The 71,261-nt window shown below is 32.9% G+C and overlaps 6 protein-coding genes across 15 annotated transcripts in view; 5 read left to right on the top strand and 1 right to left on the bottom strand.

Moving 5' to 3' along the window:
* The window catches only part of LOC133699326 (DNA ligase 6-like), a 13,096-nt gene extending 6,864 nt beyond the window's left edge, over positions 1-6,232 (top strand). For 2 of the 5 annotated variants that reach the window (XM_062122546.1, XM_062122545.1), the window contains 9 exons: positions 442-601; positions 752-859; positions 1,257-1,306; positions 4,011-4,045; positions 4,165-4,226; positions 4,298-4,459; positions 4,553-4,641; positions 5,023-5,122; positions 5,701-6,232. In XM_062122546.1, coding sequence (XP_061978530.1) covers positions 442-601; positions 752-859; positions 1,257-1,306; positions 4,011-4,045; positions 4,165-4,226; positions 4,298-4,459; positions 4,553-4,641; positions 5,023-5,122; positions 5,701-6,009 — 1,075 coding nt within the window. In that variant the 3' untranslated portion in view covers positions 6,010-6,232. Of the gene's footprint in view, positions 1-441; positions 602-751; positions 860-1,256; positions 1,307-4,010; positions 4,046-4,164; positions 4,227-4,297; positions 4,460-4,552; positions 4,642-5,022; positions 5,123-5,700 lie in introns of those variants that run through there. The other 3 variants (XR_009843274.1, XR_009843273.1, XM_062122547.1) reach the window with 3 other exon arrangements.
* Positions 6,233-11,993: 5,761 nt separating this feature from the next.
* Positions 11,994-14,859, top strand: LOC133698798 (histone chaperone ASF1B-like). Of its 5 annotated transcripts, none has more exons than XM_062121870.1 (4): positions 11,994-12,370; positions 13,581-13,696; positions 13,801-14,202; positions 14,542-14,859. In XM_062121870.1, exons 1-3 carry the CDS (start codon positions 12,262-12,264, stop codon positions 14,155-14,157), a joined length of 582 nt encoding a protein of 193 aa, XP_061977854.1. In that variant the 5' UTR covers positions 11,994-12,261; the 3' UTR covers positions 14,158-14,202; positions 14,542-14,859. The 5 variants fall into 5 exon arrangements, 3 of the variants coding, with proteins under 3 accessions (XP_061977854.1, XP_061977853.1, XP_061977852.1); XR_009843196.1 differs by having other exon boundaries at positions 11,995-12,370; positions 13,801-14,224; positions 14,547-14,859; XR_009843197.1 differs by having other exon boundaries at positions 11,995-12,370; positions 13,801-14,224.
* A 2,302-nt stretch (positions 14,860-17,161) lies between these two features.
* On the bottom strand, positions 17,162-19,826 carry LOC133698825 (lisH domain-containing protein C1711.05-like). 2 transcript variants are annotated; one of them, XM_062121907.1, is made up of 6 exons: positions 19,485-19,826; positions 19,139-19,189; positions 18,556-18,758; positions 17,802-17,933; positions 17,654-17,713; positions 17,162-17,503 (listed from the first exon to the last, which is right to left on the bottom strand). In XM_062121907.1, exons 1-6 carry the CDS (start codon positions 19,702-19,704, stop codon positions 17,420-17,422), a joined length of 750 nt encoding a protein of 249 aa, XP_061977891.1. In that variant the 5' UTR covers positions 19,705-19,826; the 3' UTR covers positions 17,162-17,419. The 2 variants fall into 2 exon arrangements, with proteins under 2 accessions (XP_061977891.1, XP_061977892.1); XM_062121908.1 differs by having other exon boundaries at positions 18,556-18,743; positions 19,485-19,824.
* A 5,090-nt stretch (positions 19,827-24,916) lies between these two features.
* LOC133699221 (2-hydroxyacyl-CoA lyase) lies at positions 24,917-29,442 on the top strand. The gene is made up of 2 exons (XM_062122383.1): positions 24,917-26,596; positions 28,740-29,442. The coding sequence occupies exons 1-2, from the start codon at positions 25,178-25,180 to the stop codon at positions 29,052-29,054; spliced, it is 1,734 nt and encodes a 577-aa protein (XP_061978367.1). The 5' UTR covers positions 24,917-25,177; the 3' UTR covers positions 29,055-29,442.
* An 11,193-nt stretch (positions 29,443-40,635) lies between these two features.
* On the top strand, positions 40,636-44,252 carry LOC133698219 (protein DETOXIFICATION 14-like). Its single transcript, XM_062121073.1, has 7 exons — positions 40,636-40,989; positions 42,306-42,850; positions 42,936-43,022; positions 43,143-43,199; positions 43,303-43,541; positions 43,655-43,860; positions 43,987-44,252. Exons 1-7 carry the CDS (start codon positions 40,759-40,761, stop codon positions 44,047-44,049), a joined length of 1,428 nt encoding a protein of 475 aa, XP_061977057.1. The 5' UTR covers positions 40,636-40,758; the 3' UTR covers positions 44,050-44,252.
* Positions 44,253-51,788: 7,536 nt separating this feature from the next.
* On the top strand, positions 51,789-54,698 carry LOC133700222 (protein DETOXIFICATION 3-like). Its single transcript, XM_062123768.1, has 7 exons — positions 51,789-52,114; positions 52,500-53,044; positions 53,163-53,249; positions 53,336-53,392; positions 53,472-53,710; positions 53,903-54,108; positions 54,282-54,698. Exons 1-7 carry the CDS (start codon positions 51,884-51,886, stop codon positions 54,342-54,344), a joined length of 1,428 nt encoding a protein of 475 aa, XP_061979752.1. The 5' UTR covers positions 51,789-51,883; the 3' UTR covers positions 54,345-54,698.
* Positions 54,699-71,261: the final 16,563 nt, after the last annotated feature.

Genomic DNA, 71,261 nt, shown 5'->3' with positions numbered 1-71,261 from the left:
GCCTTGATGCAAGCAAAGATGATACATGTAGCTGATCAATCTCCAGAACATCATTCAATGCCATAATAACTACAAATGTCATTGTTCCTAGCAATATGGTTTTAAATTGCAGCTTGAACTTGAAAATTATGGTCATATTTGTTCCTGCAGCTCTTTGATTTATGAAAAGTCACCATTAGAAACTGTACCTTTTTTACTTGAATCTCCTGTCTTTTTAGCATGTTTTTTAGTTGTTGCCATCAAGATAAGCTCTTTGCCAGATATTTTTATGCACTCAGCATTGTGGAGCTCTTCTTCTAAGAATCATAGTTCAATTGCTGTCTTTCATTGATTGAGTTGGGAAAACATGTTATGCACGTTATGTGATATCCTATTTGGGTTTTTTTTCTTAGATTAATGAAGGATTCCTCATGTAACTTGTTTCTGTATGTATAATTTCAGATACGATGGTCAGCGTGCCCAAATTCACAAAATGTCAAATGGCACTGTACGTATCTATTCACGAAATGGGGATGAAACAACTTCTAGGTTTCCTGATTTGATCAAGATAATTGAGGAATCTTGTAAACCTGCTGCAGTGACTTTAATAGTGGATGCAGAGGTTATATATTTTGCAGTGGAAAGTTTTTTAGTTCTTTTTGTGAATTTTATTTAATTATTATGCTTCAGCTTACATTACATTAGTAAATTATTGTTCCTGAACTGGACAAGATCCAATTGTGTATAAAACTAGCAGTACCTTTTGGATCAGGTAGTTGCAGTTGATAGAAAGAATGGCTGCAAGCTCATGTCCTTTCAAGAGCTATCTTCAAGGGAGAGAGGGAGCAAAGATTCTTCCATTGCTGTGAATAAGATAAAGGTTTGATCTATTGTCAATTATAATGTATCCACTGCATTACATGCGTGATGATGTAATCCTTGAGACCATTTATAAATTGGTAACTAGCACGCGTTGTGCTAGCCACTAGGTGTTTAGAGTGTTTCTGGGTGTGGGAATAAGCTTAATGTCTTCCTAAAGTGATGGAAAACGTTTGTTTAAGCCTGATGCTGGTGAATGAATAATTAGTGTGCCTGGCGGGCTGAGAAAGGAAGAAGAGAATGGGGGCATAGTCAAGTGTTGGGTTTAATTGCCTAATATCTTACTTTATGAAACATCATTTTCCTTTGTCTTGTTGATGTGATATGGTCTAATTTCATTTTCAGTGATGGTAACTAATCTGATTTTGTATTTTCTCTTATGTTTCCACTACACGCAGGTTGATATATGCGTGTTTGTCTTTGATATCATGTTTGCTAATGGAGAACAGTAATTTCTTGAACCTTCTCTTGGAATTTCGTTACAAGTGTCAATTTCTAAGCTACCAGATAAAATTTTGTGAGAGGTGGATTTGAGATTATTTGTGGTTGTGCAGCTGTGCTAACCTGTTTGGTGACTTCAATTTTTTTTAAAAAAAAACTAAAGGAAAGTTACAATAACCCAAGACACAAAAAACTATTCATTATAATAGTGTAATTACTAAATTTCCCCTTGTTCATTAAAACTTTGAACTAAACATGGGGCAAGATGGTTTTTTGACACAATTGTCTTTTGCAAATTGTATGAGGGTAGATTGATTATTTTGTTCTTTTAATTAAACCCTGGAATAAAATAATCTAATGCTTACTATCTAAGGACTTTTTTGTATTTTTATAAATTTTAGAATAGTGTAATTACTTTGATACTTTTAAATACAAAACTCTCATTTGAGGGTATTCAAAAACTGTTGACGCGTGTTGTGGAAACGGTGGTTTGAAATCATTTTTTAAATTGATTTAATTTTACAATTTCACCCTCCTTGGGTTTTTTTTCAGTCAAATTTAATCCCTATTCATTTGATTGTCAATTATTTTGTTTTGGCAAGTTTTTAAAATTGTTTCATAATGAACTTTTTTATTGGACTCAGATCTAGGGTTTCACGTATTGCGAGTTTTTAAGATTTGACTAGGTTTGTGATGTTTTACCAGGTATGCTTTTTTTTTTTCCTCTGGTCTAAGCTAATATTTTTTAATGTTTCACCAATCAATGTTTTTTCAATTGAATTACCTTTACAAAAAAAAAAAACAAAAAACTTTTTTTCAATTTTAAACCGGTTCCATTTATTTAGCTTGCTTTCTATTGAATTTTTTGTTAGTCTTGAAAATGACCTTGTTATCTGAGGTCTTTGTTTTCTATTATTTTGTTTTTGTTTTTTTATGCTTATTCTTCAACTTTTTTTTTCTTTCCAAATCCATTCCTTTAATATTTGGAATAATTTTTTAAAACAATTTATGAGGTTAAAATTCTTTTTCTATTTCATCCTCTTTATTTTATTTTTCTTTTGAATATAGATTTCATTCATTTTATTTTTATTTATTTTATTTGAGATAATTTTTTTAAATTTTTTTTTCTAGGATTTTTCAATGATTTTAAAAATGACCCGGGTTTTCTTGGTTTTTTTTTAATTGTTGCTCTTTATTGGATTTATTTTAGCTAATCAATATTAAATTGGTTAGGAATTGAGTTTTTTTATTTAGGCCAGGTCTAAGATTTAATGGGTTGCTCGTTTGAGATTTTTGTCTAGGTTTAGACAGTTCGCCTGAGTTTTTTTGGGTTTTCTTTTTCTTTTTTTAAAGGTTATGTTTTTTTTCAGTTTTATCATTCAATATTTATATCATTAGTGATTATGTTTTTTTTGTTTATCTGTCTTCTATATGATTTTTTAACTGGGCATTTTTTGTTGTTTTTTTTTTTTAAGGTTTGTCCATATATCAATGTTTTTGCTCGGTCACGTCTATGCCTCAAGTAACATTTTAAAAAAAAACTAAAAAACATATTTGCATCATAAAACAATTTTTAAAATTGATTTTTTTTTTCACGATTTCATCTTTTAAAATTAAATTGGTTAGGAATCAAATTCTTGATTCAACTTGGGTTTATGATTTCATGAGTTGTGAGTTTTAAATATTCAATCAAGTTTAGGATGATTGCTTAGTTGTTTCCTTTTTTTAAGCTAATGTTTTTTTACCATTTTTTTAGAGTTTTGCCTTGTTATTTTTTTGGTTTGACTTCTATATGGTTAGTCTCAGATTCATGACTACAGTCACCAGTTTCAAAGGTTAATGCGGGTTGATTTTTTTTTTCATTTTTAAATTTATTTATTTTAATTTCATCTTTTAACATTTATGTATTGAAAATTGATCTTCGTGTTTTTTTTAACTTTCCTTTCTAGTGGTACTTTTTTTATGCTTTTATTTCTATTAGGTTATCCTCAATCTTATGTCCATTGTCATGGAGTTTGTTAGTTAACCCAGTTAAATTGAGTTTTTTTTCTTGGTTTTTTTTTAAAATTTCAGTTTCGCCCTTAAACATTGAGTTTTTCAAATTTGGATGGGATCATGTCGGTTTTTTTACCTCATTTTTTGTTATCATTTTTTTGTTATATTTTTTAATTTATATTATTTAAATTATCAATTGATCTGGTAACTTGGGTCTTGGATTTTTTTTCTTAGAATTTTTTTCTTACAAAAAAAAATTAAAAACCAACCTGTGGTAAAGCGCTTGCCACAAATCTAGCAGTTTACTGTGGTAGTTGTGTCATGTCGCTAGCTCTCATTGAGTTGAGATTCCATTGTCTGTGCTATAGGGAGAGGATAATTATCAAGGCAATCAGATTAGCTAGTAGATATGGACTTTTACATCTAATATTTGTTCTCAAAATCATTAATCTAAGAAGAGTCTAGATTCCATCAGAAGATGAAATTTTGTTGATATCTCAAAATTAAAAAATTAGATCATTGTCACTCCTGATCTGACAACAAGGTTTGGACCTTTCTGTTCCAGTTTTCAAGATACCTAATCAGTTATGAAAGTGCTTTCATTGTGTGTGGTTCCCAACTGTTAAGAATCAATCAAGCCATACGGATTAGGTAGGCTAAATTTCACTCTTTCCAGAAGTGGATTGCTATTTAAACTGGTTAATCTTCTGTTGCAGGCTGTTGGAGCTGCCTCTCCGCCAAAGGCGACAATGTATGCATTTTTCTTGTTCTTTGAAGATGTATTCTTTTCTTTTATTTAACTGGATAATAACTTCTTTTCCCTGTAAGTGTTGTGTGTTTCAACTCTAACCCTCTTCTGTAATAACACAGACTTGAAAGACTTGTTTTGTGATGAGAGATTAGGTTGTTTTGAATATGCAAAGGAGATGACGGTAACTGCTGTAATTTACCAGTTCACATCATCATTTCTTTTCAGTATTTTAAGTGGCTCTATGCTTTGTAGGTTGAAGCACAGGATGCTTGTTTGACCAATGATGCAACTTTGACCAAGATGAAATCTTTCCTTGAAGATGCTTTGCGGTCCTCGTGTGAAGGGATTATGGTGAAATCTCTAGATATCGATGCTGGATACTGTCCATCAAAACGGACTGACGCATGGTTAAAGGTTTGATGTTTAATAGTTCTTTTTTTTTGTTATCTTACTACATAAAAATATAAGGATGATTAGTTACTGGTTGAACTGATGTTTCTTTTGCAGGTCAAGAAGGATTATGTTGAAGGACTGAATGATTCTCTTGATTTAGTCCCGATTGGTGCTTGGCATGGAAATGGGAGAAAAGCAGGATGGTAGTAACCTTTTCTTTTTCCTCCCCTTTCATAACAGGGTTTCCTGGAAGATTCTTGTGTCATATTTTCTTCTACTTTCTGTTTGCTATGATATAAATACACGAATTAAATTTATTTTGCTGCTATTGATAAACCGCAATGAAATCATTTTGAACAAGTTGGAGATTGGGGTCTGTACTGCGGCACTCAAGTTCAAAAAATAAGGTCAAAGAATGTAGTTTCAGGAAAAAAGAAACTGAAAGAAGAAAAGGAAAGAAAAGTTTGAATGTGCTGTTATGTTCTTTTCTATTCCATGCACTTGCTAAGTGTTTTGTGGGTGTATCCATGACATGTCAAAGTGATGTTGCTACCCTTGATTATCTGACTTTTATCATGTTGCAGGTATAGTCCATTCCTCATGGCATGCTACAACCCTGAGACTGAGGAATTCCAAAGTGTGTGCCGTGTCATGTCTGGGTTCTCAGATGCTTTTTATATAGAGGTAAATGGATTTCATGATTCTCATGTAGATAAGTCTATGCATATGGGCATGTTATCAAGGGTATGGTGGATTTAAACAGAATTGTCATTAGAAGACTCTTAATTTTTAACATTAAGGGGAAGTACCTTCTGATCTTAAATAAATCTTGAGCAAATTGACATAAACATACTTTCTTCCCAAGTATTTCATTATGAACTTTCTTCCCGAGAATTACATGATGAACTAGAGAAGGGTGGTGGCGCTGTGCATATTTCAGTTAGCCATCTAGGTTTCTATAAGGAGAGTACACTGCTATTTACATAGTCAATTCAGCTAGTTGTGCTGTTAGGAGATTCTCTGATACTTGCTACCTGTAGTGTGGATGGATCAGTAACCCAACAGGTGAACCTTTAGAGTGCAATTCTTATTTCTCACAAAAAAAAAAGTTCATAAGAAAGTAAAGAATGCAATTCATGCACATGTAAAATATTTGAAAAAATTAAGAAAGCATTTCTTGCTCGTCCATTAGTGTCGAGCTGATTTGCCTTACTCTCTGGAGTCTATCATTCTAATCCTCCAAGGTAATAACCGAGTTGCAGATGAAAGAATTCTTCTCTGGAGATAGGATCTTGGCCAAAAAGCCACCATACTATCGAACTGTGGAGGCGCCGGATATGTGGTTTTCTCCAGAAGTTGTTTGGGAAATAAGAGGTGCTGACTTTACAATTTCACCTGTTCACCAGGCCGCTGTAGGTTTAGTTCATCAATCTCGTGGCATCTCCATCAGATTTCCAAGATTTATTCACTCCATATCGGATAGAAATCCAGAGGAATGTAGCACAGCAGCAGATATAGCTGAAATGTTTAATTCTCAAACAAGGAAGATGGACGTGACAGCTGAAAGATGATTATTATCCCAGCAATCTCTACATAAGCCCTTGTTGCCAAAGTTTGTTTTAGGCAATGTGTTAATAGGCTATTCCAATTTTTTGTTTATAAGATGGCCTGTTGCCATGTTTTGTAACCTCTTTTGGCTGTTGCGTAGCCTTGTGATGATGCAAACATGATCCTTAGTCAATTTTTGAATCATTATTGATTGAGAGCCGGAAGTTATTTTAAAAGAATTTTTTATTTTTCTTTGTTTCAATAATTTTTTTTATATTTTAATATTGATTTAATGTGTTGATATTAAAAATAATTTTTTTAAAAAAATTAAAAATATATTTTAATGCATTTATAAAAAAAAAAGTATTTTAAAAACAATTTATATTATAATATCAAATCGGTTCTCAAAGCTTTTCGTTGTGCATTATTTTTTTAGGTCTTGTGGTGTTTTGTTTTTAATTTCTTTTTAACTTTAAATTAATTTTGTTATATATATTTTTGGATAGAATATTAATGTAAAAAAAATTAAATATATATATTATTTTAATTCTTTTCTAAATAAAAAGGCCCTTTCACCACACTTTCAAATCTAAATAGATCTTTTTGCCTCCTCTTCGGCTATTCTATCTGTGGCCATGAAACTTTAATCCTTCTGTCAAGTCCAATATATTCATCGACTTTTTAGGCCCAACATTGGCTCGCCAAGTCTAAAATATTTGCTCGAGAACTGAGCCTGCATGGAACCTTGAGTAAATTATAACTTACATCTCTGTCATTTTGATATTTTTCAAGTCACAGAAACTAACTACTATATTGGCTCGTGCGTTGTAGTAGGTTAGTATTAATTTTTAATATATATATATAATGGTTTAAGTGTCTTGGGTTAGATACTCATGCAAGACAAAGTGTCTTGAGTCTGACAGTTATTTACCCACGCAAAAAGGATTTAATATCTATGTCAAATCCAAAAGTCTTAGGTCTTGCAGCAATGTCAGACCTAAGCAAATTGAATCTGATAACTATATAACACCCAAGCGCACCCAAACGAATTGGGTTTAGTAGCCATGTCACACTTAAGTGTCTTGAGTCTACGAATTGGGTTTAGTAGTCATGTCACACTTAAGTGTCTTGAGTCTAGCAATTATGTTAGACCCACATTACTTGGATCTGGCACCCAGGTAATTAGGATCTTGCTTGTTTGTCAGATTCAAGTAAATGTGCGTTCAACGCAGCCTTTTAAATTTAAAAATAATAAAACAATATTAAAATGTCCCTCATGATTATAGAAATGTACATGAAAAACAGCGTGAAACAAAATTCCCTGGAATGCAAAACTTATTTTTTTGTCTTTTACAAGGCTAAAGATGTATTTTAACTATTTAACAGTTTGTGCAATGTAAAAAGATCTTTGGGCAACAAGTCTTAATTTTGTTAACTTTGGGGATATAATAATATTTTTACTATGCAAATAATCGTCAAAAGACTACTATATTCTCGCTGAAACGTTTAATATCAATGAACCTATGAAAAATACTGAAATACTTCCACAACGAGAGTGTCATAACCCAATTTTTGACCATTTTATTTTAATTATTATTATTATTTTATTTACTGAAAAAAAAATGATGATGATGAAAAAATAATAATAATAATGATGGAAAAAACAAGTAAAATGAAATAAATGAAGAATGAATTAAAATTTGGGTTAAGGGCAAAATGATTGAAAGTTTTGGGGTTTAATTAAACTTTGAAATTAATCTAATTAAGCTTGAAATTAATTTAATTAATCCAAATAAGGGTTTAATTGGAGGATTGATAAATTTTTAGACTTAATTAAGCTTGAAATTAATTTAATTCATCCAATCAAGGGTTTAATTGGAGAATTGATAAGTTTTGAGACTTAATTAAGCTTGGAATTAATTTAATTAATCCAATCAGGGGCTTAATTGAAAAATTGATAAGTTTTAGACTTAATTAGACTTTGGATTTAATTAAATTAATTAAATCAGGGACTTAATTGAAGAAATATTAAAGTTTGGGGTCAAAATTACAAAATTAAACTCCAAGGATCACATTGAAAATGGCGCGCAAATGCAGGGGGCCAATTACAGTTTGAACTAGTGGCTTAATTACAAAACGTTTAAAACTTCAAGGGCCAAAACGCAAATAATCGTTAAACTTCAAAACGACGCCGTCTGTGGATACGCTGTTCATCTTCTGCAATGGACGCCCGCCGCTGCCATCGCTGCCATTACACCTGCAATCAATGGTTGGAAGAAACGGATTGTTCTCTGGCTATAAAAGCCAGAGAACGAAAGGTCACAAGGGAGGGGGGTGAAAAAGGAAGAACCCGAAGACGAAAAAAAGACAGTAGAGAGAGGGACAGAACCGAGGGTGGGGAAAGGAAGAAAAAAAAAGGGGAGAGAGAAGGAGGAACGAAACCAGAAGCGAGAAACACAAAGATACCAGCCAAATTTTTAAGCCTTTTTTAGAACCCTACGACAGAAGTAAACCTTTCCCTCACCATTACCGGCCTAAAACCACGAAACTAGAAACAAGCCAAGAGAGAGAGAAACGGTGTTCTGAAAACAGAGCATAACACAAAAACGAAGAAAATTAAGCCGAAACAGAGACGCAGGAAGGGAATACAACGGGGAAAACAAGCAGAAGGAGTAAAAGGAAATTCGGACCAGAAATACCGCCTTCAGCAATCTCGCGCAAACCCTCTGCAAACGCACCAGGTACGTCTTCTGCTCTGTTTCTCCCGCTTTTCTTTACTTCATTCTCGCTGTTTTTTTTTTAATTCAGTAACAAGGGCCATGCATGCGTGATTTAGATCACGCGTGCCTTGTATGGCCCAGCCGGGTCACTGGCTTGAGCCAGTGACTGGGCTGGGCTGGCTGGGTCTAGCCCAGCCCATGTGGGCTGAGCTGGACCCAGCCCCAAAAATAAAAAAAAATATATAAAAAAAATATAAAAAGTATAAAAATAGGAGAAATAGAAAAATAGAAAAATATGTGTATGCATGATTAAAAATAATATAACTTTACTGGTTTATTCACCAACGCCAGAGTCGGGAATAAAATACTGGTTTAAGGAATAAAATACTGGTTTAAGTTTATATTATTTTTATTCGTTATATTTTTTTATTTAGAAAAAATATATGTGCATGTATGAAAAATAAATTTATTTTTATTTATTTATTTACTGACCCCAAAATCAGGAATAAAAACACTGATTTAATTATTCCCTTTGTTTTTTTATTTAACTACATAAAAATAGAAAAATATGTGAATGCGTAAATTTAGCTTATTTGTTTATTCACTAGCGTTAGAGTCAGGAATAAAAAAATATTAATATAAATTTATTTTATAGCTACGCAATAGTTACCAACGCCAGAGTTGGAATTATCCGTAGTTGAACATTCACTGACGCCAGAGTCAGGAATATTGTGAATAAATCATTAGAACGCAATTTAAGATAAAAACAACAATGCAGTTTGCCTTAGACAGAACGTTTAAGGGGTGATAATATCTTCCCTTTTACGTAACCAGTCCCGAACTATAGAATCTCTATTGACCAGTTAGGGTTCCTGGTGACCATAATACTAGGTGGCGACTCCTAAAACAAGACCTTTTCCCCTTAAAGAACAAGATGCCAGAAATCTGTTCTTTCCATGTAAATATAATATTTTTTAGGGTCGCCGTGATGTCGTGTGCGACAGGATGGCGACTCCACTGGGGACTTAGGATTAAGCTTTGTCTTTTATCTTATTATTGCTATTTTTTTTGTTGTTGTGTTTATTTGTTTTTTTTCTTCCTGCATTTACTGCTTTAGCATGCATCCTTGTTTATGTTGTCATGCATCACTTTGGAAGCACACACTTTACAAACTAGGATAAGTGGGGGAGTAACGGTACCCTAATGGCTTTAGCCTGGGTAAGACTGGTTTCACGAGAAAAATGATAATTTAACTTTATGTGAAAAGACAACATTAGCCTCATCCTAAGCTTTTAGAGCTTAGAAAATCCACTGTGCAAGTCTACATTGGACTGTACTTGGTCCACAATACACTTGCACAAGGTTGCCAGACCCGCGCTTAGGTTTGGCATCAAACATGGTTGTCAGCCCGCTCCTGGGTTTGGCACCAAACATGGTTGTCATACCCAAGAATCTTGGGTCTGACGTGGTTGTCAAACCCAAGCAAACAACAAATAAACAGATGATAATTGTGCATTTTAATTGTCAGGAGAGAGAAAAGAAAGAAAAAACATAAACAATCAATTATTTGCGGCACCACGTGGAAGAGGACACATATGTGCATCTAGTTATGCGGTGGATTGCCAGATTTGACCACCGGAAAGCTTCTCATGCGCCTTCTTAATGGTGCGAGTGTTGCCCACTCGTTGTAGCTCTTCAATTAAAAAATAAAAAATACAACGTGAAAATACTAAAACGCCTCCCATAATCTTCTTAATTACACAACATACCCATGTAAATTTCACTGTCACAATCCACAGTAATATATGTCTATCCACAGTAATATGTGTCTAAAGTCATAGTGAAATCTCCACGCCATTTAGCTTTCTTTATAATTGATTTTCAATTTTAATAATCATTGAAAAATTAAAAAGAAAAGAAAATTAATCGTCCATTGTAACTTATTTTCTTGAGAAAAAAAGTATATCCAACTTGCAAACTAAAGCATTGACATGTTTTATGAAATATGTGAGAATTGTTAATTACTTGTTTTTGGAATATTTCTTATTAAGTAATATCCATAAGAACATGATTATAGATAGGATTTGTTCAGTTTAATATATCATTATTTGTAAATAATATAGATGATATTAGTAGTAAATTTATCAAAATAATAAATATACAAAAACACACGAAGATTTCATTGCGGCTATAGAAAATTGCATGCCTTTGATTTAGGGATGTTTTGGTATTTTCACATAGGCTATCCATCATTATTGATTTGTGTAAGGGTATTTTTTATTATGCAGTATTTTTATGAATAGTAAAATAACGAAAATACCCCTAGAGTATTTTGGTATTTTTGGTTTTTTATATACATTTGAATTACAATGTACCCTTGTATCCGAAAAAATTAATGCATTGGGATAAGGGGTATTAGAGTTTTTTTGCTCTGGTTTTTTTGTTAATTGTTGGTTTGCATGAGGATAGTATTATGATTTACTATTAAAGTTTTTATGGCTTTCAATTTTTATCCTTCAAATCAAGTTTATGAATTTGATTTTTTCAATGATAATAATAATGATTTTAGTTTGATCCCTCTTCTTTTGATTTCTTACAATAATAATAATTGTGATAATAAAATAACAATAATAATATGATTTTTATTTTCATTACCACTATTATTGTTATTTTATTATCACAATTATTATTATTGTAAGAAATCAAAAGAAGAGGGATCAAACTAAAATCACTATTATTATCATTGAAAAAATCAAATTCATAAACTTGATTTGAAGGATAAAAATTGAAAGCCATAAAAACTTTATCAAAAAGACAAAGAGGCAAAAATACAAAATTAAAAGCAGGAGGACCAAATGAAAAATCATTATACAAATTAGAAACCAAGGGTTAAATTAAAATCATATAAAACTTTAACAAAATAGAAAATGACAAAAATATACAAATCAAAAAATTAAAATCATCCGTTTCTAGAATTTTACGGATTGTAAATTTTTAAAATTAACCTAAAGGTTTGACTAAGAATTGCTTTGTTTTATTTATCATTTATTTTAAGCCAATGTGTTTTTAATTTCAACCTTTAATATTTATTTAAATGGAGGTTGAGTTCTATTTATTTTTTAACTTTTTATATTCTTTGTTTTTTTATTTAATTGGGTTATTTTAAGTCTTTTTATTTGTTATTGTTTATTAAATTTATTTTTAAAATTTAAATTTTATTCTTAAGTTAAAAAAATTTAACCTGCATAGCGCAAATCACCGAACTCGATAGGACTAAAATGTAAAACCTTGATAACTCGAGCATTTCCAACTCGGCCCTAGTAATATCCTGAGGCTCCCTCCCAAATCAATTCCCGCTCCCTCATTTCAATTCTCCCGCCATTCCCAAACATTAATAACAAAAACCCTAAAACAAAATTCAATTCCAAGTAACCCTGTAATCACTCTCGATTTTGTGATTAGGTTTTCTTCTGTTTTGGGTTTTAGATGAAGGTTTTAGAGCCTTAGGGTTTTTGTGTTTTGTTTTGATTTGATTTGATAGAAAGACGGTGGATAATGAGTGCAGTGAATCTTACTAACGTTACCGTGCTAGATAATCCGGCGCCCTTTTTGTCCCCGTTTCAGTTCGAGATCTCTTATGAGTGTTTGACTCCTCTTAAAGACGGTACCTTTCTCACTGTGTTTGAATCTGTAGTGCCCTTTCTTTTTTCTTTTTATTAATTTTATTAATTAAAGTTTGAGTTGTTGAGAAACAAAATTGTTTCTATGGATTCTGAACCAAAAATGTGATATGGTTTTTGATTTAAATCCTTAAAAAGGTGGTTTTTCTAGCCCTTTGAGTTGCTCTTTTTTTTTTAAGCTGTTTTTAGGGATTTAGGTTCTGGTGTCAGAAGTTTGTTCTTTAAATAATTTTAGTGATGTGCATGCGTGGTTAAATGTGTTTTTTTTTTAATTGAAATCAAAGATGGTTTGGTTTTAGTGATAGGGCCTATTATTGTTGTGCATCTGACCTGCAATTTATAGTTGCTCATGGGAATTACTTACTGCTCTCGTCTTCTAAGTTGGTGGAATTTCAGGTGTAAACCTGATGCTCTTGTTGTAATCTTACCCATTAGATATGTTAGTTCTTGTCGTTGGTAGGGACCTGATCAGTAACCAAATCTTAGAACATTTTGGCATCTCTTTGATTCTTTGAATGATAACGAACCAGGCCTCTGGTTTTTATTTAACCTGTCATGATTTTTCAGGATATTGCGTCATGATTGCATGAAATTAGTGCCTATGTTTGTCATTGTGAGTAATATTAACTTCAGACTCTTTCTGAAATATCCTGTGCATCAGTGATGCTAGAGAGAATGATCCCTCAACTTCCTTCAATTAATTGCTCAGTGCTTTACTTATAGTGGTACTTTTGTAGCGTACACCTGCCTTTGCAATTGTTGTTTTGAGTCAGATAACCTCCAAGGCTCCAATTAGTTTTCTGTAGATTGTATGGTGTGCAAGGATGTCTCCAAGGGCAAACATGTAGTGCACCAATGGACTTCATGAGAAAAAAAAAGATAAAGAAATCCCAAACTGACGAAATTTGTGGATTGGCATACTTTTATTTACCAGATCTGGATCACATACTTTTTTATTACGGTTTGGAATTCCTTGCATTTTAAGACAAGCATTTTCTGTGTTCTTTGATTGCCAGGACTGCAAGTAATTTTGTTGGTATATTGTGTTTTTATGTATCTTTTAATGTAAATATCCTACATGGTGTAGGAACTTAAATTGATCTTGTTCCTTTTCAGCCCAACTCTGTCTTCTGGATTTTCAACGATGTTTGTTCATCTTATAGAAGAATGTTCCATTTTGTTGTTGTGATGCAGATTTGGAATGGAAACTAATCTATGTGGGGTCTGCTGAGGATGAAACATATGACCAACTGTTGGAGAGTGTGCTTGTTGGGCCTGTCAATGTTGGAAATTATCGTTTTGTCTTACAGGCAATTCTCTTTGAACATTTGTTTAGATTCTTTAAATTAGACTCCTATTTTGTTTCTGATTTGAATAAATTCTGATTCATGCATGCTGTATGTATGCTTTGCAGGCAGACCCACCTGACCCATCAAAGATTCGTGATGAAGATATCATTGGTGTCACAGTACTTTTGTTGACGTGCTCTTATTTAGGTCAGGAATTTGTTCGAGTTGGCTACTATGTGAACAATGATTATGAAGATGAGCAGCTTAGAGAGGAACCTCCACCTAAAGTGTTGATTGATAAGGTCCAAAGAAACATCCTATCTGATAAACCCAGGGTTACAAAGTTCCCCATCAATTTTTATCCTGAAAATACTGAGGGTGCGGAGGAACCTCTTGCGAACGATCAACCTGCTGAAACTGATGGAAATGAAGAACGACTGCCTGCTTCTCCTCATCATTCTTCAGATAAAGAAGGGCCTTAAATTACAATCAGCATCAACTCCTGGCCTCCCAAGTTTCTCATTCAGGTTCATATCATCAGGATTTTAGGTGATGCCTTTTGCCATATATTTTGATGTGCGGAATGTGAACAACTGTTTTAGCTGGAAAGCAAGGAGTGATGGTTGATTTACTGGGCTTTACTGGCTGTTTTTTTTTTTTTTTTGTCATCGATACAGTTGTAGTGCCGAGGTGACTGATTTTGTATTCTAATCGGATGGATTTAGTTTGTGATAAGCTGATAGTATGAATAGATGCATCTTAGGTTCATCAACATTTTATTATATCAATTCGGATCTTGTGATTTCAACATCTAATATACAAAGTGTGTTTCTTTTCTCTGACATGTTTTGTTTTTTTTTTCTTAGAGCAGTGTTCGTGTTTTCCTCTTCTGTAGTGTTGCGAGGTATTTATGCATATGCATATTATGAAACAGCAAAATGATCCCTGCGATCCGCAACAACGATGCTTCAATTTGGATGATAGTCGGGGGTTGATTTGTATCCCTAAGCACTGCTTTTTCACTTTTCTCCAGAGGTAGATACAAGCGGGTGTCGCTCCTAGAATCTATGTAAAAAATAACTTGCTGTGAAGTTTGGTTCTGTCAAAATCTAAATCGAACTTCATTTGTCTGAAAAGGATTCAAATTTTGTTCTTTAACGTTCGAGCAAATTTGAGATTGTTCACTTGCCTAACCTGTACAGTTTTGATGTATTGCTAATGAAAACAAGTACCAATTATACTAGAATCGAACTTTCTTAAAAAAAGAAATGACTACAAAAGCTAATTCATGAAGGATCTTCAACGTAGCTTATGAGTGAAATCACCTTCTACCTCTTCATCCAAAACATTTAATATTGACTATTGAAGGTATTTAGGTTTTTTTACTAGATGTATTAGTTATTGTCAAAATGATTGGAGATAAATAAGTTTTTTTAAAATGCATAGCAAAACAATTAAAATATCCTTGAAAGAAGAAAACATTGTATTTACATAATTATTTTTTTATTATTATCAATTTAGTTGATGGAAAGTTTAATATTTGATCAAATATAATTTTTTTAAAAAAAACATAGTGAAACAATTAAAATATTTTTAAAAGCAAAAACATTATGTCAGCTTAGAGTAATTTAATATTTAATCAAATATAAAAATTAAAAAACAAAAAAGTTAGGGCATGAGTTGTGCACTCTTTAAAGTGCGGGAGGCGCTCGTGCCTTTTAGACAGCACATGCAGTACCTCCTCACATTCAAAAATGTCATTTCGTTGTGTTGTTAAAAGTGTCGTCATGTCCTCTTCTAGGTAATGTGATAAATAGTTTTTTTAAAAAATACATAGTAAAATGATTAAAATATCCTTGAAAGAAAAAAAAAAACATTGTATTTACACAATGATTTTTTCGTTATTATCAATTTAGTTGGAGAATTTAATATTTGATCAAATAAAAAAAACAAAAAAAAACACGATGAAAACTAAAATGCTTTCAAAAGCAAAAAAATTATCATGTCAGCTTAGAGCAATTTAATATTTGACCAAATATAAAATTTAAAAAAAAAGGTTGAGGCATGAGTGGTGCGCTTTTTGAAGTGTGAGAGCGCCCACGCTTTTTAGACAGCACATGCAACACCTCTTCGCATCCAAAAATATCCTTTCGTTGTGTTATTAAAAGTGTTGTTATGTCTTCTTCTTTGTAGTGTGGCACATGTCGATGATGGTGGTTTGGTTTGTCACTGATATGCCCTCTTTTTTTTTCCTTTTCTCTTGCTTCCCTTGAAAATTACAGCTTGACCTCTTTGTTGATTACATTTCAACTCTAATCCTTATTTTTTTTAATTTCTAATTTTTGTTCTTGACCCTTCATAGAAGTTTTATTTATTTTTAATTTCATCATTCAATTCTAATTTACCACATATTTGTTTTTTTAATTTGGTTCTTATTTTTTTATTTTATTTTTGTCTTTTGTTCAATTGATTTTTTCTTTTCAATTTTACTCTTCAATCAAAAATAAAATTTATTTTGTATTTTTATTTTGATCTTCATTTTTTTAATTGTAATTTTTTGTTTTAGGTCCTTGTGTATAATTGATATTCTTTTTCCAAGTTAATCTTTCAATATTTAATAGGTTGGAAGTTAAGCTTCATAATTTTTTTTAGATATGATATTTTTAGTCTAATGTCTTGAGTCACAGGTTTGAAAATTAAACACGAGTTGTTATTATTTATTATATTATTATATTCACTTATCTTGTTTTCAGCTTTGTAATTTTTTATATATTTTTTTATAAAATTATTCTCATCTCCAAACTCAAGTTATAATTTTTTTTATATATATATAACGTATGTACGTTATCTAAACATGAATTTTAATAATAATAAAAAATTTGCGGCGTAGCTCGGCTATACACCGATAGTGAAATACTAAAAGAGCATTGATAATATTTTTTGAAATTATTTCGATCATAGTTGATTTTTATTGACATCTCTCTCAAGGTACAGAGAATTGTTCAAACATGAGCGTTGGATGATAATGGAGAAGGGCATCATTATCAAACCAAACGGGAGAAAGCTATCAAATAAATCAATCTCTCTCAAAGAAGTTCCACTGTATTCATTTGTTCTTAGATTTATCCCTTGATTTCCCGTTGAAAAAGAAAAAAGAAAAAATAAGAATTTCTGAAAAACAGAGATGAAAAGGAATGGAACAAGCACAGAAAGAATCATTACCTTTTATTCCCGAATCCTTTCCCCTCTCATTTTTTTTAATCATTACAAAAAAAAACAGTGCAAGGGAAGGAAAGGAGCAGATAATCTGTGTTCTCTGCAAATATAATTTGCGTGATTCTATAAATAAAACTTTGAATGATCCTTTCAATCAGTGATACAAAGCTCAAAGACACGATTCAACAGGGTAGCAACCGATTTCAAAATAACTTTGACAAGGCTTTTCAGCTTGGCCTTGATTCTTGGAGAAAAGTTGAAAGAAAGACATCAGAGCAAATACACTATTATACATAGTACCCGGTTAATGTCCCAGAAAAGCAGAGTGTTAAGCGAAATTTCAGTGCTATCCAAACAAAAGAAAGCCCGGTGCAATGCCAGATCTTACAAACATAAAGTTGAAGGGGACGAAGAAACAAATAATTGTCAGCTGGAATTTATCATGCCAAGATTTAAGAGAATACAGTACATGTACGCCGCATGTTAGTAACTCTGCAAATAAAGCAGCAAACACAAATGAAGCTTTCTTCACTTCTCATTTTTACGCCTTTTCTTGGGAGGACTTTTTGTTTTTGATGTTGTTTTCTCCATGCTTGCAGCGTTCCCCTCTTTCTGCAGATAAAATAAAGGAGTCAAACAACCTCACACAATAATTTAACTCAAACATACAAATGAAAGTAAACAAACAGATAATTTATACCCTCTTTTTTAATCTCTTTAACTAAACATACACACGGAAGTAAACAAACAGACGATTTATACCCTCTTTTTTATTCTCTTCCTTTGCCGCTGCCGCCCTTTATTTTTCTTTGTCGATTTAGCCTATAAGATAAGTCAAAACTAGATTAGCCACAGGGATATCTGATGTTCAATAAGCCAATTTGCTCATTTAGTTTCAAGAAGAAGCAACCTGTGCAAGAGCTACAGTTCGAGCATGTCTCTCTGCATGTGTCTCCTCGTCCAAGTTCTCAATTTCCCCATCACTGTTAAGCATTACCTTCAGCCTATTTTCCTTCATCAATTTCTCAGATCGAGCATGTCTCTACAACCAAAAACAAAACTTCATTAATTAATGTAAGGCTAAAGCTAAGTACCAGCTTTCAAAGCTCTCAATTCCATGCCAATCAATTTGAAAGTAAATGCAGTTACGGAGAGTTATGTTCGTGTCATCCATGTCATGGTAAGATACTAACAAATTCTCATCTTATAACCACACAAAATAGTTCATTGATGCAGCCAACAATACTCAATGTTCCACATGGAAAAGTGATAGCGAATAATGTTTTATATTAATGACTGCTATTGAACATGGATGCTCCATACCCTGTTTTTCATAAAAATAGAAAAAAGATTGAAATGATAATACAAGAAAAATAAATGAAAAGGATATGATTATGCTGGCCTGCATAATTCATCTAACAGAGAATACAAAAAAAAAAAAAAAGGGTAGGAGGAGAGAAAAGAGTGAATTACATCTACAATGACATTGGAAAGAACAAAAAGAAAAGAGCAAAACAATCTATTTGATCGAATAACTATATCATGTACAAGTCACCTTATCAACTGGTACTGTTTCCTTGCACATTAGATTCCAAATGGTGGGGTATAGAATTGTTAGCACAAAATTCATTTTCAGAACGAAATAGAAACACGCAATGCCTTACCTTAGAGCTAAGATGGGCCCTCATAGTCTCCTCAGTCAAACAGATAATTCGAGGGCAGATCCTGCACTTATAAACTGATTTGCACTTTAATATACAATCTGGAATATCATCTGGTAATGATTCCTCATCAGCTGTGGCATTAGATTGCTTCTTGAGTATTTCAATGCCAGTACAGGTTTCTCTGTCATCTGCAGTTTCATCATCTTCAGACATCTCAAAATAATAATCCAGTTTTGAATGCAAGTGTTAAGTTGTCCATTAACGTAACAAATCAAACAGGATGAATTGGTTAGTAACCATCCACAACTACTAAACATCTTAGACCTGAACAAGGGCTCAAAATAACAGACAAAAGTTGCACATAGGGTCATAGTATAGTGGAAAAAGCATACTCGAAACAATCATTCAGAATGCCAAGGATAATTAACCTATGCTACCAATACTATGACAGTTCCAATTGTAACAAACATGAGTCATTTGATCCCTCAAAAAGAATCATAGAGGACAGTTATCCTCCAATATGCATATAGCCTTCCTACTTGAAAAAAATCTCAATACCATAAATGAAAAAAATAAATCCTACCTGATGAATAACCATCAATCACATTTGCTGAGCTATCCTCACTCTCATAACCTGCAACATATCAATGAGCCATAAGAAACCAGTCAGTCAGCAACATACTAATCAAAAGGAAAACCAGTTTACTTGCTAAAAGAGAAGCTTTTCAAGAAAACAAGCAAATAACTAAACATCATAAAAATTTAAATACATGATGGCATGAAAAATAAAACACAATTTGCTAGTAATAAACTATCAGAATGGCTGCCAAATTCACTTCTCTATAAAGACCAAAACTTTTCACTAATATCAACAATCTAACTCAGACCCACTAATCCAAATTAAGTAAAACACAGAATTAACAACAAACCTGATGATGATGATGATGAAGCCTCCGACTCGCTTTCCTCTTTTGGCTCAGCAACTGCACCATCATCCTCAGATTCACTGTTTTCTTCTGGGTCAGCAACCACATCATCCTCTGATTGTTCAGTAGCGCCAGCTTCAGAATCCGAGGAAGATGATGATGAATCAGAGGAAGCTTCATCCTTCTCTCCATGCTCTGATTTAAAAAATCTCCTCTTTATCATGTTTTTTCCGAAGTAGCAAGCAATTATGGTTAAGTCAAATTGAATAAGAGGCGACGGCTTGCTCGCAAAGAGACCAGGGTTTTGGGTTTAGCAGGTGACAACTGCGAGTGAGAGAGGCTCAGAGAGAGAGAGAGAGGGGAGTTCGTGTTTGGTAAGAAACCCGGCCCAGTATTGGTCAAGGCCCATTTCTTAAATCTTTCCAATCTTTTTTCTCTACTTCAAAGAATTTTTTTAAGGGTTTCGTATTTCTAGTTTTCCTTCTTCTTGTTTTTCCCTTTAATGGAAAAAATTGAAAAAATTTCAAGTCGAGAAAGGCCACGAGATTATTAGATTATTAGTGATAATTATTTGATTATTGAACCAGAAGAAAAGAAATGCAACGATTCTGTTGTGTTTGGTGCAAGAAATTAGGTTGACAACAAAGTTAATATGTAAGAAAAAGACAGCAAGTTGTTAGATACAATTTGAGGTTTGAGCTAATTCAACATTCAAGTCGTTATTGATAAATTAACTATAGAATAATATTATTTAGATAAAAAATTAAAAAAAAATAGAGTTGATCTAGTAAATTCTTATTTAAATTTGGTTCAGTAAATTAAACCGATTAAATTTAATCAAGTTAATTTTTAAAATTAATTTAAAATAAAATTCTGGATTATGATTAAAAAAATGTAATTATAGAAAAATTAATCAATTGTCCACGACTTAGGCATTAGAATAATTTACAGAGAAATAAAAATGGATTTGCTTTAAGCATGGGAGCTCTATCATCTCTTAAATATAGATAGCAGTTGCAGATAGTGTAAATAAAGTGTATTAAAATCTAATTATAGTTGTTTTTTAAAGTATTTTTTATTTAAAAATATATTAAAATAATATTTTTTATTTTTAAAAAATTATTTTAAAATTAATATATCAAAATAATTTAAAAATATTAAAAATATATTAATTTGAAGTAAATAAATTAAAAAAATAAATATTTTTAAAATATAAAAACAAAGACGAGAAGGAGAGAGTGGAGGGGCAAATGCAACTGTCATGGCTAATGGGTCCATCCTCCTTTCTTTATTTATTTCAATAAAATAAGGTTTCGTAGATGTATTGATTCAAATCTTTTCTTGCGTCGTTCAATCCTGATCTCCGGCTACTTTTTTTTTTAATATATTTTTTAAAAAAATTTAATTTAATATTTTTTTAATATATTAATATAAAAAATATTATTTTAATATATCTTTAATTAAAAATACTTTTAAAATAAATTCTATCACCCTCTCAAAAGTAAATTAATTTTTTTTAAATTTTTTTATATTATTTTAATAGGGTAAGATTAAAAATAAAAAATATTATTTTAATATATTTTTAAATAATACTAACACTTAAAAAAAAAAATTCTTTACTGGTATACCTACCCAACATCACCAGACCACGTGTTCAGCAACGACCCGCGACCTTCCTTTTTGAGATAATTAATTAATAATCATCCCGCCAATTAAAGAGCGCAGAATTCAAAATCAATTTCGCTTTGTCTAGGTTAATACCGTCTTTTCATCACCTCCGATGCTTTTCCTATCAACACAAGAACCTACCGCCAAACACGTGCCAATTATTCTAATCTCTCTTCGCTCATGTAACACAAAAGGAAAATAAATAAATAGTTGATAAATCTATTGTTCTTAAATACTACTAATAATAAATAAATAAAAACACTAAGATTTCATACTTGTAAAATGAAAAAAATCATTAGAATTACATTCCAAAATGCAAAATAAATTAAGACAACTCAGGGTTGATTATTGATACAATGTATAATTTCTCATATTTTTTTCTTGTTAACAATAGTTTGTTTTCTAAGTTCCCGAAATTTTTTCTTTTTGCAATTAAATTATTGAATTTTATATATTTTTTAATTTTATTCTTACAAGTTATATTAATATGATTTTATGTGTTATGATATCTTTTTTGCGTATTCAATGTTCATAAAATATTCCATCATTAAACAAAAAATTAAAGATTAATTCTATAAAATAGATTTTTAGTTTATTATTAAAAAAAGAAGACCAAGAATAACATAAAAAAACATATCTTATTTTTTCATTTACAGCATTCAAAGTGCATAGAAAACACCAATATATTCCCTCAAAATTTAATTTTTTGAATATCTTATCTCTTTTCTTTTATGTTTTTATCATTCAAATCCTAAAATTTATTTTAGTCATGTTTCAATTCATGAATGTTTAAAGAGGAGAGAGAAAGTATTTGACAAATCAAATTCCAACTATAAAAAAAATATCAATCTTAGTATTAGTTTATTCATCTTAGAAATGAGAGTTTAATGAAGATGATTTTGCTTTTCAAACCTTGAAAAAATTAATTGAGACCTAAGAATTTTACTTTGATTTATGATTTTTAAACGAATTAATAGCTCTATAGATTTCTAGGATGTTTTTAGACGAGAACAAGTTAAAATTTTAGTTTTTGAGATCACAAAACTCGAATCCTAATTTTCTAGTCATCAAATGTAATTGGAAAATGTTTATGATAATAACATGTCATCTTCGATAACATATTATTTGTGAAAATAGACTATATGACATCTGTAATATTAAAAAAAAAACTTGGATTAATGATGTGTCATCCACTTTTAATAAAAAAAAAACTTAACTAAGCTCGCTTGAGCTTTTTTATTTTAGATCAAGCACTCGAGCCTCATCTGCTAGGCTCAGTAATGCATGACCTCCTTTTATTTTTTAAATTTAATTTTTAATTACTATCTTCTCTTTCATGTTTTAAATTATTTTTTTATTTAAATAATGATTCATCCTTTGGATTATTTCTATAATCTTATAATATCTCAATGAGATTATTATAATTTATCACCAATCTTGTAAATTTTTGGAAAGATAAGTTGTATTTGCACCATGCATGCATTTATAAAAACAAAATCATATGTATTTAGTGATTAAAATTAATCTCCAAGATAAATAAGAGAAAACATATAAAATGAATGGACAACTAAGGAGATTTTTTTTTTCATCTATCTTTTGCTTCTTAAAAGGAAGATAAACTTTTATTATAATTTCTAATTAGTATTAACAATTTTTTTAATAATTTACGGTTCATATATTTCTCAATTTAATTTATAAAACAAAAGCATCGTTTTTCTATTTCTCAATTAAAAAATGTTATGAAATTGAAAAACACATCCATGACAATATAATCTTTTTATTTTGTATTACAAGTTGGCTTGGAATCCCACCCCCAACACAACCCGGGAACACTGGCGAGCCTAATCTGGAAAATTATATACCAAAGCAAGAGAGAGGTGAGAAGCTAAATAAAGAAAGAAGAGGAAATCTCAGGCTAGTTTTTATACACTGATCACCAATTCAAGTCTTGACTTAGTGCCCTGTTTGTTACAACATGGGACACAAATCCCATTGTTTTAGCCTAAATTAGTTTGATTCTTCGGGCTACGCTGCAAGGTGAAGCAACCTTTTTTTCAACGTGCACCTGTGGCCTACATTTTTAAAAAATAAAAACTAAAACTAAAACAAATAAAATTATTATCATTACTATTATTAATAATAAGTAATATTATCCCTATTATTATTACCATTATAACCACCACCACCACCACTATTATTATTATTATTATTATTACCACCACAACTATTACTAACATTATCATTATTAATAATAATAATAATATTCTTGCTATTATTATTATTATTATTATTATTATTATTATTATTATTATTATTATTATTTTAACAACCATTACCACAATTATCATCACTATTATTATTATGGTTGTTATTACAATTGTCACTATCTATATTATTACAACAATTGTTACTATCAGTACTATTTTTCTTCTTCTTCTTTTTCTTTATCGTATTATTATTATTAGTAGTAACAGTAATAGTAATAATAACAACAATATTGTTACCATTACCATCACCACAACTATTATTATTATCACCACTAGTTTTATTATTGTTGCTGTTGTTGTTATCAATATCATCATCATCATTGTTGTTGTTATTATTGCTGTTATAATTACTAATTTAATTGTTGTTGTTGTTGTTATCATCAATAATAGTATTATTTTTATTATCATCATCATCATTAATAATAATAATTATTATAACTAACATTACAATTATTTTTATTTTTATTAGTATCATCATTATTATTAATATTACCATGACTATTACAATTATTTCAATTACTATTATTATTGTTATTGTTGTTGAGAAAATAAAAACTATGAACTTGATTTGAAGGATGTAATTAAAAATTATAAAAACTTTAACAAAAAAATCAAGAAAAACAATAAAAACTCAAAAGAAAATGGACCAAATTAAAATAATTATTATCATGAAAAAACAAAAATCATAAACTTAATTTAAATATATAATTGAAAGCTAGAAGGACCAGATTGAAAATATCTTATATATACAAATTAAACTTTAAGGGCTAATTTGAAAACAAATAAAATTTTAATAAAACAAAAAATAACTAAAAACATCAAATTAAAAGTTAAAGGATTGGATCTGAAATAACAATAATGATAAGAACCATAGTGTATTTACTAGGAGAAAGAAACGAAGGAAGAAAAAAAAAAATCAATGGTAATACACCGGCCATACTTGAGGAACGCACACCAGATAAATATGTATTATTATTAGTGAATAGAAAACGTGAGAGGAGCTACAGTGATGCATCTTACCGTTTTTTAACAACTATTAAAATTAGAAGTTCGAGAATATATATATATATATTGTCACACCGAGAAATTAATTACATAAGAATTCAAAAATACAAAGATGCAAAGAATATTTTTAAAATTACAGTTCTAAATTACAAGTTCTAAATTATATAAAAAAATGAATTTTTTAAACCCTAAATAGTAAAGAAAACTCAATTTAAATATCGGTAATTTTTAGCTCTAGAATTGTTTTTAATATGTTTAGAAAAATAAACTACACAATTCTATTTATATTATTTTTAAAAACTAAATCCACAATTTTTATATTAATAAATAATCCAAGATTTCTAAAGTGAAGTCATAGAGAGCTCTAACAATTAAAAAAGTAACACATAAAAAAAAATAAAATCTTATAAAAAAATAAAATAAAAATAATCATGCAAGAATTATCCATGCTCATCCCACATCACTAGTCAATTGAACATGTAGATTATTCAAGATCGCACAAGAGCATGTTTTCAAATCAGTAAGTGCAGCAATCAAGATTAAAATCAAGTTCAAAGAAAAAGAAATGTGAATTTAAAATACACCCTTCCCCATATGACAAAATCCTCAGCACAAACCTAAAAATTCCCAGCAAATGATCTCCTACCTATAAACACCTCACCCGCAACCCAACAAGCCTCGTATCCAAATCAAATTCCTCCTCCCTCACCCCACCCCACCCCACCCGACCAAACCAAACTCCATTGCTCCTCTTTCATGGCAGAATCCAATTCCCAAACCACCTCACAAACCCTCATCGACGGCAACACCCTCGCCGCCAAATCTCTCGTCGCCTACGGCATAACCCATATGTTTGGCGTCGTGGGTATTCCAGTAACCTCCTTTGCCAATCGTGCTGTGGCCGCTGGAATCCGTTTCATTGCCTTTCACAACGAGCAATCTGCTGGGTACGCTGCCTCTGCGTACGGTTACCTCACCGGCCGGCCTGGGATTCTCCTAACAGTCTCTGGGCCGGGTTGCGTTCATGGGCTTGCTGGATTGTCCAATGCCATGATTAATACATGGCCTATGGTCTTGATCTCGGGTTCTTGCGATCAAAACGATGTTGGTAGAGGTGATTTTCAAGAACTTAACCAAATTGAAGCTGCAAAACCGTTTTCCAAACATTTAGGTAAAGCTAAAGACATTAAAGAAATACCTAAATGTTTTTTCGAAGCGCTTGATTCTGCTGTTTTGGGCCGGCCTGGTGGGTGTTACTTAGATCTTCCAACTGATGTTTTGCATCAGACAATATCGGAATCCGAGGCGGATAGTTTGATAAAATATGCTGCGGATGTTTCAGAAATTGAAAAGGGTGCGAAAAAGATTACTACTGCAAGTTTGGAAGTTGAAAGGGCGGTGGATTTGCTTAGAAATGCTGAAAGGCCATTGATTGTGTTTGGAAAAGGTGCTGCTTATGCCCGTGCGGAGAATGAGTTGAAGAGATTAGTGGAAAGTACTGGGATTCCGTTTTTGCCAACCCCTATGGGAAAAGGGTTGTTGCCTGATACACATGAACTTGCTGCTAGTGCCGCGAGGTCACTTGCTATTGGGAAATGCGATGTTGCGCTTGTGGTTGGCGCGAGGCTTAATTGGTTGTTGCATTTCGGGGAACCGCCAAAGTGGTCTAAGGATGTGAAGTTTATTTTGGTTGATGTTAGCGAGGAGGAGATTGAGTTGAGGAAGCCACATTTGGGCTTAGTTGGAGATGCAAAAAAGGTGTTGGAATTGGTAAATAAGGAGATCAAGGAGGATCCTTTTTGTTTGGGGAAGAATCATCCGTGGTTGGAGGCGATTTCAAAGAAGGCTAGGGACAATGTGTCGAGAATGGAGGCACAGCTGGCTAAGGATGTTGTGCCGTTTAATTTTTTGACGCCAATGAGGATTATTAGAAATGCGATCTTAGAAGTGGGGAGTCCTGCACCGGTATTGGTTTCAGAGGGGGCGAATACAATGGATGTTGGCAGGGCTGTTTTGGTTCAGACCGAGCCAAGGACGAGGTTGGATGCTGGAACTTGGGGGACTATGGGTGTTGGTTTGGGTTATTGCATTGCCGCTGCAGTTGCTGAGCCTCATCGCCTTGTGGTTGCAGTTGAGGGCGACTCTGGATTTGGGTTCAGTGCGATGGAAGTTGAGGTATGAGCCTTTACTCATTACTACAATCGTGTTTACATTTTTCGTGTTGAGAACTTTTTGTGATATTTGATTGTTCTAACATTCGAATATGATGTGCTTTTATCACTCTCTGTTTCTTGGATACTGCAGCTAGCTGTTTACTGCACTTATTTTTATGTGTATTTTAAAGGGGGACTATCTTTGTTAGAAGATCGAGAAAGTTTTTGTAATTGTTTTTCTGTAACTCCTTTCACTCTTTCAGAGAAATTCAGATGAATAGTTAGATTAAAATATTTTTTGAGATTATGGTATGGTTGTTTTTCAAGTGTTTTTTATTTAGAAATATATTAAAATAGTATATTTTTTTAAAATTTGTTTTTGGAACGATTCAAAATTATATAAAAAAATTAATTTGATTTTTTTTTTTCAAAAGCACCTTTTAAGGCAAAAACAAACACACTAGATAAAAACTGTGCAATGCGCATTTGGGAGTGCCTTTGCACTTACAATTGTCTTATCATGCATTCTGTTACTTGTATTTCTGACCGTTGTAGAACCATTTCAATTGAGTGAAAGATCGAATGAGTCCTTTCTGTTTCTTTTGTTTTGTGTTTTTACCCCGAAGTCACTTCAAAATTATTTCTCGTTGGTAACATCAAGCCACAAACCAAAACATCCATTGCATACATGGAATCATTGTTAGTGTCGCACATAGCCATTTATCTCCACATGATTTTGTCTGCATCTTTTAAATGTATCGTAGTCAAGCTATTGGAGACCAAAATTTTCTTTGCACTTTTGAAGATTAAGATTAAGATTAAGATTTTCTTTGACGTGATAAATGAATTGACCAAGTCAAGTCAAATTTACTAAAACTGTGTTTTTTTTTCTTTTCTTTTGAAGATTAAGATTAATGAAATATTGGACGAATGTAAAGCATTTCACCATAAATTATCGGTTAAAAAACATATGTAAACAGATTAACTAATTAGTAAAGGAGCTTAGCTATTCTCTCACAAAAAAGATTTCATTAAAAGTCACTTAGTCCATCCAAAAACTTTAAGATATAAATTCTATTTAAGACACTTTTAATGGTGAATATAAATGGGTCATTCATTAGGTTGTAAATGACATTTTTGTATATCCAAAAACACATAGTGCATGCATCAACCACTGGAAAAGGAAAATTTTTGTGCACCAATACTGTTTGATTCCTTTTAATTTCATTCATAATTTTTTTTTTATCAAATCAGAAAATGGAAGCTGTTATCTTGTGAAATCTCTTTATTATTGTTGCCTTAAAAGTTAAATGTCTACTATTCTTTCCAACAAAAAGCACCATTTTATCAAATGCTGAATATCTGGGCTATCCAAATGTCAGCTAATGAGAGTACCACTTCTTTGTCTTCCATTTTCTAATCTTATTATTATATTAGACTAGATATGCAGTCATAAAATGTTATGCATTTCCTTGCAAAGGGTTAACTTTTATGTAGTTTGAAGTTTGTTTGGAATCAGAAGTTCATGTACATGCATGTCTATGTTTCATTGGAAAAGATGTCTATGCGATGCATGGGGTATGAACTTACTTGACTAGTATACTTTGGGAATTTAAAGAAAATAGCAGATTTATAGTATTAAGTAGTATACTATGTGATGTGTGGCTTAGCTTATTATATTACATTGGTCAAAGTACATTTGCTCTTAAAAAGTTTCAAGGAATGGGAAATATCACTCTAAAACCAGCTGTATGCTGGTCTTCGAATAACCTTTTTATTCATCACTGAACTGTACCTTTTAGCAAGTTAGTCATGCATAGTTTTCGATCATTGTGTTTTCTGCAGTCATGAAGCATTTGTCTTAGAATTAAAAGATTTTAGGGGTTATGGGTGAAAATGAATGCGGTGGTATGAAAGCATATATAGATTTTGATAAAATCTCAATCGGTTTAACTAATCTGCAGATGCCTTTGTTGTTTTCTGCACTTTCTTGAGAAGGTTTGTATAAGGTCTCTTTTATGAATTAGATGAGAAAAAAATAATTATAATAATTAAAGAAAAGACAATGCACCTGTTGAATTTTTAAAGTCAACCTTTGTTTTTGCTTGCCTCATGATATAAAATAAAAATAACAGGTTACATTTATATTGTAAAATCTTTTGTAGACATTGGTTCGTTACCAGCTGCCCGTGGTCGTGATAGTTTTTAACAATGGTGGTGTTTATGGTGGTGATCGGAGGAACCCTGAAGAAATTACAGGGCCTTTTAAAGACGATCCAGCACCCACTTCTTTTGTCCCTGGTGCTGCTTATCACGTTTTAATTGAAGCTTTCGGGGGGAAGGGTTATCTTGTCGGGACACCTGATGAACTCAAGTCTGCCCTTTCCGAATCCTTCACTGCAAGAAAGCCAGCTGTAATAAATGTCACCATCGACCCTTATGCTGGTGCGGAAAGTGGTAGGATGCAGCACAAAAACTGAGGTAGCCTTCACACGTCTCATTTGTTTTAATCTGTACATCTCTTGGCTGAACTGGTTTTGCAGGATCCCATTTAATAATGTAAAATCACTCGAGTACCGTCTGTTTCTCCTGTTAGATCTTCTTCTGCAGGCATGCATGCTGAAGAAGCATAAACTAGTAATAAAACACAGTGTTACACCTTCTTTTGTAGTATCCTGGCTCGAGGAGGGGTTTGGCAAGGACAAGGCTGTAGTTTGATATATGTGTATAGGATTGATATGGCAGTCATATAATGATGGTGATCGAATTAAGTGCTGGGTTCTCATTGTACCCGTTTGTTTACAGAATTGCAATCAAAGAAACAGACTTCAGTACATGGTAAAAATTGAAATTTAGTTAAGCGTAGAATTGAACATGGCATTTTGTTTTTCATTTTCTTTTTTGCATCAACCATGGAGGCTGGTTTATTTATTATCACTTGAAGAACAGACAGGCTGCGTGCTGATGGCCTGACAAATCAACCTTCCCTAGCCCTCAGCCCTCCATATATGAGCTGTGTATCAAATGGGTAGATGTATTGACCATACCTTTTTTTGATGGACCTTGCCAATATCAACTTTCCCTACCTTCTTTATTTTTGGTTTCAGTAGATGGATTCTTTATCAAAACCATACCTTCTTTATTGGTTCTAATAATTTCCAATAAATGATTTAATTTATTGGTATCTCGATTAATCTTTTAAGACCTTGAAATTAAAAATCAGATAAGTTTCTAGTTATTCTAAGATTTGTGGTACTCGAACTATTTTTTAAAAATAAACTCAGAACTTAATTAATTGAGCTATATACAGTTTTTTTGACATGATAAGATGCTATACAATAAAGTGATGCCTCTGCTGGACGAGGTTTGCTTTTTCGCATTTTGTCCCACATTTGAATCGGCGGAGCTACAAGGATAAAGTAGAATATTCAAGAGACTTGGCCTATGATTCTACTAATTATTAATGATATAGTAATAATTCTGCTTCAAATGCATATAATTTCGGAGGCCTTTTCCACATTGTGCTTAATTTTGTATATATTTTGGTTCAGTAAATGGCCAGAAAAAAAGTATACTTGAGTGATTTGGCTCTACTTGGACGCCGGACTCATAGTAAAAGGTGCCTTGCGTGGTGAATTATAGGCAATATATTCATTTAAAATTAGATATGCAAACAGTGCATGCTGTGGACAAAAACATTTACTCCTTTTCAAGGCTAAAAGGACACTCAAGTCACTAAAATAATTAATATTTTTTTTAACACATATATCATTGTATAAACCACCAAATAACTTCGATGTAGAATCAAACAAAATCGTTTACTCCAGATAGAATCAAAGACCATATAAATCCACTCTACGTAGAACGCAAGAAGCGTTTTCTCTTGATTAGTTCAAACCACCATTTCGGAGAAGAATATTGACTTGTCACTGGCTAGTATATACTGTTATGGAAGAGGTGGAAGAGATCGGGAAAGAGAGGAAATGGCTGATAACATGGGGTGGATTTGTGGAGGAGCTCAAGGAGGTGAGCTACATAGCTGCACCAATGGTGGCTGTTACGGTGTTGCAGTATCTACTACAAGTTGTGTCTGTAATAATCGTAGGACACCTTGGTCAGCTCGCCCTCTCTGGTGTTGCCCTAGCCACCTCCATCAACAATGTTACTGGATTTAGCCTACTTGTAAGTCTCCTGATTCTCTTCTTACATTGTTCTACTCTCTCCTCAGAACGTTCTCTTTGTACATTGTCCAACAAGTGCTATCCCATGTGCGCATCTGGTTGAGATTAATCATGTATCCATATCATGATTGATGTTTTAGATTTTCGATATACACATTTCAAATTCGTATAATCATTGTTATAGATCAAACTAATTTTTTTTTAAAGATTTTAAAAAAATATTAAGAGTGTAGAGATATTTTAAGTAGTTTCAATAAATTCAAACGATCTTGAAATCTGCCAACTCGGTTTCTTGTCTAGTTCGAGTTTCAAATTAAACCGTGTGAGAGCTAACCCAGAGTGAATCATTTAATTTAATGGGTTCAAATATAATTTGGATAATCAGTAAAAACATGATATAACTTTAAAAAAAACTTTAAAACGATATTTTTTAAAAAAATATTGAGACGATACCTAATTGGATCGACCTCGGTCATCTTGTGACCTGGATCATGGACTTCAATGACTTTAATAACTTTTTTTTTGTAAATTATTTTTATTTAATTTTATGATAAAATTAGATACTTGTAAAATTAAACACTAACCCTTAAAAAGATGTTTATTTAAGATCTTAATAACCCTATATAAAGTTGAAAAAAATAAACCATGAATTTCATTTCCTAACCAATCCAATATTGAAAAAGAGTTAAATTAAAAAAAAAACTATTAGAAAAATTAAAGGACCAAAACCTAAAAAAATATATATATCAAGTTTGATGGGTAAACCCGCTACACCCGTGCATCGGGTAATGAACTTCATTGAGATTATTGACTTGTTTTTTTTAAACTATTGTTTATTTAACTATACGATGACAAAAATAAACAATTGCAAAACTAAGTATTAAACCAATATTGAGAGTTTTTTTTTAAGAGTATGACAACCTAATATAAAAAAAAACGAAACAAATTATAAAACTCAATTCTCAATCAGTCCAATATCTAAGAATAAAATAAAAAAATGAATTTTTTTAAAAAGAAAAGTTTAACTTGCCAAACCTGTCAAAAGACCCATATACTTTTTATAATTTAATAACATATTTTGTTTTCTAAAAATATTTTCTTTTATCTATATGATAAAAAATAGACGATCACACAATAAAGTTCAATTAAAAAAAAGTATCAAAACTCACAAAACCAGATTATTGACTTCTTAAAGTTTAATAACTTAAATTTTTTAAAATTATTTTTTTATTTAACTAAATTTTTTTAAAAGTAGATCATACCACAATGCTGATATATGTTTTTGATACTGCAATAACCATATAAAAGAAAAATTAAAATAAATTATCAACTCTAAATCCCCATAAACACATCATATAAGGACTAAATTAAAAAAAAACAATAACCAAAGAAAAAATGGGGTCAAAATATAAAAAAAACAACATTGTGGATTACTAATCTACAATGCTAATGACTGTGAGAAATTAATGTTTTTATTTTTTATTTAATTATATTTTTTAAAAAATAAACCATACTGCGATGATAAGATATTTTTCTAATACCAACTTCATATTAAAAAAATAATATTTCCCCACACCTCTTAGCTTTGTAATTAATAATTAATTTTTAATGTGATAGAAAGAGAGGTGCATATTATATAAAATGTATTTATGCTTCATTAGTTTAGGCTATTAGAATAGGGGTGGTGTCCATCTTGTAAACTCTCGTGCGTGCAAGATCAATGTGGACGCGGACACTCAAGCATCTCCCTAAATGTGGCTCGGCTCGGGATGACTGGTGATTGTGGTTTGGCTGGGATAACTTCTTTTTTTTTTTTGTTGCCCTATGACTTTTTTTCTTTACGGTTGATTAAGAAAATAATTTTTTACGATATTACTATGCTTTTTAATTATGGATGCTTAATTGATTTATAAGCCAATAATCATGTAACCAGGATAATAATTAATTAATTAATTAATTAATTAATTAATTAATTAATATTATCCTCCTAAACAAAATTTTAGATGAAAAAAACGAGAATACAAAAATTTGCAGACGTTAATTTCTTGCTTCGGTCCCGTTTGGGAACGCGGCTGCGTTCTAAAAAAATTTTAATTTTTTTTTTTACTAAAATTTAATATGGTTTGTACGTTTTGGATCGTTTTGATGTGCTGATGTCAAAAATGATTTTTAAAAAATAAAAAAACATCGTTGGCATGCATTTTGGCACGAAAAGTTATTTGAAAAACACCCGCAACCACACTGCCAAACACGCTGTTCATCTCCCACATTGGTTTTTTTTGGGAGAAAACCAATGCTTCTCCTCCCACGTTTTCTTTTTAGGAAAGAACTTTATTTTTATCTCTAACACAGTACTTATTCTCAATTTCATCAATAAATATTATTTTGTAATTTCAACCCTAATGCATGGCCTTTTTGGATAAAAATCTTCACATTTTTTAGTACAAAATATCAAAACCATCTAGATCCATTTCTTTGCATGAAATAAAATATTAAGAGACATGGATAAAAATACTCTATTAAAAAAAAACTTTATTTAGTGATACGAATTATATGAATATAAATATCCGAAAACTCATACCAAAATAGATAAACAATTTAGAAAAACCACAATTTAAGTTTGAATAAAAACCTTGATATAGAGATAACCTTACATCTAAGAATTAAATATATTGAAAATTAAATTTGGACTTGTTAATTATAGTGAAACAAGAATTTGAAGTATACAAAGACATCATAAAGTCAATTATATTTTGATAAGTCAGTTGTTGATCTTTGTCCAAGCAAAAAAAATAAAAATATTGCATTATACAAAACACAAGTTTATTCAAAACTTCATGAATGTCAAACTTTATAGCAAATTAAAATAAAATATATAATTCTTCTAAATAACCCTAATAAAATCTTATTGGGTTGTAAACCATAAACTCAAAGTTAATAATTAGCTAACACAAGCGTAATAGCTAAAACAATAATAAAACATTGATTTTGAACTGTTATAAATCCAAACTAAAATAAAATTTTAAATTAAAATTAAAATCTCAAAATAATTAAAATAAAACAACAATAAAACCCCAAATAAATATTCACATTAATACAAATAATTTACATAAGCTCCAACATAATCTTCCTTGCTTGAATTTCTCGTTGCTGCTGAAATCACTTCCTAATAGAGATAGGAAAGTGTTGCAGACATTAATGTCCTCTCCAAGCACGGACACTTTTGAATGTAATTACTAGTTTGTTTCTTTAAGTAGCCACCCATAATAATCCTTGTAGGAAATCCTTGCAAAACATGGAATAATGAGGCAGATTTCCCATTATTATTGCTTATAAGCTTTCCTTTTTAGCTAGGAATTTATTAAATAATCTATACCAAACAAGAAAACCTTTATTGCTTCCATTAAGTGATAAATATCCTTACATTATTAAAAAAATAATTTTCTTAAAATAGAAAATATGCAAGTCACAAGCAACAAATAATAAAATCTATATTATATCTTCTGACCTATATTATAAGATTTTTTTAAATTTCAACTGAGCTAAAATTTTAATCTAATGTAAAATAATATGTATGAAAATTCTTAATAAATTTTAAGTTCAATCTAGATAGAATTTGAGAATATTAATCTCTGTTTCTCTGATTCTTAAGATCAAAGATAACCATATATATATATATGCAAGCTGTTAGAGGTGGTTGTTATATGAAGAAGATTAACTGCTAGCACAATTGACTTAACAAACATAACTGCATAACTAATTAACATAACTGCATAACTAACTTTCTGTTATATGCAATTATCATTAACTAACTTGCTATTTACGTAACAGACTCTTCCTCTTCCATTGTTGGTTTATCATCCCCTCGCAAGTGAAAGGGTCTGGGAACGATACATAGTTGAGACTTGAGGAACAAGAACCTTGCATTTGGGAGATGCTTGGTTAAGAGATCAGTTGACTGTTCTTTAATGGGAACAAATTGCAGTTGTAACTTGCATTGGAGAACTTGGTCACGAATGAAATGGAGATCAATCTCTATGTGCTTCATTCGTGCATGGAAAACAGGATTCTTTGCCATATGATAATCACTAATATTGTCATACTAGAGAAGAGGAATAGCATGAGGAGAAACACATAGCTCCTGTAGTAAAGCCTGCATCCAAATGATTTCAGCAGTAGCTAAAACAAGGCCACGATACTCTGATTTGACATTGCTGCGAGACACAACCTTCTGTTTTGTAGAGGACCAGGAAACTAAGTTATCCCCTAAATAAATTAGATATCCACTTGCATTGCGCCGATCATCAGGTTGAGCTCCCAAGTCTGCATCCGTGAAACCTTCGACTGTCAAATGAGTTGAAGGATGTAGCAACAATCCATCATGCAACGTGCCTTTGAGATACCGAAGGATTCTTTTGACAAAAAGCCAGTGAGCTGTGGTTGGTTATTGCATGAATTGACATGCCTTATTAACAACAAAAGCAATGTCAGGTCTGGTAATGGTAAGGTATTGAAGAGCACCTACTATATTGCGATATTGAGTGACTTCTTCCACAGGAGTACCATCAAATTTGGACAAATTTTGCCCAACAACGCCAGGAGTTTTGGCAGCTTTGGTATTAAACATTGTTGTGCAATGCAGTAAGTCAATGGTATACTTAGTTTGACTTAAATGCATAGATCCTTCATGGTAAGAAACCTCTATTCCTAAAAAATAAGAAAGCCGCCCTAAGTCTCATAAAGCAAAGATAGAATCAAGTCTAGTAATGAGAGAAGAGATCTGTTGAGATGAGCTGCTGGTGATAAGAATATCATCCACATAGATGAGAACTATCAGAGTTGTGGATGCACCAAAATAAAGGAACATGAAGCTGTTGGTCCTAGAGTTACTGAATCCCCATTGTAAAAGGGCAGAGCTGAGCTATTGAAACCAAGCTCGTGGAGTTTGTTTCAAACCATATAAGGCTTTCTTTAATCTACAGACTTTGGTGGGAAACTAAGGATCCTCATAGCCTGGAGGCTGAGCCATATAAACCTGCTCCTCCAACTCTTCATTTAGAAATGCGTTATAAACATCAAGCTGGTGAATTTCCCACTGAAAACTAATTGCAACATTTTAGATGATTTGAATATGACAGCCTTGACAACTGGACTAAATGTTTCAAAATAATCAAGGCCAAGAGTTTGATGATACCTTTTAGCCACAAGCTTGGCTTTATACCTGTCGATATTCCCATTTGGTTTGTGCTTCAACTTGTACACCCACTTACAACCGATTATATTCACAGCAACAGGTTGGTTAACAAGATCCCAGGTATGGTTTTTATGTAGAGCAACTATTTCTAGATCCATAGCCTGAGTCCAATTTGAATATTTGAGAGCTTGACTAAGAGTGTGTGGTTTTTTGTAGCAGATAGATCAAAAAAGGTCATTTTTCTTGGTGATACCATACATCAATTGTGTGGTCATTCGTGGAGCTGGAGCAGAACAAGTATCCTGATCCTCAGGAATTAATGCAGATTCAGAATGAGAGACAGGAGTGGGGGTGGAATCACTTATAGAATGTGTACTATCACTTGGGAGGGGTAAAATAGACTGTGGTGGTGAGTGACTGGTGTTTGTAAGTGAAGAGTCAGGGAAAGATAAGATGGTTGGAGTGAGGTTCTCTGCTGTGGAATCACTGGTAAGGGAAGGTGTAGGGAAAAGGAATTTGGTTTCATCAAATACAACATGGGGTGTGACATATACACGTCCAGTCAGAGGATTAAGACATAAATATCCTTTGTTTTGGAAGCTATACCCAAGAAAAACACACTAAAGAGATCGGTACTGCAACTTGTGACTGTTATAGGGACGAATGAATGGATAACACAAGCAACCAAACACTCTGAAAGACTTGTACTCAGGCATTCTGTGAAAGAGAGTGTAATAAGGGGAGTCATTGTTTAGTACCTTACTTGGCATTCAGTTGATATGGAAAGTGGCTGACTGGAATGCATATTGCCAGAACTGTATTGGTAATGAGGCGTGAGATAGTAAAGCCAACCCAGTTTCCACAACATGCTTGTACTTCCTCTCTACTCTCCCATTCTGAGCTGAAGTATAAGGGCAAAAGAACCGATGCAAGATGCCAGATTGTTAAAGAAAGTTCATAAAGGACCGATATTCACCGCCATTGTCAGATTATAGACATTTTATTTTTGCATCAAACTGATTTTCTACTAGAAGTTTGAACAGTTTGAAGATAAAGAAGGCTTGATCCTTGGTTTGCAGAGGATAGAACCACGTATAACGTGAATAGTCATCGAGAAAGAGGATGAATTATTTTGCACCTGATGTAAACTTGAGCATGACAGGTCCCCAAATATCAGTGTGAATGAGTTCCAAAGGTTTGGAAGCACGGGAAAGTGAAAGGTGAGTAGGCAACCTGTGACTTTTAGCCATTTGACAAGAAAAACAAACAGTGGAGCAAACAACAACTTTATTCCTTTCATAAGAGACATTACAACTTTGCATTACATGAACTACAATGTCAGTAGCAGCATGACCTAATCGGTGATGCCAAAGTTCCACTTTATTATGAACAAGACTGAGTCTATGGGAATGAAAAGTAGAAGGATTATGAACTCCAACATATGCCATTTTCTTGTTGCTGTGCAACACTGGAAACTTATAAAGCCCATTCTCAAGTCTGCCTTGCACTAGCACCTTCTTTGTATGCAGATCCTTCACAATGAAATTATTAGACCGAAACTCAATTAAGGCATTATTGTTTGAGCATAATTTAGCAACACTGATCAGATTGGCTGAGATAAAAGGAACATGAAATACTTTTCTGAGCTGAAAAGAATGTGAACTAGAGACTAGCCGGTGAGAACCAGTGTTGGAAATGGATAGATGCTTACCATTACCAACTGTGACTCTGTCTGTGCTTGTGTAAGGTGCATAATTGTTGAGGTTACCTTCATTCTGAGTCAGATGATGACTTGCTCTAGAGTCAAGATACCAATCATCACCTGCAGGATTATGAGAAGATGCAACTATAGCAGGTATTATGTTTTGATTTCCAGCATTCAAAGAGGAAGTACCATTGTTTTGTGAGTTTTGATATGAGATATCAAACTGATGCTAATAAATATGAACAGTATGACCAAACTTGCCACATAATTGACATTATGGCTTTTCAGAGTTGGTTGAATTGTGTCTCCCATTATAGCTATACCTACCCCCACGACTACGACCTCTGTAAGTGTAGTTGCTGATATTTGAGATATGGCTTTGTCCTCGGCTGCTGTTGTATTTTCTTCCACCACCTCTGTTATTAGAGGAAGAGGCATAACAAGCAGAAATAGAGGAGATGTGATCAATTGAGCTTTGTTGCTCAAGACGATGCTCAAATGCTAGTAGCATACTATGAACTGCTTCAATAGAGATCTTGTCATCTCGAATGTTGATGGCAATAACTACTGCATTATAGTCAGAACCAAGGCCTTCAAGAAGATTCATTACCTGATCTTGTTCTAAAACAGGTTCTCCAATGGCTGCTAGATTGTTTGCAGCGCCTTTAACCTTCATGATGTAATCTATCATGGATAGAGATCCTTTCTTCGTGGATTGTAATTCAAGCCTGAGTTGCATGATTCTGGCTTTTGAGGATGAGGAAAAGGTTTTCTCCAAAGCATTCTAGGCAATGTGAGATGTATTGTAGCCAATGATCTGTGCCATGATAGCTGGCGTGAGAGATGAGTATATCCAGCTAAGAATCGTGCGATCTTGTCTTCTCCAAGCGACAAATGATGGATTAATCAATCCTGGACTTAACTCCTTCTCTAGACAGATGGTTGTGCCATTTATGAAATCCTCAAATCCATTGGCAAAGACAACATTATCAATCTGAGACCTCTATAAGACATAATTTGATCGATCAAGTCTCACAGGTAGTGTATGATTGAGCATCTGATGAGTGGGGATGGATGCAATTGTTATGCTTTGTTTAGAGCCAATCGGACTAGAGGTAGATGAAGATTGATTAAACGCAGAAGCCATGGCTAACAAAAAAATCAAAGCTCTGATACCAAGATAGAATTTGAGAATATTAATCTCTGTTTCTCTGATTCTTAAGATCAGAGATAACCATATATATATATATATATATGCAAGCTGTTAGAGGTGGTTGTTACAAGAAGAAGATTAACTGCCAGCACAACTGGCTTAACAAACATAATTGCATAACTAACTAATATAACTGCATAACTAATTTTCTGTTATATGCAACTATCTTTAACTAACTTGCTATTTACGTAACAGACTCTTCCTCTTCCATCGTTGGTTTATCAAATCTAACAATTAAATTGAGAATTATATTTGATAACGGAAAACTAAACAATAAACATAATTACACTAGAATCCAAGTTTCCTCATTCAATATTTTCTAGGATTGTATCATTTAGAAACTTAGTTGATGGTTAGTGGATGTATCAGTAACTCTTAATGTTATCTCCATTTATAAAATTTTCTACCTAACTTTTTATTTTGTATAAGCGTGTTTGGATCCAAACGAGTAAATGGAAATGCAATTTGTGTTATCCAAATGTGTAATTTGCTAGAAAGTGGACGTGTTCTTCAACATGTCTTGATAGAGGGAAATAGTTGTGCTGATGGTCTTGTAAAGTTGGGAGTTTCAAGCGACACTCCTTGTGTTTTTTCATCTCAGCCACCTGTGTATTATCATTACTCTTGGGGTCTCAGCCACATGTGTATTATCGTAACTGTTGGGACCATAGTTTTGAAATCCGGTTTGACTTGGTGGGTCAATCCAAGACCTGACAAGACTTGGTCAAAAATCCAGTAGTAACCCGTTGACTTTTTTTTTTACTAAAACGACGTCGTTTTGATTTAAAAAAAGAGAATTGACCCGAGTGACCTGGTCAAAACCCGGAACCAGGATTTTAGACGAGACCGGCTTTAAAAACTATGAATAAGATTAAGCTCAAGTTGTGCCCAAACCCACAAGAAAATAATGAGCATACTCAGTATTTGGGTTTAATGGTGTGTCTGAGCCCAACCCGTGATTTTAGCTCAGATGCTTTACCTGAGTCTTTCAATGGATTTGGAAATGGATAAAAGATCTAGGCCCATGACTATTATAAGTTTTGAGATAAAATAGATAAATCTTAATCATACTTAAGTTAAAAGATATGTCATGCTTGTGTAACACATTTTTTTACGTCATTTTAATCATAATTATTTTTATCATATTACTTTCTAAAATGTTAGTTTTATAGGTTTTGGAGGAGTTCCAAATAAATCTTACATGTATTTTGATAAAAAAATATATAAATGTTTATCCATCATTGAATCATATTTAATTTTCTATTTTTAAACTCAAATTAGACCCAAATTATAATGTTCTACAATCTTATTTATTTTTTTTTATTTTTTATTGCTCTATTTAGATTAGAATTTTTAATTTAATTAGGATTTTATTAAGTATGATATTTTTTTATATTTAAATAACAGGGTATTTTTTTTAAAAGATAATTTATGAAAGAAACCTCTCAGAATATATCATAGTTTTTCTCTACAATCTTCTCTATATTTAATGGATGTAACATTTGACTCTTTTCTTTTTTGATAAACAATAATAGATTACATTAAAACGCCAGAAAGAGAGGGGAAAAAGTTGCAAAATATAAATATGCAAAATCTACTGGTCATTCCGTAATATAGGAATTATCATTATAAATTTAATGCCTGAATTTGTGTCTTTACGCAAAATATGACGAAAACGCGAGCAGTTCACGAAAATCATGGTTTGCAAGTCAAAAGCCGTAGTTCACAAAATACTATTAATCAAGTCAAACAAATTACAAATCAAACAACACAACAATCCGTTCAACATTGAGCATTGCCTCTTCGTTTGTTCTTCACATATAAGGTCACTCTTGCTGTGACTTTTAGGAGGAGGAAAAAAACACAAAATTCTTTCACTTGTCGAGAAGTTATGGAAGGAGAGGGAAAGAGGGAGGAGAGAAAATGGGCGATAACGTGGGAAGGATTTGTTCAAGAGCTAAGGAAGGCAGGCTGTATAGCAGCTCCAATGGTGGCCGTGTCAGTATTGCAGTATCTCCTACAAGTTGTGTCTGTGATATTTGTAGGGCACCTTGGTGCACTTGCACTCTCTAGTGCCGCCATTGCCACTTCTATTACCAATGTTACAGGGTTTAGCCTTCTTGTATGTCTTCTAATCCTGTCCCTTTTTTAAAATATTTTCTTGTAAAGGTCCCTTGATCTTCTTGCATCTTTCAACTAGCATGAATCATTATGCTTTCAATTCAGAAATTAAGGTTGCTTTCTCTTACGTTAAGGAGAGAGGAAGAAGATGCATGTTCTTCAAGAATCCACTTCATCTATCCTGGAATTGAAGACAGGATATGATCAGGGGAAGGGAAAAAGAAAAAAGAAAACAACCCTTTAAGGTCCTTGTCTAGTTTTGGATTAACCCCTAAATCTTATGTTTCATGTACAGAAATCTTAAATTTATCATTTACACATATTTCTTTCCATACAAGCAAGATTTTCATTTTTTTCTTCAATTTTCTACTTGTCTACACGCATTTTCTCCAATATTTTTGATCCCTCATGTTTGTGAGTATACTTACAGTGCATTGCATAGTATTCTTCCCACCCACATCTCTTTCATGGAATCAAAAATAAATTTAATCTTATAAAAAAAAAAACAAAATAGCCAGAAAAAAACTTTTATTGTCAAACCAAAAAGAAAAATATTTTTCATAGAGGAATATACGGGGGGCGTCCATGCTATGCATAGCAAGTTGGAAATTAAAATGTTTCAAATATGTATAAAAAAGTTGCTTGTTTGTTGTTTTTAGACCGAAATTTATTAACATTAATGCATGAATCAAGTGGGTTGTTGGGGTTTTCAAAGAGTAAATAGTTAATAAAACATGCATGTGTTCACTGTATTTGGACTTTTGTGTTCCAATTGCTTTAATCACGAACAAAGAGTTGCATGTTGACTACACTCATCCCACATAAATTCTCCTCTTTCCTTCTTCTTCTTTCTAACGATATCCCTTTACCTACCTTTCCTCCTCCTCCTCCTCCTTTTCTATTATAATTGTTTCGCTACGTTACTTGCCTCTTCGATATTGGCAAAAGTCCTTCTTCCTTTCTTTGTATCAATTGTTCAATTTCATCCCATTATAAAAAACTTTTCAATTAGTACCCTGTGCTGTTCAATTTTGTCAAAGCTATAACTTCTATAAGAGTGGCCCATATTTAATTCATATCAGCAGTCTAATATGAAAAAACAAATTATGAATTGAATGATAATCAAACAAATTGGGGTGATATAGGTCAGTAAAGCGTGAGCTCTTGCCTAAAGCTATGTATTATTACCATGTTAGAATGCCCTCTATAATTAAAAATGATTTTTTTTCCAATTTACTTTCTTTATCAAGCTTGGTTTTCACAATTATATTTGTGTTAACAAGCATAAATTGACCCGAGTTTGTAATTGGCAAACAGTCAGGAATGGCAGGTGGACTGGAAACTCTAGCAGGCCAAGCATATGGAGCTAAACAATATCAAAAGCTTGGAACCTATACTTACAGTGCAATCATCTCTCTAATAATCATGTGCCCTCCAATTTGTGTCCTGTGGATCTTCATGGGCAAACTACTACCTCTACTAGGCCAAGACACTTTAATCTCACAAGAGGCCTGCAAGTACTCAATGTGGCTAATCCCTGCATTATTTGGGGGTGCAGTTCTTAAGCCTTTGACTAGATATCTTCAGACACAAAGTGTGATTCTACCAATGCTCATAACCTCATCATCCATCCTATGTTTTCACACCATTTCATGCTGGATTCTTGTGTACAAACTGCAATTAGGACAAAAGGGAGCAGCTATAGCCTTCAGTTTATCAACTTGGTTGAATGTGATATTGCTAGGCCTGTATGTAAAGTTATCCTCAGCATGTGAAAAAACTAGAGCTCCATTGTCAAGAGAAGCACTTTATGGTATCAGAGAATTCTTTCAGCTCGGTGTCCCTTCTGCTATTATGGTTTGGTAATTTCTTTGACCCTTTTCTTCTATCATGAAAATGCAATTGTTCTGTTTTCCTAACTATAATACTATTACGCGATCATCACAGTCTTAAATGGTGGTCAATGGAGTTGCTGATTTTGCTTTCTGGTCTTTTCAAAAATCCAAAACTGGAGACTTCAGTGCTTTCTATATGGTAATTGCAATATTTATTTTGGCTCCTATCCATGTATTGACAAATTGGATACTTGTAAAGATTGAATTAAATATTATTATAACTCTAATTTCTCATTAACATTTATTTTGCTTGATTTAGCCTCACAATCTCTACATTGCACTTCACTATACCATATGGATTTGGAGCTGCTGCAAGGTTTATAACCTTCTCCTATTGAAAGCATATTCTTTAATTTAAAATAATGTATAGATTTCATATCAATCTGTTCATCCATATAGATTTCATGGTATTTTTGTAGCACACGACTTTCGAATGAACTAGGAGCTGGGAATCCTCAATTAGCTAGGATGGCAGTTCTGGTTGCCTTGTTTCTTGCTGTCACAGAGTCAGTCATTGTGAGCTCAGGGCTCTTCCTTTCCCGGCAAGTTTTGGGATATGCTTACAGCAATGACAGGCAGGTTGTGCGTTATATTTCAGTCATGACTCCCCTGATTTGTCTCTCATTTATCATGGACAGCTTACAAGCTGTCCTTTCTGGTTAGTTTTCTGTTTCTTTTTTTGGTTAATATACAAGCAAGAACAGCCTTAAATCGTTGTATAAACTTGGTAATACCTGCTGATTTTAAAGTATGTGTCATGCTTCGCATCAGGTGTGGCTAGAGGAAGTGGATGGCAGAAAATAGGGGCATATATCAATCTTGGTTCATTTTATCTGGTTGGACTTCCATTGGCTGCTGTGCTTGGTTTTGTAGCTCATTTAAGAGGAAAAGGCCTTTGGATTGGAATATTAGCTGGGTCCTTTGCGCAATCAGTTCTTCTTTCTATCGTTACTGCTTGTACAGATTGGAACAAACAGGTCCTGAGTCCAATCTTTTTTTTTTTCTTTCCTTCAACTTCTCTCCCTTGTATATGTTTTCAGGTGCCGTTCTATTATAGGCTCCATCAAGTGCAATGACAAATTGATGACCTTGTGTGCATACAGGTAGCAAAGGCAAGGGAGAGGGTATTTGAGAGAAGATCTTCAATGGAGGATGAGGAAAAATAGATTATAAGAATGTATATATTTTTTAGAAATGTTCGTAGCATGATCCTTTGATAGTATGAAATTGCTCTTAGCTCATTGCCTTGTTCTTTTTGTGCTTGTGAGCCAAAGTGACAGGGGACTGCTATAACATATTTAAAACATTGTAAACACATTATCTTTTTTTTTTCCCCAGAAGAAATACCATAGCTTTATGTTTTTTTTTTTCTTTCTTACAGGTTTAAAATGTCTGATCTTGAATCTTTGTTTCAATGCCCGTGTCATATGTCATGGGCTATTGTTTGTTGTTTAGGCTTGTAACTTTTACTTCTGTCGCTGATGTGGTTATTCAAATGATACATTAATTTATATTTTAAATATTTTTTTTAATATTAACTAGTTAGTCGATCTGTAATGTAAATAACCCTAATCATTAAATAATTATAGTATTCACATCACTAATAATTTAATTCAATGACAACTTTAAGAACTAAATGAGTTGATAAATCTAGACAACATAACTATCTATAATTTATATTTGATATTTATTTGGACATAACAAAGGTCTAAAGGATCAATAGATGACATTATCAATATTTTAACATATTTATAATAAATAATTAATACATCTAAATTATTTGTTGGCATTTAATTGGAAAAAACCATTCTTTACCATAGAGACCAAACTTGTAATTTATCTTACATTCAAGGATTAAATTATAATTTTATAAAATTCAATGATTAAACTGAAAATATCATAAATTAATGACCAAGTTGAAATTCATTATCTTTAACTTCATAATCAGTTATGTATAGAATATAAAAATATATTTCAAGAGTTAAATTGTATGTTTCCAGAGAATAAAGACTAAACTGTAATTTTTACAACTTTTTAAGCCTTCATACACATAACACATCAGTTAAACCAATCATATCTTAAATCATAATTCTTAACAACATCACTCAAAATCAGTCAATGCTATTATTAACATCATATTTGTTTCTCCGCGAGGATCTAATGAAGAATGTAAGGACGCGCAGGAAAAAAAAAGCCGACACCACCTGGACCTAATAAATACAAAACAATTCAACCAAAAAAAATAAATAAAAAACAAGAAGAAAAAAGGTATGAATGAAATTAAAAAAAAGGTGGATCATGCCTATTAATTTTAAATGGGCCTACAAAACCTTTACTTGGCCATAAAAAATGAAACCTCATATGCCCGCCCATCAATGATAGGTTCTATTTGTAAAAGACATTTCAACAATAAAGAATAGCAATGAGTTAAATCCCATTGACGCAAAATAATTTGCTATTGTAATTCCTCCTTATTAATATTTTTTCCACAAAAAAATGTAACGTTTTTGTTCAGTGTTCTTTGTTTACCAAGAATCAAAAGCATTCTGAACAGATTCCTACACTGTTCAAACAGACTCATGGGGTGGGGAAAAGACTTGGCAGGGTCGTAGGGACATTGCTGAGTGCCATGAGAGAAGATCTTCAATGAAGAATGAGGGAAATTAAATTATAAGAATGTATATTTTTTTAAGAGATGTTCGTAGCTATGAAATTGCTCTTAGCTCATTGTCTTGTTCTTTTTGTTCTCGTGAGCCAAAGTGGCAGGGGGTTGCTATAACGTTTTTCAAAACATTGTAAACACATCATTTTCTTTTTATTTGAGAAGAAATACCATAGCTTAACTGATACTAGTGTCCCTTTTCTCTAAAAAGTCTCAATTTCTAACCTATTTTTTGTCAATTTCTAATTGTTCAATGTCAGTCCAACTGATCAAGCTCCGTTTAGAGGTTGAGTAGCTTAGCATGGATGTTTTCCTTTCAGGTTTAAAATGTCTGATCTTGAATCTTTGTGTGAATCTCTGTTGCCGGCAACCTTTACTTTGCAGCAGCTCAATCATGTATGCGTTTCCATTTTCCAAGTTGCCCTTTCTTGGCCTCTTGGGCACCTGTAACTATCTATCTTGCTTGTGGAGAACAACATTATCTATGGCTCCTGTGATCTCATTGGTCTGATCCAGTCCACTATAGTAACTTATCAAGTTGCAGTGATCCTTTATTGACGTAGCGGAAGTCTAATGAAAAAAAGGATCACCATCCCTTTTTGCTGATTTTGCTCGAGTCCACGAGCAGGAAATAAAACACTCGAATCCACGAGTAAAAGATTAATGTTTCTGAATGAAATTCTTATTCAATAAAATCAAGAGTGTCTTTCAACGAGAAGGGCAGCTTGTATTTATAAGCTGCCAATCCTAATCCTAATAAGAAAAGTACTTATAAAACTAAATAGCAAAACAGGAAAAGTCCTACTTTAGAGACGTAATTCAAAGTTCTGATTTGTAAGCAAATAATATTAGTCTGCAGGGAATCTTCAATAGGGGAATCCATGTGAAATAAGGAAAAGAGCAACAGGGGAGAACACGCTGCTTGCTCCTGTGTTATGTTTCCCTGCAGAATTAGGATACCAGTTGGCCTAGGATTTATTCATTAAGCTGTCCTACATCCGTCTCCCCTGCTTGAAATGAACGCGCCCTTGAGTTGATCAGGTGAGAAGGACATTCATCAGTAGGATGATATTCGAATAGGTTAGCAACATTGAAGGTGGGAGATATGGTCATGTCTGCAGGGAGGTCCACCACATATGCATTATCGTTAATCTTCTGCAGAATCTGGAAAGGACCATGTTTCTTATCGTTTAGCTTGGTATACGTCCCTGCTGGCATTCGCCTTTTGTGTAGATACACCATCACGAGATCTCCTACTTGAAAAATTTTAGCTCGCCGCTTACGGTCTGCTGTGGCCTTGTACCTGGCATTAAATTCTTCTAGGTTCGTCCGCACCTCCTCCTGAATTGCTTTGATCCGGTCAGCCATATGCTCTGCTGCGATGCTCATACCAGGAAGTTTGGGCAGAGGTGCCAAGTCTAATGCATGCCGTGGAGGTTGGCAGTAGACAATTTGAAATGGAGTTTTTCCAGTGGACTTGTTTATCATGCTGTTATAAGCAAATTCAGCCTGTGCCGACGTTAGATCCCATTGTTTAGGCTTCTCACCAGATAGACAACGGATTAAATTTCCAAGAGTTCGGTTCACCACTTCCGTTTAGCCATCACCTTGAGGGTGGCTTGTGCTGCTGAAGTTCAGAAAAGTGTCAAATCGCCGCCATAAGGTTCTCCAAAAGTAACTTTAAAATTTTATGTCCCGATTAGAAGTGATCGATTTAGGGACTCCGTGTAGACGAACGACTTCTTTGAAGAACAAGTTAGCGACATGCACGACATTAGAAGTTTTTGTGCATGCGGTAAAATGAGCCATTTTAGAGTATCTATCCACTACTACAAAAACAGAATCAACACTTTGCTGGGTTCATGGAAGTCCCAGGATGAAGGCTATTGATAAATCTTCCCAAGGGGCTGCTGAAATGGGCAATGACATGTACAAACCCGTATTCTGTGATTGCCCTTTGGCTGCTTGGCATGTAGGACTTCATTTGACATGGCTTCCGATGTCTCTCTTCAGTTGGGGCCAGTAATATCTTTCTTCTGCCAGGGCCACAGTTTTATCATGCCCCAAGTGACCACCCAAACTGCCACCATGCAATTCATAGATCACTTGTTCTCGCAATGAACTCCTAGGAATACACAGCTGGTTGCCCCGAAATAAATACCCTTCTTGAATATGCATTCCTTTATGAGGGAACCCATGCAGACACTCTGCCTAGCGATTTCCAAAGTCTTCATCTTCGGCATACATCTCTTTAAGACAATCAAAATCGATAATTTCAGCCCGCATGGTTAGAAGTAGTGCTACTCTTCAGCTCAGAGCATCATCTACTTTATTAAGTTGCCCGACCTTATGTTTCAAGGTAAAATGAACCGTTGTATGAAGGACACCCAACGTGCATGCATTGGATTCACCCTATTCTAGCTGTTGATGAATTGTAGTGCATGATGATCGCTGAAGAGGATGAACTCCCTCTGTACTAGGTAGTGCTCCCACATCTTTAAAACCCGAAACACAGCATATAGTTCAAGTTCATATGGGGACCATTTCTGGTGAGTTGCACTGAGTTTTTTTGCTATAGAATGCAATGTGTCTGTCTTTCTATGATAGGACAACACTAATGCCCACAATAGACGCATCACACTCCACTTCAAATAATTTGTCAAAAACTGGTAGTGCTAAAACTAGAGCAGAAGACAACTTTTTTTTAATCAGCGCGAAGCTTTGTTCTGCTTCGGTTCCCCAATGGAATTTCCCATTTTTCATGCATTCAGTGATTGGCGCAATGATCCGGCTCAAATTTCTAACAAACCGCCGGAAAAACGTTGCAAGTCCATGGAAGCTACGCACCTCGCTGACATTCTTTGGAGTAGGCCAATCCCGGATGGCTCGAATCTTTTCTTCGTCGACCTTAATTCCATCAATACTTACAACAAAACCCAAAAATAATAAACTGCTGGTCATGAATTTGCACTTCGTCAAGTTAACATACAACTTATTCTGCTGCAATATTGTCAGTATGTTTCTCAAGTGTTCAGACTCACTTTGGCTGTAAATCAATATATCATCAAAGCACACCACCACAAATTTGCCAATGAAGGGTTTAAGTACCTGATTCATTAGTCGCATGAAGGTACTCGGGGTGTTGGTTAGTCCAAAGGGCATTACTAACCATTCGTATAAACCCTTCTTTATTTTAAAAGCAGTTTTCCATTCATCATCGGGTCGAATTCGAATATGATGGTACCCACTCCTTAAGTCAATCTTCAAAAAAAATTTAGACTCTGACAACATGTCTAGCATATCCTCCAGGCAAGGAATGAGAAATTGATACTTAACTGTGATTTTGTTAATGGCCCGATTGTCTATGCACATGCGCCAACTGCCATCTTTCTTTGGTACTAATAAGGCTGACACTCCACAAGGGCTCATACTTTCCTAAACCAGCCCTTGTCTGATCAAATCTTCCACTTGTTCATGTAGGATCTGATTCTCTTTCGGACTCATATGATAGTATGGTCGATTTGGTGGACTAGCCCCTGGAGTTAAATCGATCTGGTGTTGAATATCGTGCATGAGAGGTAACCCATCCGGGAGTTTAGACGGTATGATTTCCTGAAATTCTGCTAGTAAGGGTTGCAGTACCTGTGGGATGTTGGGAGGTTCGACCCCAATTCCTTCGCCAATTACTACTACAAAAATCTCTCTTGACTCCCTGGCCTCCTCCATAAATTTGCTTCCATTTACCAACAACACTGGCTTCTCTTTAGTCTTTGGTTTTACTGCAGAGAACTCCTCCCGTATGGAACCCAAAACAACTTTCTGTCCTCATTTCATGAAGACATACACATTATCACGCCCTTTATAGGTGGCATTCATGTCAAACTGCCATGGCCTGCCTAGAATCATATGGCAGGCATCCATCTCAACAACATCACAGGTAATCTCGTCTAGATAATTTTTGGAGAACTAAATGCAGTAGATTTCAATAACTTTTTCTTTTGCTCCCTGCTTGATCCAGCCGATTTTATACGGTGATGGATGTTTTTCTGTTTTTAATCCTAGCTTGGTCACCATGTTTTTAGATACCATGTCCTCACTATTGCCGCTATCAATAATAACATCACATACCTTTCGGTTGACAGTACATCTGGTGCGAAATATGTTGTAGCGTTGCGACTGATCTGTTTGTTTTGGTGCCAGTAAAAGTCTGCGTCCTACTAAAGAACGTGATAGTAGTTCTCCATCATCTCCTTTGATAATTTCATCTCGTTATAGGTGTAAGCTGTTTCATCCTCTTCTTCTTTTGCTGCCAGATCTGTTTCTTCCCCTAGTCCAATTAGATCTACTATGCTACGCCTCAGACACTGATTGGACCGATGCCCTGGTTGCCCGCATCTGTAGCACATGTCTGAATTTGGTTGAGCATAAGGATTCCTTGGTGCCTCCGGGGGCACTATCCCTGTAGTCTTTGCTGGTGCCCCGCTACTACTTGGCCCTTTAATGGTAGTGGATGGTAGGGGTTGATTCATGGGTGATTTCCCTTTGTTTGCTGCAGCATGGGTGGGATCAAAAGAATTCCTCGTCACAACGTTTGCCCTTGACTTATCTAGTTATGCCTCTGCTTTTGTAGCTAGATTAATGGCTTCATTTAAGGAATAAATGGTCTGCATGGAAACACAATCTTGTATGGTCAAACGCAGCCCACCAACAAACCTACTGACTTGTTGTGCATCTGTTTCTAACAGGTTATTACGTGAGGATAATCTGTGGAATTCTTCAATATATGCTTGCGCCGTTCTGTTTCCGGACAATCCTGGTATTGTTGAAACAATATCTGTTCATAATCGGGTGGTAAGTACCTGGCTCGCAGAAGTCGCCTCATTTTTGCCCATGTTTGTACCATTCCTTTCCTCTATCGCATCTGCGTGAATTGCAGCTGCTCCCACCAGGCAGAGGCTCCTCCCATTAGTCGATAAGCAACTAACTTCACCTTTTTGTCTTCAGGGATTTCCATGTAATCGAAGAACCTCTCCACTATTGCCAGCCAATCGAGAAACCCCTTAATTTACAGCTGACCATTAAAACTGGGCAAATCCATTTTCATACGGAATGTTTGTGGTTCTCGCTCTCCCACATTGCGCTGTCCCTGTCAATTGTGTCGAAGCATGTGTTCGACATATTCCTCATCATCACTTAGTTCATCCTCGTAGGCTAACTGCCTACGTGGAATCGGATGGCGTTCACTCGTCCTTTCTCTATTATTCTCGCGACCTGCCTCACCTTGCTGCAGGTTATTTCATGTTGTCAGCCTAGCAAGAGTTGTTTGAATTGCTTGTAATGCTTGCTGGGTTTCTCGCTAGAAAATCCTGAATTCAGCTTGTGTGATCATACCCTCTTCATGTTTGCCGTCATCAAGGGGTTCGTTTTTGTTTCGAGTGTTTGACATCTGAACAAGTTAAACCTACTCTGATACCAATTGACATAGCGGAAGTCTAATTAAAAAAAAGGATCACCGTTCCTTTTCTCTGATTTTGCCCGAGTCCACGAGTAGAAAATAAAACACTCGAATCCACGAGTAAAAGATTAATGTTTCTGAATGAAATTCTTATTCAATAAAATCAAGAGTGTCTTTCAACGAGAAGGGCAGCTTGTATTTATAAGCTGCCAATCCTAATCCTAATAAGAAAAGTTCTTATAAAACTAAATAACAAAACAGGAAAAGTCCTACTTTAGAGACGTAATTCAAAGTTCTGATTTGTAAGCAAATAATATTAGTCTGCAGGGAATCTTCAATAGGGGAATCCATGTGAAATAAGGAAAAAAGCAACAGGGGAGAACACGCTGCTTGCTCCTGTGTTATGTTTCCCTGCAGAATTAGGATTCTAGTTTGCCTAGGATTTATTCATTAAGCTGTCCTACATCATTTATTCATTTTCCATTCGGCCACCTATCTCGTCATGAGTTTTGTTCGATGCACATTGGTTTTGCGGTAAAGGAAGATGCTTACTTCTGATGGTTCTCAATCCTTGATTACTTTAATATTTGCTTGCTTACTTCTTGATTTATTTATTATATATGAATCATTCCAAATCTTGACTGATCTTCTTAACTCTCCTTCACCTAAAAATAATAGTTATTTTTTTCCACGGAGAACCTGGGGAGTCGTATAAGATCCAAATGCATTAAAAAAGAGAGGCATGCTTGTGACAGAATTTGATTCTTGTTTGTCAGATAGTGTCCCCTTTCTCTGTTTGTAACATCGTATTTGTTTTTTTCACTTCAATGCAGTAAATGACAAGATTGCAAGACTTCTGTAGGGAAAATTTTGAGAGGGGAAGATGGAAGAGGCACCGCTGCCCAATACTGAAGAGAGGACACGGGCTTCTACTACCTTTGTGGAAGAGCTAAAGAAGGTGACCTACATTGCAGCTCCAATGGTGGTGGTGACGGTGTCACTACACTTGTTGCAGGTTGTGTCAGTAATGATGGCAGGGCATCTTGGTGAATTGTCTCTCTCTGGGGTCTCTATCGGTGGATCTTTTGCTGGGGTCACTGGCTTTAGTCTCCTAGCAAGTCTTCTTTTCTCCATCTTATTACTTGTATATGCACCAAAAAGATACAAGCCTTCGCTATGAGTTTCCTTAGGAAAATTCCATAAAATCTTTATTTATAAAATTCCATCTTGTCAAATTCTAAGGTAGAATTTTAAAACTTGGAAATCACATGCTAAGCATCAGTAGGGCTGCTCTAGTTTGAATAAATATGCAATCGATTAGAAATATTTATGCATCCAAAATATAGTTATTGAAGTTATTCCTTACAATCATGAAATGCATAGCGAGATTAATGGGAGAGCAGATTTAGTTATTGATTGATGTGTCTCGGTTTTTAATTCTGGATTCAAGCTTGAACTTGTATGCAAGATGATTGACAGTATATTTACATACCATGCAGTTTGGATTGGCAGGAGGCTTGGAAACTCTATGTGGACAAGCTTATGGAGCAGGGCAATACCAAAAGTTTGGAACTTATACATACTGTGCAATAATATCTCTCCTTCCAATATGTGTCCCTATATCTACGCTTTGGATATTCATGGACAGGATATTGATAGCAATAGGCCAAGACCCTGAAATCTCAACGGTAGCCTGCCGATATGCTACCTGCCTCATTCCTGCGTTATTTGCCTATGCTGTTCTTCAGTCGCTGCTTCGCTACTACCAGTCTCAGGGCTTGATTCTACCAATGCTTTTCAGCACTTGTGCAACTTTATGTTTCCATATACCTCTTTGCTGGGCTCTAATATTTAAATGGGAACTAGGAAGTACTGGAGCAGCATTGGCCATTGATGTGTCTTACTGGTTAAATGTGGTATTCCTTGCACTTTATATGGGGTTCTCTTCATCCTGCAAAAAGACCCGTGTCATCTACTGGAATCATATTTTCTCTAGCATTAAGGAGTTCTTTCGCTTCGCTCTCCCTTCTGCTGTAATGGTTTGGTAATTTCTCGTTTGTGTACAGTCTAACGATGATGTAATTTATTGAGCCTCTATTTACGTCTGCTTTGAATTTCTAATAATTAAGTACTTCGTTCGTTCTTTTCATGCCGATGGTCAGTCTTGAATGGTGGACCTTTGAGCTACTTATATTGCTGGCTGGACTTCTGCCAGATTCACAGCTTGAAACATCTGTTCTTTCTATCTGGTATGCTTCTTTTCGTATACTTTAAAGATGGCTGATTGGGGACTTCGATAGGATTGCTTCTGATTTTCTCTTAACATTGTAACCAGCCTAGCAACAACGTCATTGCACTTCTATGCACTATCTGGGATCGCAGCTGCTGGGAGGTTTGATTCATATCTTGTCTCTTCAAGTTTGCATAGATGAAAGAAAAATCTCTTTTACTTACTGTGCTTTCTCTGGCAGTGCTCAGGTTTCAAATCATCTAGGAGCTGGAAATCATAAGGCAGCTCAAGTGGTTGTCCGTGCAGTACTGAGTATTTCGCTCGTAGAGGCAGTTATTGTGAGCACAAATATCTTCTGCTTCCGCCATGTTTTTGGATACGCTTTCAGCAATGAAAAGGTGGTTGTCGACTATGTAACTGAAGTGGCTCCCCTGCTTTGTCTCTCAGTTATTGTGGATAGCTTACAAACAGTACTCTCCGGTTAGTTTCTCCTTATTATGCGACGAACATTTACTAATCATAAAGTACGCATGTACACGATCAAATGTCTGAATTGTTTGTGTTCCAATCCCATAATTTACTAACACGCATGGTTACCAAGAAGCCATGATACTAGATGATGTTTCTTGCACAGGGCATGTATGGTACTAACTCGAATCGTTTCTGCGACAGGAATTGCTAGAGGATGTGGATGGCAGCACATAGGAGCCTCTATTAACCTTGGGGCATACTATTTTGCTGGAATCCCAGTAGCTATTCTACTGTGCTTCATTTTCCATCTTAGAGGGAAAGGCCTTTGGATTGGGGTGCTGACTGGGAGTACTGTGCAAGCAACATTACCTGGTCTCATAACTAGTTTGACAAATTGGAAAAAACAGGTTATGCTCATACATCTCCCCCTCTTCATGAGTGTCTATTTCTGTCTCTATTTGCTCTAATTCACTCTCATTTGCTGTTTTAGATAGAGGGTTGGTTCTTTTAGTGGAATTAAGTCGGCTATTTTATCAAATGAAATGCCAGTTATGATCTGAATGCATGTCAATAATTGCAGGCAACCAAGGCTAGGGAGAGGATGCTTGATGGGACAGCTTCGGCTGATAATGGATTACCTTGAAGTTTGTAGGGATACAGTGACCGAACACAACAATTTCAATTCCATTTAGCTGCTAAAGATAGGGAGTTTTTGCTTGAGGTTACATTTTTTAAAGAGTCAGAAGATCACTCAACTTCAAGTGGGGAACATAACAGTATGCTCGCATGCAAAAAAAATGCAAATTGAGTAGAGGGTGACAACCCTGGCTACATGTCTTTCCTACATATAATCAAGGCAAGGGGGAGGATATTTGAGCGATGTTTAGCTGAGAATTGAATACTATTTTCAAGGATATTTTGTGTGACAGGATTGTGGATGCATTTTTAGCTTTGTGAAAAAAGATTTCTTATATGCAAACGGCTTCATTCATTTGAATCGTTACAGATTCTGTCAGCATCAAATTTTATGGGCCTTCAGGAAATCTTTATACTTTTAACTAAAATTCATAACTGTTAAAATGCCAAAGGGATTTAAAGAGCTTCAAAAAGGGATTTAACTATATTATGTTTATATTTAATACTTCATGGATTAAATATATATTTTTATTTTATTTAGAAATATTTCAAGTCTAGAGTTCTTGCTAGTGTGCTCCCTATTAGATTTCTTTAACATAAGCAATATATGAAAATTAGAGTGTCAGACACCAACAATTCTTCATGTCGAAAAACATAAATTAACCAATAATTCAGTTTGTAGATTCACCTTTAAATATGAATCTATGAAAAAAAAAAGTAATAAATTAAGTTCAATCTGATATATCTAATCTTCTCGAATCCAAAAATAATTACATAAATTAATTTTATAATTTATAAAATATTAAAAATTAAATCAAATTACCAATCCAAATCCAATCCAGCTATGTCGAAAAACATCCCTTTAACTTCTTCAAGTGACAAAAGTTTACATTGGGCCGGGAGAGTCAATCTATCGCATGATGTGTGAGCATGTCCTCCTCCTTTCGAATTTGATTTTGTGGATAAAAGGGAAGGCCTTGCTAGCTTTAAAAGGGGCTAGCTAGTTTCTTCAAGTTCTATCTTAGATTTGTTACACCATATTAATAAAATCATCTCTTGGAATATAGCTAGAGATTTTTGTAGGTTCGATTTGCAGGATTGACTATCCACAAGCACAAATAGATTGGTTTAATTAATAAAAATAAGTACAAATGGATTGATTAACGCTGTGTTTATTGTAAGAAATTCTGCCAAGAAGCGATCCATTGAAATTTGTTTAAATGAATAATAGTCTCTTAGTAACGTTTTCCTTTCGGTATGCTACAATCTCATAATTATAAAAACAAGCTATGCCATGGATGAGAGTAACTGGTTGGCTATTGTAAGGGAGAATGTGCAATTAATGTTTATTTTATTTTTAATAAGTAGTTTAACAAAAACCCATGTTATTAAATTTTATAAAAAGTAATGGATTTATTTGCATGTTGACCTGATTCACGGGTTTGACGGGTTTAACTTTTTTATTTTTTAATATTAGATTGATTGATAATTAAGTTTCATAACTTATTTCATTTTTTATTGTAAAGTTATCACAGTCTTACAAAATATTCGACTAATGCTCGATTTTGTAATTGCTTATTTTTGTTATTATATAATTAAATAAAAAATATTTTTAAATTAAAATATAATTTAATAATCTCATTGAAACTCGTGACCTAGTTCATGAGTTTTCTATATTGATCCGAGTCAACCGACCTCCAAACCTCATAAATTTTTTTAGTTTTTTATTGTTTTAATTGATTTTTTTAATATTACTTTAAAAAATAGATTTTATGATTTATTTTATTTTAATTTTATAGATTTATTACAATCTTAACGAAATATCTTTTTCTGTTTGTGAATATTTGCAGGCATTAATTGAGGTTTTGAGGGGACATGTTCGACTGACAATGAATTGCCTTGATCAAATAAAAAGCAACGACAGAACCATTGTGCTTGATGATAAGTTTGTGAAACAAGCCCGATTCCTGGAATCTTTTTTTTTTTTCTTTTATGCTTTATAGTCTATTTGGTTTCTCAAAATACATAGATACACATAAATAATAAATTAAATTTTTTTTAGAAGTCTGAAAGATTTAATTAAATAAATCTAAAGTTATTTAGAGCTTATACAAATATTACATGAAAATTAAATAATTTTTTTAACTTTAATTATTTACTTTAGTGATAAGTTGTCGTAAACTATAAACCATTTTAATATCTAATATCTAATAACAATTCACATAAATTACCAATAAAAAATATTTTTATATATTACTTTGTATAAATAAAAGGTTAAGAGACCGTTCTATTTAGTAATAACAAATGAATATTGTAGAAAAAGATAATTTTGCCCTGTAAGCAAATTGTATGGTTTCAATTGTGGAGGGTAAAATAATAAATATACTGTGTGAATCAACAATAAATTATAAGTGCATGCTTGTTTTAATTGCCGACCAAACTCAACCTAAATTACAACTCGGTTTCATTAATAAAACTCGATTAAGAAAGGGGTTGAAAGGAGTCCATTTGATCAAGTGAACCGATCCCTACCAACTTGTCTACGTACTAGGACTCGGAAGAGATACACATGATGACCATCCAGCTCCTCTCCCATCCTCCATGGATTGAGCCACCTGACCATTGAGCATCCATACGCCCACACACCTCATCTACCACTACCAACTCTAATATAAAAGATTGTGTGTAGTATTAGCTTATCTTTTTTTAATAGTAAAGGTATTCTCAAATCAGTTGTAAATCAATTGAGATTGAGTTCCTTTTAGAACAATTTTGAAGGTATATTTCTCACATTAGTCTAATTGTATTCAAAATAATTTAATAAATTCTTCTCACTACCAATCCTAAAATCTGAATTCAGGAAATTAAAAATAAAAAGTGAAGCCAATACAAAAGTACTAATATAGTTATCAATCCTTGCACAGTTCAACAAGTCAATCTAGTGACCAGTTAATTTGCATCTAACTCAAATTAGGTTTGTTTGTGAATTGTCTAAAGAGCTGACTTGATCAATTGTGGATAAATAACTTGGTAAATTAATAGACAACCTAGCTAGTCAAAACTTCTAGTCAAAACTTAAGTGAGATACAATTAATGATATTTTTTATATTTTTTATTCAGAATAACATAATTTTGTTAAAAAGAAAACAATTATCCAAAACAATATTGTTAAATTTAAAAACAAAACAATAAACCCAAATCAACTCATGGAACCTTCATCTTAACCGAGTATGATAACCAAGTTCAGTTCAGAGGCACAAAACCCATTAACATAAATTTATCTTCACCACATTCTTATTGATTATTTAAGCGAATGATAGGTTCTTCATAGAAGAATCAGGACCAGTAATAACTGAATTAGTCTGAAATTGTCTTGTTTAATTCATAGAGGAATTAGTTGATGGTTAATCCTAAAATTCACATATCAAGTTAATTTCATGGGAAGAAAACAAACTCTTAGAATTATTCGCACGCCCTTCATAACCATGAAGGGCCATGGAACAGTGGAAAGATTTATCTTATTTCCAAAGAAAAACGAAAAGAAGAAAAAAGGGCAACCCCACCTCCCGAATTGAGAGGATTGGGGGAACAGAACGCCCAAGTCTCATCAATCTCTGAAGAAACTTTTCAACATTCCAAAATGGAGTGGATTAAAGATCATTCAAAGCCTTCTGCGAGCAGAATTGATACTTTTCTTTGACCATATACGAAACCTGTCGACAGGAAATGACTACTCTTCTATACTATTCCTTTTCTTCGTGATCATCCAATTAATCTATAGAGTATCTTCTAGGAATTTATTTGAAATACGTGCCTTATTCTTATTGCACAATTGGGTTCTTCATTTTACTGGATATATATCAACTATATATCGAAATGTATCTCTCCTTTTCCCACTTTTAAGTGAAGATTTGCATCTCAGCTACGGGCTTGATATTGTTTTTTCTTTTTGAAAGATATGCCGGGAGTACAAGCCCCATGTTATTGTATGATCCCAGAGTGTTGACCTTTTATAGCATCCAAAGGTCACTGCAATTTGATGAGTTGATACTGGAATTTAACTGTAAATTCTCAAAAAAGAAAAAACAAATCTAGAGCTTATTGATCAGTTATTCTCCAATCGATTCTTGAGCCCATATTTAATTAAGTCTTTTTTATCCCAGCATGTTTCACTACAGGTCCTTTTACAAAATGCCTTTCAAGATACAAATTCATTAAATTAATTTTGAAGAATAAAAATAATTTGGAAAAAAACAGGCATACACTAAAATAAATAATGTATTTTCGAAAAGAAAATTGAATTAATTGTTTGTTTGAAAATAAAATAAAAAGAAGTTTATGTTAGTTTAATAATCTATCTAATCAATCGGTTCATTAATTACATGTGACATTGTTATATTCATATAAATACATATTTATTATTAATAAACGATTAATTTATCTTTGATATTCATATAATATTAGATTAATGAATCTGATATTTAATTTATGAATCTAGAGTAAAGATAGAGTCAATGCGACAAAAACCTTTTGCAAATGAATTTATAAAGTTGTTATAATTATAGGATTTCAATTGTATCAAAACATTGTTCCTAAAATATTCTTGGTTGATGCTCTCTTAAATACTTGATATTTATTAGAGTTATAAAGACTAATACATGTTCTGTTCTTTCCTTTAAAAAAGAAAATAATTGTTCTTATAAAATGAGGTATAAGGGGGATATCTAGAACTAATATGTAGGTGCTTGTCATACGACATGTACACTGAACTAGCCCGCAAAAGAATTATATATGGAGAGATCATTTATGTCTATGGAAAGGCTTATGTTATGGTTGTGTAAGTGATTTTTAGACTTGAGATCACTAAGCAATCTTATATAGAGAATGTTATGTTTTGATCCTGTTACATGTTATCTTAATCGAGGTAATGATAGAGCAAACATTGGGTATAACATGAACTACATGAAATTACTTGAGTGATTAAGAAAGGATTCATCACCCTAGGTGAATTAGAAAAAAATATTTCATCTATTCTCAAAATAGTATTGACTGATAAATCCTTAGTCAAGGTGGAATGAGATTTGAAAAGAGTTTCAAATCTTATTCAAACAATCAATGACTATTATACAGAGAACAAACATGATTTAACATGACATACACACGTCATGCTTTAATGTTAAATCAGAACATTATTGATGAAATAATATTAATTATATTAAAAAACTGACAACTGAAAAGTTAAATCAAACCACTAATGACTTTTCTAATACTTAGAGGATCATGACACGTTGTTAGACGATGCACTTGATATTCAAATATAAATTAATCAATTGTTGAATTGATTATAAATTAAATTGTTTAATTTATTTAATTTTATTTCACTAGAATTATAATTCATATTTGGGTCAACATATTAGAAACATAATGGGTAACACACATTAAGAACCATTAGTTAAAAATTATACTAGGATGATTTAATTAAGTATGACTTGATTAAAATATATTTTAGAAATTAAAAACTAGAATATAATTAATACAAAGATTATATTTTTAGACCTAGAAAAATCAAGTAAGGACTTGATTAAATTAATTTTTAAAATTGTCTTGAATTAATACATGGATATTATTCAAGAGACAAATTGATATTTTGCTAATTTATAGTGTCTTTTAGATTTTCTTATAAATAGTAAGCTACGACTTTTATTTTTTTGTGGTTGCTTGTTAGACAAAAAAAACTACGTAAGTCATAGAATAGAGAACTAACACTTTAATCATAACAATCCCTCTCTCCTAAATAGATATTTAGAATATTTCTCATTGGTGGTTCGTGTTGATTATCTTTGGAGGCTGGACAATTGGACGGTGTGTGGTATACGACAACTCAGCCTTTAAAGAATTATTTAAAGCCAAAGAAGATCAGATCTTCAGGTAATAAATTTCTAAACAACTCTAGATTTGTCTAATGAGATCTTAAGGATTCCCAAATAATTTTTTTTATTGTTTCCGCTTCGGGTAATATATTCAGGAACCCAACAATTTAGAACTAATAACTATATAACTTGGTGATTGATAATTCTAATTTTGGATATGTTGATCCTGAAAATTTTCTTGTTTGTCATAAAATTAAAGTGACGAAAGGTTTGCTGTAAAATATGCTAAGTTATGAGGTTGATTTTAAGGCTCTATATAAAAGCGTACAAATGGATTATGTAACCCAAAAACTATGAACTTACTAGAAGAGGATATTTGAGATAGCGTTTCAGCTGAAGTTTATAAAAGTTTTAATTCTTAAATTAATTTATGTTTTTGTATTTTTAAATTTTTTTGATATGTTAATATCAAAAAAATAAAATAAAATATATTATTTTGATATATTTCCAAGCGATAAACACTTTGACAAACAAATACTACCACTCACCCCCTATGAAAATGTAGTGAAACTTCAGCTACTCCGAAATGAAAAATATATACATCTTGTAGCTTTTCCAAGATCGAACGATGATTTCATAGCTAGGTAAATCGAAGTGGCAAATCATCATGACATAATTCAAGTCACTGTAACAAGCACTAGGAATTGAATCTGAAATTCGAGTGGACAAAAAATCATGGAAAGCCTTCTACAAGTAGAATAGATACTTCTCTTCGACCATGGAATCAGTCGAGATGAAATGACCAATTCTGTATACTATTCCTCTTCTACATCATCCAATTCTAATTATTGGCCATCTTTTAGGAATCCATAAGATTCTTTGTCACTTAATAACACCATATCTTGTAAGTTCTCACATGAAAGAAGCAAATATGCATCTCTCTTCCTTCTTCCTTTTTGAGTGAAAATTGCATCTCACTGCCATGATAGCATTTTCCTGTCTGAAAGATGCTGGGAGTACAAGTCCCACGTTCTTGAACAAAGAGGGTTGACATTGATACCATATATGGAATTCAAAAGGAAAATTCTTAGAAAACAATATTTGTTAAAAAACTAGAGACAATCGATCGTTTAAAAATCAATCCTTTATTTATTATGTCCCAACATATACAACAACATATAACCTTTTGGAAAAACCACAAAACTCCCAAGTCTTCCCAACAATGATCTTGTAAACATTAGTTAATTCAATCCACTTAGACTAGTTGTTTCATTAAACCTTGGAAATTTTAAAAATAACTAATGTTAATTTCTTCAATAAAATAAATATTTTTTAAAGTTGTTATAAAAAAAATTATATTTTTTCAAATATTAAATTCAGAGACCTATCGGAGAAATCATACAATAAATATATAACAGAAATTTAGTTATTATTCTCACATAAAATATAAAATTAACTATAAATAAATGCTATGAAACTTGATTTTAGCTAACATAAAAGGGGCAAAAAGAAAAGAAAAAAAATGTGACTTCGGATGGAAAATGTATACATCCCTTTTTATTTTTTCCAAAATTGAACCATGATTTATTATATATAAATTTTTTAAAAGTTTAGCGGTTGAACATATAGTCCATAATAGAGTCACTATAACAAGTTCTAATAGGATACATAACCAAAATTTTAAGATTTACCGACAGAATTTTTTGTTAGTATTTATACTCGTAGTCTATCGATAAGAAACTTGTCAATGTGATCACGGAAGGATATGATCCATTGAAAAAACTCTTGTCGGTGATTTGTGGTCTGTTAGTAATAATTTTATAGATAGATTTATTGACGGACAAAGCACGAAAAAAAATATCCGCTTCATTCTGTCGGTACTTCCATCGCTATATATAACATATTAACGGTAGAATAACTGTATATCATTCCATCAGTGATCTTTTTCATCCATCGATATGTTCGTTGGTGAATTTGACATGTAACCGTCAAACAAGTCGTCTGTTATTATGTTGGTGAGTAAACAGTGGCAATGATATTTGTAGTAATTCTTTTCCAACTCTCTAGAATATACTAACAAACTATGTTCGTCAGTAAACCTGTCAATAATAATTTAAAAACATATATTTTTAAAAAATCTATTCAATAAAAATAGAAAAAAATTAAATTAATATAAAATTCAAATATTTATTACAAATCTAAACATTTATAAGTTTAAATACAATTAATCTAGAATAGAGGCGCTAGAGGAGGAGGAGGAGGAGGAGGAGGAGGCGGGTCTTCACCTGGACCGTGGGTCAAATAAAAGGGAGCACATGTACCACCCACTTGTTATCTTATCTCCAATACCAATATGCAGAGTTTGGCCGTCTTGACATTAAGTCGTTCATAATCAGCAACAAGATGGGTTGATTGATTTTTAACTCGCTAGTCTAAAATCACCTCGAACTCCAGAGCTTGAGTGCTTGGAACCGATTGCGAGCATCCAACTGTTAAAACATTGTAGGTCATACATAAGAACTCGGTCGTAGTGCTAGAGAGATCATACACCTAATTTCTATTGAGTCCACTGGACGATCCTACCTCCAACCACAAATCCAGATGGGTCGAAGGATCGTCATTGTATCTCTCCTTTAACTAGGTGTTATATGTATCCTGGAAAAAGAGTCAGCAAATTCAAAAAATAATAAATTAAGAAAAAAATGGTTGAAAACAACATACCACAAAGTGCTAAGCTTGGCTATCCATGAGTTGTTACTCCCCTTTTTAGCAGTCATCAATCCGCACATGTGTTTCCATAAAAACCTCCATCGGGTTTGGTTTGTGTCCAAGAACTATAGCCTGTAAGAGAAAATTATTGTTAGTTAAATATATTTATAAAAAACAACAAATAAAAAAATAGATGTAATTAGAAAAGAATCTTACCATCTGCTTTGCATGCGAAATGAACGTATGGAGCCGCCGTTGTGTGTGGTAACAAAACTGTGAACACGCCAGTTTTGGTTCTCTACATTGTAGTGTGATCGTCGAATGAAATGATCGAACATCACGTGCTGAATACATTCCACTCACATGACCTCTGAGATGTACGGATGTCTGAAATCCTTCCAAACCGCCATCTTTTTCCAACCTAAAAGCTCTCTTTCTTTCGTATATTTTTTGACTTTCTTTTGCGCCTCGTACCAAAAATCACGCAACCTATATGGTACAAATGAATTATCTGTTAGTAAATGAATAATAAAATTGAATAAAAGGATTAAAAAAATTATCTTCATTTCAATCTTACCTAGTTGCAGTGTGATTCTTCCAAACTTTCCTTGCAATAGCGTTGCCAACTCTATCCCATTCAAATTTTTCCTTGAATTAAAATTTGTACAAGAAAATTTTCATTAATAATTTAATAAACCAACCAAATTAACATAATAATAAAAATTTAAGTTAATACTAATTTTAAACCTTCTGAACCATGCATCAATCATGGGTTTCCATTCATGATGTTTGGAAACTTGATTCCATTGAAACAATGGAATTTCCATCGATAATTTCATTGCCAATGTTTTGTGGTTCTGACAGCCTCAATGTTTCTAAACCTGAAATTCCATTCGTTAATTGAAATTAATTTTTCAAAAATTATTAACATGTCAATGTTTAGGGAAAATTCTAAGCCTGGTACTTCCGAGTAAATGGATTCCGTTGTGAAGAGAACCCCCTTGACATGGTGGTATCGCACTCAACGAGCCCGTGTCATGAGTGAATGCTCGTCTCGGGTGCCTGTTCTTCATCGGCACCTCACGACTCATGGTCGTCAGAAGCTATACTAAAAGAACTAGCGATGATCCATCCATACAATGTGCTATTAACTTTTTCCTAGGCATCTACACAAACTAAATGATTAAGGTACTGTAAACCATTTCTATTTGGAAAAAAAAATAGGCAGCACCTCCCTTATAAAAGAGATTACCCAAAATCTTTAAATTTGCAAATACATAACAATTTAATAATTTCAATTATGTTAATTTAACCAAATTTTCAATTAACTTTGCTATGGCCATTTGTGAAATTGTCATAAGAGGTTAATAAAAAAACATTAAAGGATTTGTAGTATCAATATTTCACATTAAAAACTATTCATTTATCCTAACTATTATCTTAGCTATTTTTAATTTTTATTTATTTATGATGGCTTCTATTTTGTTTATTTTTTATTATTTTTTAGTAATTTTTATTTTTCATGAAATTAAAAATTGTTTGTTAACACCAACAAATCAATTAGCTCACCATATTAATAAGAGAAAAATTAAAAAATTAAAACAATTCCAACAATCTATACACAATCATTAAAGAACATAAAAATTAAAAAATTCCAACAATCATTAAATAACAAAAAATAAAAAATTCCACCAATCTATATACAATCATTAAAGAACGGAAAAAAATTAAAAACAAATCCAATAATCTATGTAAAATCATTAAAAAAAATATGTCCAATAAAATTTATACAATTATTAATAATAGAAAAATATAAAAAATAAAAAACTAACATAAACATTTATGCAATTATTTATAACAGAAAAATATAAAAAATTAAAAAAAATAAAGAAAAAAAAGAGACAATGAAAAAGAAGAATCTTACCTTAATGTTGAGTTTTTCTGAGTGTAAAAAAAGAAAGAAATCCAAACAAATTAAATAAATAGAGAAGGAGAAGAGAGGAAAAGACATATCTATGCGTGGAGAATAAGAGAAGACAAGATAAAGGGTTGAGGATAGAAGGAGAGAGAGAAGAAAAAGAAAGATGAAGATTTGGGAGGAAGAGAGAAGAAGCTACTAAGAAAGAGAGAAAAAGATAATTGTGTCCGTCTATTCTGATTTTAAGGATTCTGATATTTTAATTTGTGGTTTTTTTATCGACAGCTTTACCGATGGATGATTAAATATTAATTTTTCCATTGGTGTATCCATCTGTAAAGCCTAATTGAAATTTTAAATTTAATCGAAAATTTTCAGAAACTCGCCAACTATCACTGACTACTTTTTTCATCCGTCGGTGATTCTGTATGTACTGATCAATAATAAACAGTGCAAGTGAGAAGTGAACAGTATCTTAGCTCTTAGGAAAATACAAATGGATATTAACTGCCGGTGATCTTGTATGTATTAAACAATGAATAGTGCCAATTAGAAGGGAATAGTTCTAATGCTCAGTATACTAACATAATTAATTCGTTGGTGTATCTATTTGTATTTAATTTTTTTTATTATTAATAATTGTATAAATAATTTCATGTCATGTGCTTAACAATCTTTGTTGACATGCAGTTTAGGTGTGATTGTGAGGTATCTATGTTTTTTTATGTGCGACAAGAGTCATTTCCCTGTCAATTCTGGGTTTATAACGAGCATGCCTATATGTTTTGCACTCAATCAACTTTGCATTTTCAAGCCAGTACAACTTGCAAAAGTTTGGACACATGTTAATTTTCTGGTATCCAAGGTCGAGGGGTTTCATCATGAATTTAATAACATAAAAGTTTTTTTTAAGTCTATTCCTTTCAGGTAAAATACTTTTCGCCCATTAGATAATTATGTCGTAATCGGCCTCACTCAAACATGATTTTATTTGATGGTGAAAACTTGTGCAGTGACCAATAATTTACTGTGATTTGTGCACCCATCCCATAATGGTTCATCGTAGTCTTTTTAAAAGATAAAAAATCTGGTCGCGTCTGCATTAGATTCTTCATCTACTATTAGACATTGATCGGCACAACCTTGATTCATTCTCATCGCATTTATAATCATATTCATATAATGATTACAATTGTCATCCATAACTTTATGTACAATATTGCTGAAACTAGAAGTTGACCCAACCATACTTTTTACCATGGTTTTGTATGGAACATATGGTTCTCCGTGTGCAAACCAACATAGATATCTGTCTATGAACCTTTTTTTTTTAGAAAATGCATTGTTACAACATCTGAATCAAAAAACTTTTTTTATTATTTTTACAACTCTTACATAGACATCTAATACCGTCTCCACTAATATTTATCGGATTAGATAGTGCGTAATTAATAAAACTCTAAACCTTATTACAATAATTCATCTTACGCAACCTTTCAGGTGAATCTCAATACATCCATGAATGATCATTCATTACTTATGTTAGACCTATATAGAATATTGATGACAACATGTATTAATTAATTATGTAAACTAAATAAATAACATGATAATGGTTTAATTAAAACTTATTCAAACTATTTTAACAGTACAACTAATTCATTATCAATTATCTACATAAATTTAAATTTCTATACATTTACCAAAAATTTCAATTCAACAATAAAATTGACAAAATATAAAACTGACTCGTTAAATAAACAATTATTTATTTCATTACAAAATACCTAAGTCACAAATTGAAAATAAATATCATCAATTTACAAATAAATATCATTTTATAAAATCTCAAACAAACCATAACATTTACAAATCATACATTTATACAACAAATTTCTATAGGAAAAAAAACTATAAAACAAGTAAACACCCAAACAAAATTCATATACTAAAAAATATACAATAAAAAATAACATTTTAAAATTGAGTTCAAATAAAAAATGGGTAGTTTTGCTTACTTGAAATGGAGAATCCTAAATCAAATTTGAATCAAAACAGCGATACTGAGAAACTGAGTGTTGGGGTAGCTGAATTTGTAGTGGGAGATTGATTTGTGATAAAATTAGAGGGTGTTTGTTGTAGAGAAAAATAGAGGAAGAAGAAGAAAGAGGGGAGAGCGAGAGGGGAGGACTACTTGTTAAGTCATAAATTAAATATTACAGACGAGTTTACCAATGGATTTAATCAACATATTTAAATTCGTTAGTAAGTTAGACTGTAAAAGGACACGATATCGTACTTGACTTTTTTTTTTCATTCTTTCCTTTTCTATTGTAATTCCCTCGATATATATCAAAGAAATATTTCTACCGGTGTTTACCGACGGATACAATGAGAGACTATTCTGTCAGTAAAGTCCACTACAATCTGCTGATGGAATTTTTATCGGTATTTCTTTTTGTATTTGTTGATTTTCTAGTAGTGATGGTCTATAGATTTTTGAGTAAGTACTAATTACATCTGAATTTGGATGCAAATACTTATTCACGTCTAGAATTCGATCTCCACTTAGAATTCTGAAAGGAATCACCATTTTCATAGATGACTTTCGTCACCTAGAATTCTCCACTGAGGTGCAAAATTAAATTCCTATTCAGATATGCATAAATTTGGTGGAAAATTGATTCTTCATTCAATTGTATCCATCATAGAAGCTTCAGGGCTTTAAATAGTTGGAGCCTTGAATAAATATGTGTTGTATTGTGAGACAAAACATATTAAATTATAATTATTTATTAATCATTGAACCATATTGCTTTGTGCTTTTGGTTCACGGAATTGGAGGAAAAAGTGAGCTAAAACAGTAGTAGGATTCTATATAATATTGTATGTTTTTGGTTTTATCTCAGGAATTCAATTTTTCCACAAGTCTTGCTTTTCCATACCCGAGTGGTTCCTTTCACTTAACCTAAGAGAGTAAATACATCAAATATCTTTAGAATTCTTAAGGAAAAGAATACACACACACACACACACACACACAATGACTTTTATGAGATAGGTGGCAAACTAGCTAGCTAGTCTCAAAGTACTGATCACTGTAAGCTTAATTAAGCTAGCTCCTGACATTAGATGATTTAAAGGGGGATTTTTGAAGTACAACAAGGACAAGAAAACGAGGAAAACCCTAAAACTCGTACCAAAGATGTTACGGCTTCGATCCTGGCATGACTTTACATATAATCTCTAAACAAAATGTGATGTGTGATGTTCATTGCATATTTACATAGATATAATTAACTATATGATGGCCTTCTGTGACAAATCTACCTCTTTGAAGAAGCTAGCTACTATTATCCAAAGTGGTTTTGTTTCAGTATCGGTAGAAATTGAGGTCACTGGGAACAACAATGTATGAATATAAGACTAATTTGATATATATTCTTGATAATCAACATCAACAACAAAGAAGAAGGATACATGCTCAAATATTCGTGGAAATCATAGAGATCACTTAACAGAAAAGTGATGGAGACCCAAATCTTTAATTTACTACAGCTCTGGATTGGAATCTGCAGGGAAAACCTACGTGTTTATGCAGCACCAAATTCAGCTCAATTGTGAAGTAGATGATAAAAATTATCGATCAATGCCCTTCCGATGGCATCACCACTTATGCTTGTTCTTACTTCGTGAAAAATAAATTATACCATTTTCATGGGTCATGTCATGTGCCTTGAAACTTGATTATATGTCAAGAAATATATGGTATTCCCAGCGCACAAAATGCACCTGCAGTAATTTTTACGAGGAAATATAAAATAAAAGGATCACCACTAACTAGTTTAGTGATTCTTCAAAAGAAATAAAATTTAATTGAGATGTTTATATCCAATGAAGAAATTTGTTCTCAAGGAAGAAGATATCATATTTGTGTTATGAGTGTCCTGTCCTTAAGCTGTTTATGCTACAAAATTGTTCCTTCTCGAGATAGAAGATTGAAATAGCTTTAGCGATTATGATTTAAAAAAATAAATTTAAAAAAATAATTTTAGTTGTAATTTTAAAACTCAAGGTTTTTTTAAATTCATGTTTAGTAAAAATTATATAAAAATAATTTTACTTACAAAATAAATAAATGAAAAGTTAGTCAGACAGATCGCTAACTTATATAAAAACAAGATTTGAAATGCATGACTAACCAAAAACTTTTTTTATATATAATTAAATAAAAAACAGAAACTACCACGAAAGCAAATTTTATTTAAAAGGAGGGAAATTGTACTTTAGCTAGCATCATAAGGAGTACGGTAATACATCACAACATCATAGCCAATCAGAAAAGGTGCTAAGCCGTATATATATTTTAGTGTTGGTGGTCAGTACTGTGATCGTGTTGTTGAAGATGATCTATGTGATTCCACTTTGGAATGCTTTGGTGTTCCCAGCATACCATTTACGCCTGCAAAAGATTTTAGAGGATTCTTATGGTCACAGTACTACTGACCACCAGCACCATACCAGCACCAGTACTGTGATATGTAGTGTTGTTGAAGACGATCTACGTGATTCCACTTTGGAATGCTTCGGTGTTCTTAGCTAACCATTAATATCTGCAAAAGATATTAATTAGAGCAATATAAGAACGAAACAATCAAATTAATCAACATTTTATTCAGATCTCCAACTAGCATTCAGTGAAAAGAAATATATATCTCAATATGAGCATGGGCAAAGAAAATAATTGAAAATAACATTATTATATATATTGTGGAGGTATATTGGTCAATGCTCATGATCAAACAAACTCAAGAGTAAGTATATATGATCACACAAGAATATTATTAACAATTAAAGCATGGAGTGAAGGGCTGAAGGTGATGACAGAAGACTAGAGAGCACAAAGGAGTGAGATGCAATTAAGCTCCATGCATTTCATCATCAGTGCTCTCTATCTTCTGTCAACAGCATCACCAGTGCCTCCTTCACATAATAAAAAGCAAAAAGCAAACACTATAAGTAACAGAGGCCAGAGCTCAGAGCTATGGATTCCGAGGGGGAGACCAGCCACAGGAGCAAGAGTCCTGGATGGAAGAAGGCAAGGGAGAGAGTTTGTGTGTATGTTAGTTCATGAGGGATTTTTGTGAATGACCTAGTTGATCTCCAGCACCTCTATTTATAGGAGAAAACTGTGAAATAATGGTTGTGCCCCTACCACTTTTTCATGAGATAGGTGTGCATCTATCTATAAGAAAAAAGTGTGCCCAACTTGAAACTTAATTATGATGATTTCATTATCACCCGTTACGCATTTTCTAAGATTATTACGGTTACCGTGGATCATGCATTCAGTCATGCAAGGAGAAACAATTGTCGCCCCCGTCTGCGTTTCCTGACTCTAAATTATTTTACCAATAAAAAAAAATCAGAGAGGATAAACTAAATCCAAAGTCCAAATTAATACGAGGATCGATGGTTGTAAAATCAAATTTGGTTTGACGGGTTGCTTTTTGAAATCCGTACACTACTAGAGTTTTGCATATTGCTGACGTATTGTTTCGTTGACTTAGTTTGATGGTAATTCCATTAGTAATTTACTTAATATATTTTTTTAAAAAATCAAATAAATAAACTAGAAAAAAATAAAAAAAATAAAACTAAAATAAAAAAACCCAAATAGTTACTATAAATTTAAAAATTATAAGTTTGAATATAATTTATCTAGCTAATAAAAACTGAAGGAGGACGAGGCGGGTCTTTGTTGAGACCGGGCAAGAGATGAGGTGGAACACATATACCACTCTTGTTTGACAACAGCTCCATGTACAATTGTCTAAGTTCGGTTGTCTTAACACTTGGTCGTTTTGTCTCGGCAATAAGCCAAGCCATTTGAATTTGAAGTTGTTGTATAATCGCTTGGAACTTAGAAGATTGAGACCTCAAACCCGATTGCGAGGAATCAATGATCGATACACTGTGACACATCCACAAATCCTTGACCGTAATGTTAGACATACCGTAAATTTGATTTCTATCGGATCCACCGGACAATTCAGCCTTCAATCACAAATCTGGATCGAGTTTCGGATAGGTTGAAAGATCGTTCTTGTATCTCTCCTGCAATCAAGTTATATATGTTTACTAGAAAAACAATCAGCCAGTTATTTTAAGAAAATAATAACTTAAAAAAATTGTTAAAATCCAACTTATCACAAACTTCTAAGCTCGGTTATCCACGAGTTGTTGCACCTCTTTTTTACTGTCATCATTTTACAAGTGAGTTTCTACAAAAGCTCTATCGGTCTTGTTCGTGTCCAAGAGTTGTAGCCTGTAAAAGAAAACTGTTGATAGTTAAATATTTTCATATAAAACAACAATTTTAAAAAAATAGATGTAATAAAAAAAGAATCTTACCATCCATTTCGCA

This window comes from Populus nigra, chromosome 7, assembly GCF_951802175.1.
Source record: "Populus nigra chromosome 7, ddPopNigr1.1, whole genome shotgun sequence".
Lineage (NCBI taxonomy): Eukaryota > Viridiplantae > Streptophyta > Magnoliopsida > Malpighiales > Salicaceae > Populus > Populus nigra.
This window is presented reverse-complemented; position numbering and strand designations above follow the sequence as displayed.

Bases quoted from the DNA above. Each gene is read 5' to 3' on its own strand.
- LOC133698798 (XM_062121870.1), top strand. From the start codon at position 12,262: ATGAGTGCAGTGAATCTTACTAACGTTACCGTGCTAGATAATCCGGCG. The intron at 12,371-13,580 runs GTACCTTTCTCA...GTTGTGATGCAG, and splicing joins TTTGACTCCTCTTAAAGACG to ATTTGGAATGGAAACTAATC. The intron at 13,697-13,800 runs GCAATTCTCTTT...TATGCTTTGCAG, and splicing joins ATTATCGTTTTGTCTTACAG to GCAGACCCACCTGACCCATC.
- LOC133698825 (XM_062121907.1), bottom strand. From the start codon at position 19,704: ATGATAAAGAGGAGATTTTTTAAATCAGAGCATGGAGAGAAGGATGAA. The intron at 19,190-19,484 runs GTTTGTTGTTAA...GATATGTTGCAG, and splicing joins TTCATCATCATCATCATCAG to GTTATGAGAGTGAGGATAGC. The intron at 17,934-18,555 runs GTAAGGCATTGC...TTTTGGTTGTAG, and splicing joins GGGCCCATCTTAGCTCTAAG to AGACATGCTCGATCTGAGAA.
- LOC133699221 (XM_062122383.1), top strand. From the start codon at position 25,178: ATGGCAGAATCCAATTCCCAAACCACCTCACAAACCCTCATCGACGGC. The intron at 26,597-28,739 runs GTATGAGCCTTT...AATCTTTTGTAG, and splicing joins TCAGTGCGATGGAAGTTGAG to ACATTGGTTCGTTACCAGCT.
- LOC133698219 (XM_062121073.1), top strand. From the start codon at position 40,759: ATGGAAGGAGAGGGAAAGAGGGAGGAGAGAAAATGGGCGATAACGTGG. The intron at 40,990-42,305 runs GTATGTCTTCTA...ATTGGCAAACAG, and splicing joins TTACAGGGTTTAGCCTTCTT to TCAGGAATGGCAGGTGGACT. The intron at 43,200-43,302 runs GTTTATAACCTT...GTATTTTTGTAG, and splicing joins GGATTTGGAGCTGCTGCAAG to CACACGACTTTCGAATGAAC.
- LOC133700222 (XM_062123768.1), top strand. From the start codon at position 51,884: ATGGAAGAGGCACCGCTGCCCAATACTGAAGAGAGGACACGGGCTTCT. The intron at 53,250-53,335 runs GTATGCTTCTTT...CATTGTAACCAG, and splicing joins ACATCTGTTCTTTCTATCTG to CCTAGCAACAACGTCATTGC. The intron at 53,393-53,471 runs GTTTGATTCATA...TTTCTCTGGCAG, and splicing joins GGGATCGCAGCTGCTGGGAG to TGCTCAGGTTTCAAATCATC.